The following is a 70,674-nucleotide window of genomic DNA, read 5'->3' as shown; positions in this document are numbered from 1 at the left end:
GGGGATGGAAGGGGCTTTTTGCTGCAGATGCAGCATTGCTGAGCCTGCAGAGCCACCATGAAATCCCACCTCAATTCCTCTCCCCATTAACAGGAAAATATGTAGAACAAAGGTGCTGAAAGGATATAGAGGGCTTTTCTTGTTGACCTCACAGAGCAGGTGAATACAGCATGGTGTAACACTGAAGTTCAGCTGTTACAAGGATGTGAGACCAGGTCCTCACATCAAGTCAGTCTTGTCCCCACTGTTCTGCTTCCAGGCGTGTTTGATGTCTTGCTCTCTTGTTGACACCCTGGTGGAGTGTGGAGACCACTTGGCTGGTTTCAGTACCATCCTTGTTATTCATCACACAGAGTTTGGGACCTAGGCAGTGTTGGATAGGACACAAATCCAAGGCAGGGACCTGCCTCAGTTAAGGCAGGGACCGTGACACTTCAACTTTAGTTCCATGAGGTCATGCTCAGCCCCACAGTCAGGCAAACCTAAGACAGAGCTGGGCCAAAACTGGCAGGAGGATCCTCAGGAGGAAAGGTCCAAAAGTCTAAATTCCCCCATATTTTTGCCTCCTGGCACACTGGTTGTCAGTGAGGGGACTGAGGGACAAGGAGCACACAAAACATGCCACAGGAGGGAGGGAGCTGGGCACAGCTAAACACAATCCAGCAGCAGCGGTTGCAAGATGCCACAGAAAGACAGAATCCTGCTGTGGAGCCAGCACTGAAGAACCTCTCCTGGACTTGAACACTGTTTTAAGCAAGCAAAAGCCCTGTATGGCTGCTCAGGAGAGCGTGACGTGTCCGAAGGCTGGCAGCAGCCCGTACCCAGAGCTGCTCCAGGCTCACTCTGAGTGACAGCTCTGCCGTGAGAGATGAGCTGCACAACCCGTCCTCAACACACGCACAAAAACAGAAACAAAGCACTTCAAATTTGTCAGTGCCTTTTCCTCATCTCTGCCTTGCACTTTGCTTTAGCACAGCAGTATCCTCCAGGGTCTCCTGATAAACCTGTGCCTCCTGCACCACGGCCATTCCCACCCCATGTCCCCACTGCAGGGATCCTGCCCCCAAATCCTCCTCTCCTTCTCCCTAGTGCCCATAAGAGTTGTCTGCCTTAAATCAATGCTGCCTTAAGTGCTTTAATGGCCCTTAAAGAGCTCCAGATCCCAGGTTTTTTTTAAATTCATTGACAATTTGGGATGCTTTACGTATTAGCATCAGCACCGCCTTACGCAGTGGCATCAGAGGTTGAACTTGTCACAGATGCGTCCCAGTGGCATTCCGGTAATCCTTTTCCAAGTTAATTGGCCCAGGCATGCTGCACACACCATTGCATAAAGCTGTGGGTTTACCTCTCTGGCAGTGTCAGCCAGAAGCTGGCTTTGCTCCCGGGCTGATGTCCCCACAGGGCAGCGTGGAGCCCCCCCCGAGCCCACGTCAGACACCCTGTCACTCTGCCACCAGCCGAGCCAGCACAGCAGGCAGCCTGCAGGGCTGCGCATCAGGGGGAGTGCACACAACTAAAAATAATTCAGAAACTGTGAAACCAGGGCATCCACCTGGATACCAATGAAGAGACCTTCTTCCTTCCAGGGATCACATGCAACCAGTGTTTCTGCAGAGCGAAAGGGAAAAGGAAGGTAGTTCAGAGTACCCACAGCACTGCCGTGCTCTGGGGGAACATCTGTCTCGGTCACTTGTAGAGAGACTCAGACACCAAGCCTCTAAATCAGGTGCTTAGCATCACCTCAGCACGAATATTCTGTATGTTTTTATCTCCTGTGTCCACCACTTTGTTATCCAGTAAATAATTTTACTATGTAGCTTACGTTAAAGAAAAAAAAACATTTATACAAAAATAGAGCCAGGACTCATCTTTACATATCTCAGGCTATACTGCATGATAATTTTGGTGGGCTGAGCCTTTACCTCCAGCTACGGTGACCCCAGCCTTGTTGCTGGGTTTCCTGGGGTTTGACCAGAGGAACTGCATCCCAGCTGGGGTGGACTGACAGGGTTGTCACTCCCCAGTGAGACAACCCTGGTATTACACCTGCTGAATACTGTACTTTAACATCACACCTCTATTTCCTCAGCATCCCCAGACCCATATAGTGCCAGGCAAGGTGATTTAAGCTTTTAAGTGTCTGACCAAAATGGTTTCCTCCTACCTCCCTGCAGTTTTGCTCCCCACAGAAAGGCACCAAGAGGTATATTTGAAACACTAATACACATCTATAGGTGAACTGCGTATTACCCTATAAATTGGGAATTAAAGATTCTTAAACTCTAACCCAATAGCAAAAAGAGCAAATCCATGAAGACATACATCCTCTTTTCTGTTTCTGAATGCATTATGCTTGCTTAAATCCTAGGCAGTGCCTGGTAATCACCCCAACTGTGTTTCCAGCGATATCAGCATGGACAGTGCTCATGCAAACACACAGAGCTGGGCTCCCCAAATCTCCAGGTGTCTGCAGAAGGACTGACCAACTCCCCTGGCACCAAGCAGCAACATGGCCTGATGAGTTTGCCACAGCCATGAAGGGAAGGATAGGGCTGGAGAGGGCTGCACTGCATCCCTTCTGTTCCAAACCCAGGAGAGCTCAAGTGAATTCCCTGGTCCCCGTCAGTGCTGTGAGACCCCGAGCAGGGAGCTGAGAGCTGGAAGGGCTGTTTCAGTCACTCCGTGCTTCTGATGCTCAGCCATGGGGATCCTGAGTGGCACAGGTTAATGGGCTGCACACATTTCCTAATCCTCATGAGCAAACACTGCCAGCAATGATTACTAGCCCCTGACAAAGGTCATGCTCTATGAGGGCTCTACGCCCATTGCATCGGGATGTGTTTTCTTTACACTTGCATGTAGCTGCTGAAGCTCCATTATTTCCATGCATTTTATTTCTGACACAGCTTTTTTACTGGTAATACCCAGTGCTTGGTGATGAGCACAGCCTTCAGGAGGAGAGGAGAGGAGAGGAGAGGAGAGGAGAGGAGAGGAGAGGAGAGGAGAGGAGAGGAGAGGAGAGGAGAGGAGAGGAGAGGAGAGGAGAGGAGAGGAGAGGAGAGGAGAGGAGAGGAGAGGAGAGGAGAGGAGAGGAGAGGAGAGGAGAGGAGAGGAGAGGAGAGGAGAGGAGAGGAGAGGAGAGGAGAGGAGAGGAGAGGAGAGGAGAGGAGAGGAGAGGAGAGGAGAGGAGAGGAGAGGAGAGGAGAGGAGAGGAGAGGAGAGGAGAGGAGAGGAGAGGAGAGGAGAGGAGAGGAGAGGAGAGGAGAGGAGAGGAGAGGAGAGGAGAGGAGAGGAGAGGAGAGGAGAGGAGAGGAGAGGAGAGGAGAGGAGAGGAGAGGAGAGGAGAGGAGAGGAGAGGAGCACTGGGAATGGGAATTAATCAGGGTACTGAGTGGTTTCAGTTCACAATTGGCAAGGCTTAATAAAATCAGGAGCTAAAACAAGCCTTCAAAATGGAAATCAAAGTTGAAGGAATTAGTGCTTTTAAGTTACAGCCTGTAAAGCCCAGTGCTGGGGTGCCAGAGTATCCCAAGGACCAGGACAGCTCCTCTCATACTCATGAAGCTCCACCTAACCTGCTGCTGACCTCACCTTCCCTACGATTATTTTTCCAGGAATCTCCATTTTGTCTCTTATAACCTTCCTCTCAAGTTTCTTCCCTGTCCTTTCATGCTATTTTTCTCTCCCCTGGCTGCAGGATGTGATGTTTCCCCTCTCTGCCTGCTCTCCAGCAGTAGCAGAGCTGTTTGTGTGGAGTGCTGGTGACATATTGTGGCTGGGCTGGTTAATCACACATATTCCCAAGAGCTACCAAAGCTGGTTGGATCTGAGCTCCGAGCTAACACAGAACACTCATACTGCCCCCCAAAATCTACACAAGCCAGGGGGGTTGTGGTTATCCATGTGCTCTGGGCTTAGCCCTTCTGCCTGCTGTGGTTTAGGGTTGAAGTCTGAAGGGTTTTACACCACTGATATATAATTACATACAGGCATGAAGTATTATTTAACACACAATCTTGACTTCAAAAATATTGTGATTAAAGCTTGAGCTTGATGGTATTTGCATATAAATATAGACCCTGGCTTTGAGTTTAAACTGTATCATTGAACAGAGTGGTGGGGCCAGGCTCTTAGGCACTACAAATAAGGTAATTGTTTATCTGACATCATTACACTGATTTAAGGCAAGAGGAATTCCTGCATGCTAAAGCATATGCAAAAATTGCTAGCTGTTTATTTATTAATTGTTATAGATTGTTCAAGCCTGCATTTTAAATTATAAATTTGAATTATAAATTTTACAAACCCAGAGCCTAACTGTACCTCATGTCAGCAGGTGGAGGGCAGTGGGAGCACCTGAAAGTGCTTCCAGCAGATCATATTCAGGCTACAGTATAGCTGCACAGTAGTAGCCAGAAAATATTCAAGTCCTTCCTTGTGCCCTCGTGCCAAATGACGTTTCAAAACTGTGAAAATCGAGTAATTTAAATTCTGTCAGTTTATGCAGCACCTCAGTTATCCTTTAATAGTATAGTTACTCTTCTCTCAGAAAAGAGTGGTGTCTAATCATGTCAGGATTTTCTTAAGTAATTCAGCCTCAGGGTAAAGAATATTTTTTAATACAGCAGCAGTGGATCTATATGGCTTTAAGAGGCAGATTCTTCTAACACTCAGGGCCTGGCTTAGAGGAAGCTCCTGAACTGATTCTGTCAAAAAGTGTTTGCATTTTCTTCAGGGCAAGTTAGAAAGGGAAAAAACCTAAATGCATTTTGACATTTGTATTTGGAGTGTTATCTGTCAAATATGCCAGGACTAGATCACTAATTTCCTCAAGACTGTTGTGGCTCTCCTGCCTATCAATAGCAATCTGGAGCTCACACAGGATGCAGGCAGAAAAGCACCCTGATAGAGTGCAATGACAGATTTCACATTAGGATGGAGGAGGAACAGGGAACAGCCAAAGGCATCTTAAAAACTGCACATGGATCTTCTCAGTAAGTGAGTTCTGACAGGACAGTCTGCAAAAACCAGAGAGGAAACAGAAACCAGAAGGCTGCCCAGGGCCAGGGCTGCACTACCTGCAGCTGATCACCACCTGAGTCTTCATCCCTTTTCATCCCTTATGTTTTCTGATGCTCTGAGCAAAATTACTCTGTAGGAAGTCTTGACCTTTCTCTTCCTATTTATGTTATTTTGGAGCAACTCTTCCAGTCCCCTCTATTCAGAAAGTAGCTAGGGGCACAGCGAATGTGCAGAGAAAGTCAAGTAATGCCACCAGAGCTGAGGGATGCTGAGGAGCAGAGAGGCCCCAGGATGGACATTCCCACTTCCTTCAGAGCCCCAGTCCTGGGAAGGGCTGCAGCACTGGCCTGGGTACCTGCTCCAGCAGGACAAACAGCACGTATGCAGGACATCCAAGAACAGCCTTGCATGTGCCTGTTCAAAATCAGTGGCAGCAGAGGACAGAGGCTGCTTAGATTTTACATTGCTTCACCTATTTAGTCACACAGGTTGGTTATTGATCCTACAGGTGACATTGCACAAAAGCCCCCATGGACTACATGACCATTTAGGACAATTTCTGGTACTCCAGCACGTCAAGTTAGACCTTTTCAAGGTGATCTGACAGCTCTGCCCCTCCATCACACAGCACATGGCTGTTTCCAAAGTACCATATTCTAATATTCCAGTTTAATGCCATATAAAGAACGGATCTGAAGGTCCAATTATCATATGAAATTAAAATTCACTCTGCGCTGGTTGCATTCCTAGGTTTACTGTATTGGCAGTGCTAGCAAAACTGAGGTACCACGTGCTGTATTATTAGCTACATGGATTCGTGGATGAGGAATGCACAAACTGCTGGCACATTGCACTCCAACATTAGAGTGGAAATGTAATGCTGTGTAGAGAGATGTGAGCTGCTCCCAGGTGTATTAATAGTCAGGCTAACTGGGGGGGAAAGGTGTTTGTCTGTTTACTGCTGAATATTCTTGAAATCCTGTGTGGTAAAGCTGTGCTGGTCTGTTTGACCACAGGTGATTTATCCTTAGCAAGGGCTTGTTTGCCCCAAGGTTTTTCAAGGATCATCAGTACCCTGAGTCCTGCTACAGTTGCTGTCAAATATTTAATCATGGATGTTTAATCACTGGTGGTGAATTAGCCCCTGGTCTTCTCCAAACACCAGCATGTACCTGTAGCAGAATCTGATTTTCATCCCAGACAGTGAGCTCCCAGGTAGCTTTGATTTCCATAAGTTTGTCCCTGCACCAAGAATACCTTTCAGTCACATCCAGGCAGACAGGCATAGGCTTCAGCAGATGTTTGCTTCTCACATAGTAAATCCTTCTTCAGAGCCAGGGCAGAGCCCACAGAATGTATTTGGCACTGCACTGCAATTTTCCAGGGTTTGAGTTGTTGCTTGCAATGCAATATTGCAGGAGGCACCACAACCCCTGTGCCACGTGACATGGAGCCTTCTGCATCTTCCTTCTCTCAAGGTTTCTGGGGAAGATGCTCTACAAAGCACCAATTCTTTAAAGCAGTTGATGCTGAGCACCAGCACCACCTCCCATTTTCATTCCAACCTGGTCCCAGTTACTCCTGTCCCCACTGCTTCTAACTGCAAACAAACACTAAGCTTTTGTAATTCCTCCTCTCCAGTGGGCCAATATATTAGTCACTGACACTGTGAACAGGAATCATTACAAGACTGATGGAGTCCCCAGAGGCCAGGTGGGACAGTGAGGTGGCACACAGAATGACTCTTAATATAGCTACCATCTATTTCACAGCATTTGTCTATTTGAATATGCTACATACCTGAATAATTTACTAAATTTAAGGGAGTTTTAATACCCATGTTTTAGCTGCAATTCCACCTTCCTGTCAAAACCTAATGTCTTCTGAATCCTGTATCACTGCTGACATAAACAGCTCCTGTTTCTCCATTCAAAAGACAAAAAAAAATAACCCATCAATAAAATGGAATCTATAGGGTAGATTTATTTTTAGCATCACCAGACATTCAGAGCCAGGATATAGAAATGGATGCAAGTGCTGTGGCATGGCCCCATCACCTCTGCTGCTGGGGAAGCATCATTGCAGAGCAGAATAGAAACACTTCCTTATTTTATTTATTTTGGAATCAGAGGGGTTTACAGTATCATAACCCCTGGGAATAAAATGTACATGGCAGTAAGGGCAGTTTGGGGGCTTAGCAGGAGCAGCTCTGGAGAGGAGCAGGGCACTCCCAGAAGCAATAAGCCAAAGCGCCCTGGGCAGGAGCAGCCCAAGCTCTGGAACTCAGCCCTGGAACAAAACTCAGTGCTCCTGCTCCACAAAGGCTCTCAGCTCGTCCCAGCACAGCCAGAAGCCCCCAGCCAGTCCTGCACCTCCCAGGACTGCCCTAACCAGCACTGGCCTCCTAGCACACCCAAACAGACCTGTGAGATGTGTGCTGGCCTCCAGAGAGATGTGTCAGGGGTGGGGAGTGCATAACAGCCTAAAAGAAAAATCAGGGCCAAGGCTGCACATTTTAGGACTCCTCGCTGTCACTGAACCCAAATACCATCTCCTCCCAGCTGCAGCAATGGCTCCAGGGTGCAAACCCCACGGAGCACAACTGATCCTATAACTTCAGGAATTCCTTTAAACAGAGCATCAACCAGGATGAAAACCACGCTGACCACCACAAATGCTCCACATGTCCTTCTGTCCATCTGCAAATAAACCCAATACAAGTTCCTTCAAGTATGAAATAATGCAAATAAGACAACTCCAGAAAACCTCAGCAAGATCATCCCAGGACATGCCATAACTACCTCTAGTGCCTTACTAATGGGTCAGAAAAATATTTCAATCATGTAATAGCTTTCTCACTAGCTACTTGTAAAGCACCCAGATCAGTGGGAAACCTGGGCTCTGCAGCCCATCAGGGGGATACCAAAAAGCACAGAGCTTTTTCCTGATAATGAAGAGGAGGAAGAGACACCATAGGGGATGTCACCACCAAGCTGAGCTGGGGACTCACAGAGGTACTTCAGCATCTGCTTGAAAATAGTTTAAAGCCCTTCCTCTTGATGGACACATTTGCAGTATAAATAGTTGTGTCCTCTTTATTTCACTCTGAGGTTTAATTAATATATAAATCAAACACTTATAAAACTCACAAATGCTTGGGAAGATGTAAAATTTAATTAGTTTGCCCACACAACTCCATATGTCAACAGTTAGGTCAATTACTCTTTGCCATGAAATACTGACTGCACTTTCCCATATTACTAATTTCCCTCTATCTCAAGTCATGCTTAATCAACACTCTGAACTCAACACGCACACACTTGTGCTAAATTAAATATTGAGCACAAGGACCAAGAGCCTCTTTAATGAAACCACAGCTGGATTTTGCTCAGAAATGAGATCTTCATGCCATGTTGGGGCAGAGGATATCTGGGGTAATCCCTGGGGTGTGGGGCAGGTTATCACCTGCTCTGGATTGTGCTACCAGACCACTTTGCAGGATGTGCACTACGCTGCTCATGTTCTTCCATGGAGACTGGAGGAAATACATCCCTGTCTGTGTTTTCTTGGGATGGAGCAGATGCTGGTGGAGCAGGGACTGGAGGAGGTGAGGGGAGGCTGGGAATGAAGCACAGGGCAGGGATGGGCAAGGAGGGGCAGGCAGTGGATGCACTGTGACCGGCTCAGGTGTGTGGTGTCAAAGTGCAGGTGTGCAGCAGCTGAAGATGGGGACAACGACCACTGTACCCATTAAATATGCATTAAAAGCACGCACAGGTCAGCCCCCAGTCTGGCAGTGACAGTCAGTACAAATGAGCACTGACGCTGCATTTTTTTCCTATTTCAAAATCCTCAAGAGACAACAAAATGTCAAAATTATCATCTGGAAAGAGTCCAACAAATTCTCCATCCTCCTGAAGCCCCTTCCTCTTCCCCATGCCCATCCCCACCCCCAGGATGAGGGCTCTGAGAGCCCCTTGGCCGGGCTCTGTGCCATGCTGTGCCCGCAGCTTTCTCCTGGCCAGCCATGCCCCAGGATGTTGTGGAAGTGACCTTTGCTGGTTCATCCACCGTGTGCAGCACGCCCAGCTGCTCCCAGCACAGAGCCAGGCCATAGCCTCCCACGGGTTCCCAGATGACCCATCCCACAGAGGATGGATCCTGCCTGCCTGTGGGGAGCAGGGGGACATGGCCATAGCGATGTCACCGTGGCCAATGGGACTGGTCAGTGAAGGGGGAAGATGCTGGTGGCTGGAAATGCTGTGGCAGAGGGTGCAGCAGCCAAGTGGAAATTCAAAAAGCTGCAGGGGGAGGCTACTAAACTGTTTTGCCGCTTTGAGGAGAATTCATTTGGAATAAAGGTGCTTATAACTCCACAAAAATACTGTAAATTAAGCTCTTATTTTTTCCATTTGTGCTACTTGCTGGTATATATTTTTCCTGTTTGTTATGTGAATACAGATTGTTCATTTTTCCTAAAACTATTAAGCTATTTTCTTGCTGATTTTGCTTTCAGGAGTTGGTGTGGGAGCAGAGCCTGGCCATGACCACTGCACATGAGCTGCCAGCACTGCCTGTCCCTGGGGCTTCTGCTCAGAGCCACTTGCACCAGGCTTTGACAATACTGGAAATGTTCCTTCCACTGTCACTCGCCCCTGGTTTGCTCCCAGGGTTTGTATTTTGTTCCCCTCCCTGCAAGGCGGGAGCTGTAAGCCTTGCTACCAGACCTGAGGTTATGCTGGGAAGCTCTAAGTCTTGGATCAAGCTTGGACCTCTCCCATTTACCATCCATAGCTCAAATCTCTCCTAAGCCCAGTAGATCAAGTAAGAGACTCATTTCCCTATGACCATCTAAAAAAAAATTATAATTTCAATGGTAAAACCACTCTGAAGGTGGAGTTCGGGATTTTTTTATGAACTATCCTATATAAGCAGAGCTGGAACCCATTATAATGGAACCCACACTATATAAAAATTTATAATTCTCAAACTTCTTTCTTCAGGCAATCAGCTTGTTTTATTTAATTCAAATTAGATTTCATATTCAAGTCTCATTCTAGTTAATCATATTTTTCAATTAAATTCAATTGTCTGTGATTTCCCTAAGTTCCAGTGCTTCCCTGCATCTCTAATACTGGCAAATTCGGCATTTCTTCATTTTACTATCCTTTTTTTTTCCCCCAAGCTGGTAACATTTTGCTTAACAAAGCCAATTTCCAGCAGTGGGATCAGAGCAGAGCCATGGTTTGGTATGATCACTTTTGCATTGCCCATACACAAGTGATGGCTTACTAAAACAACACTGCTGGGAGGGAACACATGTTTTTTACAGGCCACCTGCCTCTGCTTGATGTCAGGATGATGTCAGATGCACCCCATGGTCAGGGAGGAAACTCAGAGTCACAGAGCAGCAAGCCTGGGACAGGCTCCTGCATCAGCAGGTGGAGGTGGAAAACCCCTCTACTTTCTTTAAGTATCACTTCAAAGCATAGTCTTTATGCACTTATCCCTTCTAAAGGGAGAAAAGGAAGTGTTCCATGGAAAGCATGGTGTTAAATATGGGTTACAAGTACCTGGGAGAGCTCAAAGCAAGCCAGAGTGCTGATTCCAAGTGTCTGATATTCCGTACATTGCAGCTCAGCACTCCAGACAGACCAGGACAGCTCACTGCCCAATGTTGAACCTAAACCCATCCCTTCTGCAAACCATGCACCAGCTCTGAACTTCCACGAGGCCTCTGCAGTCAGACAGTACCTCCTGGTCAGGATGGGCACACCTGGGCAAAACCACAGCCATTCAACAGAGAGGGAAAGCAGCTGACAAAAGGAAGGAGAATTTTTAGGACAGTTTCGTGCACAGCTGTGAAGCACCAGGGAGCAGAAGAACCACCTTGGTGGTGAAGCTGACACTCATCAAGAAAACTTGGCAATGGGCAGACTTCAGACAACACTTAGTAAAGAGGTCACAGAAGAGAAGATCACAGAATGGTTTGAGTTGGATGTGACTTTAAATATCATCTTGTTTCAAACTCCCTGCCATGGGCAGGGCACCTTCCACTAAAGCAGCTGGCTCAGAGCCCCATCCATCCTGGCCTTGAACACCTCCAGTGATGGAGCATCTACAGCTACTCCAGGTAATCTGTTCCAGTGCCTCAAAACCCTCACAGTGAAGAATTTCTTCCTAATATCTAATCTAAACCTACTCCATTTCAGGATAAAGACAGGAAAGCTGCAGCAGCCCAAGGATAAACCTCTGCACACAGAGGTGATGTGTATTATCAGCTACATCTTTACCTGGCCAGTTCTCTGACACAAGAGTGCAAAAGGCGCTCCTGTCATGCCCAGTAGCACGAGACCTGGCATTTGCAGGGAAAATGCTCCTGTGGGATTTACTCAGTTATTGCATTAGAGGTGTTTTGCTGCTTTGCTATAGCAAAGTCTGGCAGTTTCACAATCAGTGTGATAATGATGCTTGCAATGCTTCTGAGAAGGATACGGGGATCAGAGGACCAGAGATCAGGTGAGAAATTAATTTTCCACCGCCTTTTTTAAATACTAATAAAATACTAATAAATGCTGGTTAAGGAAAAAAGCCAGAAACAGCTCCCAAGTGTATTTTGAAGATGGAAAGACCAGCAGGCAAAGAAAAAAAGGGCCCCCAGTTTTATTATTTTGTATAATCAGACTATAATTGGAGAGCAGACGCTGTCTGTAGCACACTACCATTGGGGACTCTGGTTTTCTAATAAGAAATCCATGAGGGAATTAGACACTGCTTCAGTGGTGTTCTGGCTGATTTAAGGGATGCACCTGGAGCCAGAAATCATGCCTTCAGTTGCTGTACTTCACCAGAAGCAAAAAAATGTAGTTGCCACTTGTAAATCCCTGCAAAAATTGGGTCTGTAGTGGCAACAGTGAGAGCCCCTTAATTATAGCAGTGATTTTGGGAGCTGTGATAATTAGGAGTTTCCGGTGTTCTGCAAATCAAAGTGGTTTCTATTCTCTTCTTTAATTAATCCAGGCTTTTATCTGTGAAAGTGGAGATGAATTAAGGTTCTGCTCTAGGCAAAGGGCAATGATGCTTGTGCAGTCCCCAGCAGGGTGAAGCCACTGGACCCCCAGGATCTGGGTGACATCCCCTGCAGCATCCCTGGCCTCTGGTTCTTGATATTTTGGGGGATGAAGAGGAAAGACCAGAGGGTGACATGCCTCAAGCAGGACTCACCACAGCATGCACATATCATCAGAGACCTGCTGCATGGGGGTGTGCAGCCAGGTATCCATGGCAGAGGACACGCTGCCTGCCTGCAGGAATTCAGCAGATAACAGACACCCAGCCTTTATCACCTCCACACATGGGAAAGGGTGACTCGAGCTGCACAAAAAATCGCAAGATTGGTATAAAGTCATGATTTTTTTTTTTTTCCTGTTCAAAGGAAATTATTGTTATACACCCTTTTTATTCCACCTTAAGAAGGGTTGATTGAGGGAGGTTTTCTAGGGCTGTGAAATCACACTGAAAATCCATGTGACTCGTAGAAGATGACAACAGCAGTATGGGATTTGTGGCAAAACCATGCAATATGACCAAAGCAAATGCCTCCATGATGCATGGATGGCAAAGAGAGGTTTCCAGCTGTAAGTAAAGCCTCCAGATGATGGGATGACCTCAGTGCTCAAAACAGGAGCATGTGTCACCCACCAGAACAGAAGGCAGCATAATGCAATTAACCCATACAGCTAATTAATCAAATCCAGCCCCGACAATGTTATCAAAGAGCTGCCTGGAAATTATTTTTTATGCCAGAGTCTATTTTTAGAGAAAAAAAAAATCCAGACCATCCTGGACAAGCTGTGCTCCAGTTTGGGGCATCTTCCACACTTCATCATTTCTCAGCAGTGAATTCTGCTGCAAGCACCCAACCACGAGCTCAACCCTAAAGCCATGTCCCAGAGCAGCTTTGTCTTGGATTAAATAGTTTTCCCAGAGAGAAACTTAATTTCTACATCCACCTTCCTTGACTTTTGGTCTGTTTTCTCCTTTTCCTACTAGATGGCGCCTGCATGACAGGCGGAGCTGAGCCCCGGCAGGGAGCATCTCCAACAGGTCTCCTCCGTGAAGGGCCGATAAATGACACTTTTCCCCGAAAAGCCAGGCAGTTGAGAGAGCGATAACCTGCCGGGAGCTGATTAGTAGCAGGAAGCCGTTTTCTGGTGGAGCCACGTTAACTGTGCTTCCCCAGGGGATGCTGCCTGGTCCCCAGGAGGGAAGGGGGATAATGGGGACCATTCAGAAGCTGTATCTAGCATAGTCCAGGTGTCCACAAGCCCTGTATGGACACCTTCAACCCAGACATCCTGCTGAGCACCCAGGCAAGCACAGTTGTGGCAAGGCAGTGGCAAGGAGGATGCTGGGGCTGAAGTGTCTGGCATAGCTGTGCAGCCACCCACACTCTGCCCTAGCTCACCTCAAAAGCCTAGTCAAAAAAAAAAAGTCAAAAAAAAGGCATTTCATTGGCATTTCTGGATCACCAGTAGGGAAATGCATGGGATTGGTGTGGCTACAGACCAGACTCTTAGTACCACACAGCCACCACTGCCCCCATGCTGCTCTTAGGTGGGAAAAGGGCTTTGGGAGTACAGCCCGTCTCTTTCCTCCTGGGATGCTCTGGGAGGGACACATCAGTGCTTTGTCATGCCTAGAAACTGCCCTCAGGCTGCTTCCCCTCTGCCTGCTGCCTCCTGGCCATTCCATAAGGATTTAGTCAGAGCTGTCAGGTGTCAGCATCACTCCCAGTCCTTCCCAGTAACCTCAGCAAGGTCAAGTGACAGCATGAGCTACCACTTCTTCACCCAACAAAGACACTGTGTCCAGCTCTGACTTCACAGAGCTATCACAGCTCCCCACATCCCACTTTTGCAGTCCCCAGCTCATTCCCCTACATGAGCTCTCTGTTTCACAACGGTGCCAAACAAACTCCTGGCCTCTGCTTGCTGGCAGATAATTAACCAGATGTTATCTCCAAACTCCACCTCTATTGTATATGTACATTGTACATGTTCCAGCCTCTCGGCTCCTTCCTGAGCCTGGCATTTTCAGAAGCACGGGGCCATGTGCCAGTCCAGAGCAGACTTCAGAACCCTGTTGTGCTGATAACCCAGTTTCTCAACCCAAACAGTACCACTGGGCCCCAAGAAAGCAGATTCCAGCCCAAAACACAGCTTTGGGACAGCCAGAGGAGGAGCTACATTTACTGACTGCCCTGCCAAATAAGTTTGGTTTTCCAGCGGTAAGTTTGCCATTTACTGCCCCTGGATTTCAGGGGAAAGCTGAGCCATTCCCTTGCCATGACATTGCCAGGGGCAGGGTGAGGCAGGGTCCCCAAACTCTGCTTCTGTCACAGCATCTGCTCAGGTGCAGCCAGTGCTCTCCCCCAGCACTTCTGCATCCCCAGTGGCATCTGGGTGCAGAGCAGCCCTTGGGCTGGCACATGATGAACCCAAGGGAGCTGGCAAGGGAGAAAGGGCACAGGGAGGCTCAGGGACCACTGCCTTCGTGTCTTAGTGCAGTAAAGCCTGGACATGCCCTGGGTCACCCCCCCTTATTGATTGGGTGTGGGGCAGGACCTGATGCACTCCTCCACACTGTCACCTTGGATGGCTCCGGCCCCCCCAAAACAGTGTGGGAGGTAGGGACTCCCCATGGCTCCCTGGCTGGGCCACCAGGAGCTGTTGAGGTTCATCTGCTCACCAGTGCCACGCTGTGCCAGCACACAGGCACTGGAGGAGCCTGGCAGCTCCAGCCCTGAGCAGATCCAAGGCAATTCCCTGTCCCAGTGGAGGGGAAGGGCAGAGAGGAGGGGGTGCAGGTGGCATCGTGGCTGAGGGGACAGCAGGACACAGCTAGCTGGGCACAGGGACACAGATGGTGCTGCCAGAGAGCTGCAGCTCTGACTAGCAAGTGATGGGCCAGGAAAGAGGATTGCTGATAACACAAAGACCTTGCTCACTACCAGCCATGAAAAAGGGGGAAAACCCCCAGAAATACACCCAGAAACACTGGCCAAGTTCAGCACAATACTGGTACATTGGGTCTCTCTGGGTAGAAGAGAAATTAAGCCAACGTGCAAGCCCACATCAGATCTCTCATCAGAAACATGGTTCCCAAAGGAATCTTTTGAGCAACCAATAAAGCCAGTCAAGGTCTGGGAGCTGGGGAGGCCTTAGCTGCCTACTGAGATGACTGCAGAAAATAATGGAGCTTCAGGACTCACACTGTCCAGCAAAAAAGTGGCCTGGACAGGGCTAGCCACAGGTTTGAGAAAACAGGTATAAAATTGGTGTTCATTCTGAGGCAGTTCTCTGTGGCATAAAGACAGAAAAGCAGAGACTGTTTCAGTGAAAAGTTTGCTAATTTACAAAAAAAAAAAAGAAATGCAATCTAAAAAAAGAAGAAGTAGATTTCAAAAGAGCACTTCCAGAGGGTTGGTCATTACTCACAGAAGTGATCATACTGCCATGGCAGCAGCCTTGCCCCATGCAGGAAAACAGGCACAGGAAGGGACCCAGACAGTGCAGAGACCTCAGAGAGCAGAGAGGAATCTGTAATACGAATTGCAATGACCAAGGCAAACAACGCAATTACTATGGATTCTGTAAACAAATTTAAAAGCAAAGTTTGTCCTTTACATAATGTGGGAGAGCAGGTAACAAGATACAGCAGGTGCAGGAGAGTTCAATTATTTCTGTCCTTCAGCTGATTGTGGCATATAAATTATCACCATGATAGGCATGAGGAGGCAAGGGCCACTGCAGGCAAGAAGGGGCTAAGGAGTAATCTCATTCTTCCATATGCATTTAGTCACAGATGGCCCGTGCAGAAGCACAGCTACCTAATGATTCTCCTTCTCTTAACCATGTCAATAGGTTTTCATACCTCTCCAGTATTGTCCAACACCTAGGGAACTCACAGCATCTCGAAGTTTGCAGCCTGACCATCCCAAGCCTCTGGACCTCTCTCTTATCTAGCGTCCAGCCACTGGGAGTCACCAACGGGAACTTCCCCCAGCAGTCCCACATCTTTGCTGAAGCCTCTCTATATCTGCAGGTTTCTGTATTTCCCACCCCACGGATGTGAGAGGTGGCAAGTACCCTTGCAAGCTGGGATAGTCCTGGCTGGCTTCTGGGCCCGTGTGCAGGCAGCAGAGAGACTGGAGACGGTGGACATCTGCACAGGACAGCAGTGAGCATGGGCTGAGACAGTTAAAATCACAGCCTTCCCCGGGAGAGAGGAAAAAAGTGGGATTTGTTTCATCCCAGGAGACATATCCCATGTGCAAGGAGGACACAGGGGGCAGTTGGCAAAGGTTAGGAAAACCCTCTTGACTGCAGGGCTGATGAAGCACTCAAGGCTGGGTTCAGTCCCTGTTCCCGGGCTTCAAACACACACCGCAACCACCCCCCCACGGTTCGGGGGTGGGTGAGACAATCCCTTCATGTCCCTTCCCTCCGTGCTCCTCTCCCCTACTGAGTGAGCAAACCAAAGCACTAGAGGGATTTGTTTTCAAGTCCCCGTGGGCTTGCCCGTCCTTTTGCCTGCAGACTCCCTTTGGTGCCAGCTCCCGGACGCTTTGGGAGCGTGCAGCCGCCGGTGTGTCGGAGCGGGGCCGTGTGGCAGTGCCGGGGTGTTTGCAGCAGAACAACTCTTCCCCAGCGCGGGGGGAAGAGCCATTATCTGCTCCACGCCTCGCGGCACAGCTTTTCCGAACGAGTGCGCGGCCCCTGATAGCAGGGACAGAGCGCAACAAGCCGCACCCGCCCATTAAAATTAGACACCGGCTGGCTCTGAAACGCGTTTATAAATAGAGAATTAAGGTCTGCCTTCCACTCCTGTCTGTATTGGACAGGGCTGCCCGGGCACCGATGCCCTCCTGCCCGAGTGTGTTTAACCTGGGCATGGCAGTGACGCCTGAGCAGCACTGCATGGACGGGGCTGGGGTCCCACCCAGAGCCGGGCGGTGCTGAGCCGTGCTGAGCCGTGCTGAACCGTGCCGAGCCGTGCCGCGCCGGGCTGTGCCGTGCCGTGCCGTGCCGTGCCGTGCCGTGCCGTGCCGTGCCGAGCCGAGCCGTGCCGAGCCGAGCCGAGCCGGCGGCCCCGGCGGGCACATGGGCAGGAGGGCGGGGCCCGCGGCCTGACATCACGGCTCCGCTCCCCGCTCCCGGCCGGCGCCGCTCGCCCTCCCGCCGCCGCAGAGGTGAGGAGCGCGGGGGGACGGGCACGGCGGGACGGGCACGGCCGAGGAGCCGCGACCCGGGCTCGAACTGCCCGCGCCGGGCGTGCAGGGCGGGGGGGGCTCGGCTCGGCTGGGCTCGGCTCGGTGCCGGGGCTGCCCTGCGCTGGGGAAAGGTCCCGAGTCAGCGGGGGCTCCCCCGCCGCCGAGAGCTGGGTCCCGGCCCCGTTCGGCCGCGCCCCCGGCCCGGGATCCCCGCGCGGGGCTGGGCCCGCTCCGCTCCGTCCCTGCGCTCGGGCAGCGGCTCCGGCCCCCTGGGCGATTTCGGACGCAGCCGCCTCGGTGCGAGGGTTGATGTTGGGGCTGGGGCCGGGTCCCGGGCGGAGATTTCTGCGGGGGCCGGTGTGTCTCGGTCCGGGCGGTCACTCGGGAGAGGTCGGTGGGATGCTCGTCCCCGGCAGGTCCGCCGGGCTGGGGTGCGGGGTGCCCGCCTTTCCTTCCCGTGGCTGCTGGGCACATCCGTGCGGGTGCGGGAAACTCCCTGGCACCGGAACGGGTCGGCTTCGCTGTTCCGAGTGATGCGGTCCTCGTGAGCCGAGCGGGGACGGACTGATGGACGGATGGATGGACGGATGGATGGACGGATGGATGGACGGATGGATGGACGGACGTTCAGGCTTTGCTCCTCAGGGAGCAGCACTAGGCGCTTAGGTTTCACTTTTCATTCTCAGCTCGCTGAGTGCTTTGAGGAGATGATTGGCTTCTTCCAGCGAGGGAGAAATCAGCACCGAGATATTAAAAAAAAAAAAAGAAAACTTGGGGAAAATCTTGGCCAGGGCCCAGGATCCGTCAGAGACAAGCAGGGAGCATCTGTGGGGTTTCTGAACCGATGTAGGGATTTGTAAAAACTACAAAGATTGGATGCTTATGGGGGGGGGACTTCAGCTTTTGATCCTTTTAAGAGTAATGAGGGATGGAAACTGTGAAGGAATTGTAGGGGTGACTGTAGTAGGAACATCCCACAGGTGATGGAAGCTGGGGTGGGACTGTCCGTGTCCTGTGGCCCTGTGCAGGGTGTGACATCTGCCCATGACAGGTGGACACCAGGGAGCTTGAGGGAGTGTTTGTGTTTGTAATGCCTGAGCTGGGCAGAGGGATACAGAGGACCCCAGATCGTTTCCATCAGAGTAGCCTCAATAAAACTATCACATAGAGAATTGCTTCCTGTGGCAAGAAACCAGAACTGAGAGACAGCAGGAGAGGAAGGCTGTCGCCTACAGCATCAATACTCCTGTGGGCTGAGGAGATGCAGGACTAATAAGATTTAAATACTGCATCAAGCTTACATTTTCTCTTCTTCCAAAATCACATTTGCCTATGAAACAAATGTACGGTAATATAAGATGCCACAGTCACTGCACATATTTGATTTCCTCTGTGATTATAAAGGAGAAAATGTTGATGACTCAACAAGTCTGTGTTTATCAAAACCACATCGAACCCCAGGAAAACACGCTCTTTGGCGGCATAGTAATTTTTTTGTTGTTTATTTTGCTCTTTATTTCGGGGTTGTTTTGCTTTTTATTGTTAAGAACTATGCTTTGACTATGACCTTGTAACATAAACCCATAAATAGAAGCAGGTTTAGATTCAGAGGAAACACATTTTTTCCAGTGATGGAAGAAGTAGGCCAGCCATGCCAGCTCTCTTGAGAGGTGGGAAAGGCAGTGGCAGCTGTGATAAGAAATGTCACACACTAGGAATTAAAACACACAAATTTGTTATCTATGAGTTTACCATCACTGATTAGAGTTAGCTTTTTGTCAACATCATAATGGAAGAAAATGGTATTTTCAAATTTGAATTTATTACTGCTTCATTGGTTTTCCTATGAAGTCTAAAGTGGATTAAGCAGCTTCCCATCTTCATCAGAGTTTAAGTGAACTGTCACTTAATTGAAAGTTCTGAAAACATGTCAGTGATGTGGGAGCTTCCAACACATTTCCAAAAGCCTTTACATACTCTGGGACCTAAACATTTAGAAAATTTTCCTGGGGTTTAAGGTATGGAGGCAGAAACTCTTCCCATCCTTTCTCCAGATTCTCTTATTTTCAGTGAGTCTCTCTAAAGCCTTGGTTGTGGCAACACGTGCATTTGAATCTAGTATGAATACACCACTGTAGTCTTTGGAAAAAATGCCTAGGAGCTCCCCATGGGATGTAGGCTTCAGGAATCAGGGTCTGCAGATAAGATGTCCACCACTGAAGGGGGCTGATACCAACTGCTGATCATGTGCAAGCACTAATGGGTAATAGAGCTACACAGTGGTTTGGGTTGGAAGGGACCTTAAGGATCATCTCATTCCATCTCCCACCATGGTCAGGGGCACCTTCCACTAGACCACGTTGCTCTAAACCCAGTCCAGCCTGATCCTGAACACTTCCAGGGATGGGTCATCCACAGCGTCTCTGGGCAATCTGTGCCAGTATCTCACTACTCTCATAGTGAAGAATTTCTTCCTTATATCTTATGTAAACCTGCCCTCCTTCACCATAAGGACATTCCCCTTGTCCTATCACTGCAGTCCTTGTGAAAAGTCCCTCTCCAGCTGTCTTCAGGTACTGGAAGTTGCTCTAAAGTGTTCCTAGTGCTTTCTCTTCTCCAGGCTGAACAACCCCAATTGTCTCAGCCTGTCTTAATAGGAGAGGGGCTCCAGCCTTCTGAGCATCTCTGTGACCCTTCTTTGGGAACTCCAGCAGGTCCACATCCATCTTATGCTGGGGTTAGATACAGGACAGGACCTGTGCCAGTGCAGCTTGGCACAGTGGTGAAATATGTGGTGTTTGTACTTGTCCTGCACACGTGGGTCTTGCTAACTCCTTGGGGTCCTGGGGGAGGCATGTTGTTCACACTGCACATATTTGTCTCTCTGGTCTGACCTGCAAGACCCCTGCCAGTGGAGGGGAAAAGGTGAAGCAAGCTGGATCTGCTATGCAGGATGCTGGACTGAAGGCAAAGAGTGTGAGAGGAAGGGGAAGGCAGAATGCTGTGGAGTCCTGGCACCTCAGGGCAGTGAATTTATTTCCAGCAAAGAGCATCTCCCACCCATCTGAATCCCCAAAAATAACTACCTGGTCAGCCAGTTGTGTTTGCCTTTCTCCCAGGAGCTTCCCAGGAATTGTTGGGAAAGTCAGGAGAGGCAGTACATAGCCCTACATTCCTTGCCTTTCCTGTTTCCATCACTGTGCTTATTCAGGGCTGGCTCAGAGCTGCCTCTGTACTGTGCGTCATGCCTGTGCTCGGTGGAGGGGGAAAAACAAATCAGCAGGAGATGAGCTGGTCCTCTGCCATAGACTGTGTCTTCCTTCCTCCCCACAGTGCCTCCCAGGTCATCTTCTCCTCGTGTGGTCCTGTGCATCTTCTGAGTGCCTGGGTGAAACAAAATCAGAAAGGCAGGAGAGTGCTGATCTTGGAGAGCCTTCTAACAGGCTCTGTGGCACGGAAGTAGCCAATACAAATATTTCCATGCAAACGCAGCACAATTCCTCCATGCCTTTCCTGGAGAGAAACAAAGAGGTTTTGAAGAGCTGGAGTCTGCCAGCTCCCTGTGGTGACTGCTGCAGTCAGGTCTTTCCATCTCTGTAGGGCTGGAGAAGGGTGGAAACCTCAGCTCATTTTAGGCAGGAACACCTCCACCCATCGTGTCTGGCTTACTAGATCTACCTGAGAAGCTTCCACCGTCCAGGCTTTGGGTTGCTCTCCTGCTCTTCTCACACTTGTGGATGGGAAGGCTCAGAAATGGATGAGTCACAGAGTTGTTAACTTGGTAAGAGCAGCAAAAGAATGAAGACTCGAAAAGAAAGTAAGAGAAGCCATACAAGACTTACAGCACTTGTTGTAAACCACCCCTTTATGTCACTTAAGAACTGTGAGATGCTAGGCTGAGAAAATAACCTTCTCATGCAGAGTCACATCAGCCAGATAAGCTCCTGTGTGCTGTGTCATCATCAGCACTGCTCTAGCAAACTCTGTCTTGCTTCAGGTCTGTGCTTTCCACGGTCTTACAGTGAAATCTCAGGATTTCCCAGACTTTCAGATTCCCATTTCATGATGTTTTATTACAAGGTAGGTCTTTCTCAGACTTCTCATTGCTCTGTCAACACAGTGGGCACAGGCAGCAAGATGTTTTTGCAGAAGAGCAGAGGAAGTTCTCCAGACAAGGACTTTGCTGCAGAGAAATGGTACTGCAAATGAAGGCAAATTTGGGAAAGAAAAGTTTGAGGATATCTATGGCAGAACCTATTGGTAACTGCTTTAAAGTTGGTCGTTTTGATGAAAACAGGCCAAAGGTTTGTTTTCCAGTTAATTATAGATAGGTAGTTTTCCTGCTCAGCATTAAAATGGAGGGAGGGAAACTGTCCCTGCAAAGTGATCACAGGCTGGTGTAGTTTTATAGGAGAACTGTAGCCAAAATGTCTGAGCTTGTGTGGGAAAAAGAGATTATTTTGTCCTTTGGGCAGTTCTGATAGCCCTTTCTCCTCTACTTTCCCCTGTTCTGTAATATATTTTTGAATTTTGGTCCTGGTGAAGAATGTCTTGTGGTCAGGGACATGGACATGCCCTAGGCTTCACTGCTGGCTTCCAAAAACAACATTCTCAATATTTTTCAGTGTATAAACCAGGGGGTGTATGGAGTTTGGAGGGTCAGTGCCTGTCAGCCCATGTTTTCATTAGCGTGTGATGGAGTAGGGAGGCACATACTGAATTTCTAGGTGACACTGAGCTAGGAGGGACTGCAAGCATTTTAGAGAAGAGAGTAAGAATTGAAGACTGTGGCAAGCTGGAGAGCTGGTTTAATAAAAACAGTGCACATGTCGTGTACTGTGTGGACTGACTGACCGCCTGGACACCAGGTGAGTGACCAGCCAGACAGTGGCCACGGGGAGCCAGAGGACAGGGACACTGTGCCCCATGAGTCAACAGGGGCACACAGTTGTGCAAAAGCAAACAGTCTTCTTGGGATGAAGAAACAGAAGTGGTGCATGGGGAAGCAGCGTTTCTGCTCCAGGTGGTGCCTTTTAGGGGCTCTGTTGGAAAATGCGGTTCTGGGCATCCTCCAAGAAAAGTGAGAGCAAGGAACAGAGGCTGAGTTGTTGGATATTCGGTAAATAACAGCTCTGATGAAAGAGTTGGGTTTCACTTGTGCAGGAAAAACCGAAGGGAGATGTGAAACCTGTTCTCTAAATACAGTGAAACCTGTTCTCCAATACAGAACATGTCTGCAGAGGAGAAGGCAAATCATTTGCCATGTCCTTTGGGGGTAAAGGAGGAAGGGATAAGGTTAACTGGATTGAGAGATAAAGAAGGGAGAAAGCAGGGCTCTGCAGGAGCTTATGGAAGTGGTTTTAGCAGATAAATACCTGATAAATGAGGTAATCAGATAAAGAGCTGCCTTGGGGCAGGAGGAGGGATGAGGACCTGTGAATGCAAAGTGCATTGGAGTGGAGAGCAGTTGCAGGGGCACATGTGGCAGCTCCTGGAGCCCCAAAGCAGGTCTGGGGGCACAGCGGTCCTTAGGGACACAGCAGGTGACATCGCAGTGATGCCAGCTTGGGGCAGGACAGCTCCCCTGCCGCAGGTCCCTGTGCCACCTCCCCAGCCCAGCCCAGGGGTGCACAGCCCCCCATCCCTGTCCCGTGTCCCTGCCAACAGGCTTTAAGGACAGCAGCTGGGACAGCCCAGCTCCTGGCATTTCCTCATTCTCATGTCCTGGCTGGCAGCCGAGGTGGGTTTGCAAAATGGCTTTTCTGGAAGGGTGGTTTACATCCTTTGCCAGTTCCTGGTTTGCGCCATTTGGAGATAATTCTGCTTTGGAAGGAGAAAGAAGAAAAGGGGCAAGCAAAAGGGCAGCAAGCTTGGTTTCCCTGATTCTTTCTCTTGCAGGCAGAGCTGGGGAAGTAATTTCCAGTCAGCCTGGGCAGGACTGAAAGGTCTCCAGAAATGTGCACTAGAGCTGAGATTAAAGCAGCTTTGGATAAGCTCTTTTATTACTAAAATCTGTTCCAGTTCCAACAAGTTCAGGCTCATGGCACTTGCTGTGCTCCTGAGAGGGATGCTCTGTGTGTGGGAAAGAGACTTTAACATTTGATTTTCCCTGCAAATAAAATGGTGGTAGAAAAAAGAAAAACGGTGTTTCGGCTCACAGCAAGATCTGAGTGGAAGCATTCAGGTGCTGAATGCTCCTCTCCAGCTGGGACTTTTGGAGGGTTAACACAGCAAGAGATGCTCTGCAAACAGGGGCTGGAGGGCTTTGGCTTCATGGTTCAAAGGTCCCTCCATGCAGACTGCAAGTCCCCTGGGGGCACAGATCACTGCTGTCCCTGGAGTGTGTGTATTTGTGGGACTGTTCTCGTTCTTGTGTCAGCCATGGCACAAGTTTCCCAGTGCAGAAATCAAGACATTCCTCGGCAGTGACCTGACCAAAGGCTCTGCTGCATCATTTGGTTCCTCATGCTCCTTGCTGGTCTTTCAACCCATGTGCTCATTAAGGAATGTGTATAATAATCATGTGCTTTATCTCTAATAGCACCCAAGCAGAAGCTGAAGCACAGAGCAGGCTCTTTGATGACCTGGACGGGTTGAATCCACAACTTATGGAGACTCAGTTGTGGTCGGCCTAAACAAACACTGACTTTGGGGGAAGACACAAAAGCAGTTGTTTTAGCCAAGGTGGTGCAGACTGGGTATATGAGGCTGAGCTCAAAGATGAGTTTCTGTGCAAACAGGAACCAGTGTGGTTTCACTGGATAGGAAGGACATTCATTGGAGCTCCGTACGAGATTGCTGCCATGTTCTTCAGTACAGTTTGATATGTTTAAAACACTACCTTTTTATTAGAGTTATGGCAAAACTAACTTGTCTTTTGTCTGATAGGTCTGAATACTAGGGCATTGAAATGAATCTTGATTTTTTTTTTTTGTCCAGAACTGAAGCAAAGCTCATGACTTGCCACCACAGGTCCATTCCTCTTCAGGGTGTGCAACTCAAACATGAATTACAGGAACCAGCTAGGCTATCCTCCTGCACCAGAGGATATGAAAGGGGCCCCAAAAGATGGCCTCATTGTTAAAGACATGGTCAGTGATATCTGGGTCATCCTAGACAAACTTGCTGGAGTCCCATCCTTGTTAGTATCTCCTTCCCCTAGTCTGTTGAAAGAGGATAACAAATGTGCCTGTTCCCCAGTAGCTGTGGGGGATTATCTGCTCAGCAGATTGACTCTGCTGTGAGCCCAGGGACACCTGAGTGGGCTCCTGCAGCCTAGCTCCATCCAGAACAGCTATCCTGCTGCAAAGCCTGAGTGAGGACTCTCAGTGTGGGCAGAGAGGCAGAAAAACCTTGTTTGCCTGGCACCAAGCCTAAGCTAACAGCCTCAGCCAAGCCTCAGGTGCAAAATATGTAGAATTATCCCTGTTTTTCTTCTGTGAGAACTCCTCCTTCCCTCTGCCTGGGTAACAGAGATTTGACTGCTTTGTTTCCTGCAGCTGCTGTCTGTCTGATCCCACTCCTTGGGGCAGAAGTTGCCTTCTGGACAGTTTTTGTAGAGCCTAGCAGAGGGGAGCTCCCCATCTTGCTCACTGCCCATCACTGCTATTGCCCTGCAATTAATAGCAGTAGTGGCAATGCAGGTGCTGAACTGCACATGGGAACAAGTGTGCTACAGCTGGACACAGCAGTGATGTAAAGGTGCCATTAGCAGAAGAGCTGAAGGGCAGCTGTACATTGCATTCAGTATTTTAGTTAGGGAACTGCTCCCCAGTTAGAATTGGAGCTTGCTTATTCCCACTGGGCTGTGCTTTAAATCATCTTGTAACTTCCTTGGTAAGAAACTGATCTCCTTGAATTGCATGTGCTATAACTCAGCTGGAATACAGTTTGCTTGATAAGGAAGATCAATAAATGGGGTTTTTCTAAGTCTGGAGATGCTGAAGATTTGTCTAAGCACCATGATAGTCACTTGTGACCTCCTCCGAGTGACTCTGCAACATCCTGGCCATGGTGCTCTGCACCAGCTTTGGATGGGTTGACCTTGCTGTGGTGAATTAGCTTTGGGAGGGAGAGTTTCAAGCAGGTGACATGTTGTCTATAGGTGCAGAAAACACAGCATGGACACGTAAGTCAGGGGTGGTGGCAGAAGGCAGGGGTCTGAGTGCTCCCCAGAGATTATGAAGTGAAAAAAAGCTGTTGCCTAATCAGGCAGTCCATTGCCAGGCATCTGTTAGGCAGAGACCACAGTGTTTGTCTCAGTGAAATGTGTTTATGGTGAAAGAGGGATGTTCCCCTCCTTTCTCAGGAGGATTTCAGTGCATGGCAATGACAGCAATGCAACCCACAGGCAGCAGCCAGCACCAGGGACCATCCCACCAAGGGCTGGCAGCAGGGATGGGTCCTGCTCCAAAGCCCTATCAGTCAGAGCATGACTGAAATAATCACACCAAAATTCACAGAAAAGATTTTGAGTCTTCTTACATTGTAGCTATCCTGCTGACTTCAAAGGCTGTTTAATTCTGTCATCCCTTTTAATCAAAATAACTGGAGACAGCAAAGATGTTTATCTCCAAACATTGCCAACATCTCTCTACATGTTCAGTGGCAGCTGCAGGACAGAGGAAACATGCGGTAAGAAAAATTGCTTGAAGCAGCATTTATATCCCAGTGGGACCACAGAGAGAACTTTGGAGGTGCCTTAAATCGATTATGAAATGAGTCTGTGGGTAACAATCACTTTGTCACCCTGAATGCTGATTTCTCCCTCTGTGGCTGAGAGCCAGAGATGTGTTTCTTTATTTTGGGGTAATATTTTGTGTGCACAGGTGGTGGAAAAGGGAAGGGGGGGTATTGCAGAGCGAGCTAATTATTCTGAACAATAGCATTAGCCCTAGAACAAATAGTTCTGGACATGAATAAATTCAGGTGAAGCAAGAAGGTTTCTAAAAAATAAGACACTGAGTGTGTGATAAAGCTTCTGATAAGAAGGGACCAGGAAAAAAAGAAACAACTGTATCTTTGCAGACAAAGATCTGAAAGTCATCCATCTCACTCTTTCCTTGTGGCCCTTTTTGATATTTATTACCCCCCCCCCCCTTTTTTTTTTTAACAGTGGAATAAGCAGAACTGCAGTGTACTGTTTGATCTCTGTATTTATACAGTGGAAGTGTATTTTTAAGGGGAAGAAACCACCATGCACTTCTTTGCACTTGTTTTCCCCTGATAGCAGTTCTTCATGAGCACACGTTCTGGACTCTGGGACAAGGTGGTGCTTGGTGAGAGGCAAGGAGAGCAGACAGACCTCTGCCATAGAAACAGTATTGTCACTGAAACCATGATGGGTTTCTACCCAAGACAGTGAATTATAGTTTCAAAGTCCATCTGTTCAAGGTGTTTTGCAGGCTTTCAGTGAGGACCAGTATTGAGATCATGGTTGCTGTGTGAGAGATCTCCTCCAAGAACTTGGCTGTGCTTGATGTTTGTCTGCCAGGGACTACCAAGTTGGTCTTTTCATAGTAATATGACCTTTGATCATTTTTCTGAGTGGTTTTAACAAATTTACAGCTCATTAAAGTGTATATATAATATGGGGAGTTTGTGCCCACAGGCAGCTCTTGCCATATCTCTCTGTCATCTGTAGTGAATTTTGGTACTCAGGCACTTTGAATGAGGAGATCCTTTTGCAGATTCTTCACGAGAAAGATTGACTGTTCTAAATGATTTTGGGTAGATATTAGGAAGAAATTCTTTAGGTGGTGAGGCATGGAAACAGGTTGCAAAGACATCCTGTGGATGCCCCATCCCTGGAGGTGTTCAGGACCAGGTTGGATAGGGCTTTGACCAGCCTGGTCTAGTAGAAGGTATCCCTGCCGGTGGCAAGGAGTTGGAAGTAGATGATCTTTCAGTCCCTTGCAACCTGAACCATTCTATGATTCTGTGATCACTATGCACAAGTTCCATCTTCTCAGTATTCACTCCCTTTCCCAGATCACTTATGAGCATGTTGAACAGCATAAATCCTCAGGGAAATCCTTTGGCAATCTATTCCCATTATGAAAATTATTTCTTTCTTCTCACCCTTTGTTTCCCATTGGTAACTATTCATGCAGAAATGCCCTTCCCCATTGCACCACTACTGTGCCAATCCCAGAAGAGCCTTGGGTGAAGGACATTTCCAAAATGAAAGCGTATGAAAAACACACCTGTGCCAGGGACCAGGTCACCCCATCCAAATGGTCACCTTCACTTTGAAAGAACTTGACCAGGTACAAGGCAAGACTGCACTCCACCAAAGCCACTTTGTCTCCATCCCCAGTATATCACAAGTCTGTTAATTACAGTCTTTATTATCATCTCTAGCAGTGTGCCAATACAAAAGCCAGATGTCCTGGTGTGTAAGTTCTATGGGCTGCCTTTCTGAGCCCTTTTAAAACCTCACCCTTGGGAATTTGCTGTTCCTTCAGGAACAGATTTCCTTCCTTCCTTTAGGGTAGATTTGCTGTTCCTTAAGTTGTGAGGCAGATTTGAGCCACTGACACAGCCCATGAGCAGTCTGGCAGTTCCCTGCTCGAGCTTCTTCTGACCTCCAGGTCCAGCTGCTGTGCTGCCTGTGATTTTATTGATCTGCTTAAAACCTCTCCATGCCCTCAATATCTAATCTGTTACAGGGCAAAATTCATTAACGCTTGTAAAGCTCATCAAGATCTTTCCTGAGCAAATCCCATCATGTTTTAATATATTTTTTAAATGTCACGAGTAAGTTCTCATTACTCATTAAAGAGCTGAAGCAAACAGCGCTTGCCAGACCCAAATATTGGAACAGGAAGGGCTGCAACTCTCTTTGTTTACCACTTTTAGGACACTTTCATTTCATTTTGACTTCCTGCCTTGATTCTGCTCTGTCGAAACAGAAGCAGCCCTCCAGTTTTTCCAAATGTAGTCTCGGGGATCTCCATGGACCCATTCCTTAGGAGATATCTGATAGCTCCATGGGACTCTCAAGAGTTTCTGGTCCTGATTGCTGTTAGTGTTGGCCTGGCTTTGCAGTGTAAGATACCAGCATGAAGGACAGCAGAGAATGGGTGAGCGCATCCAGCAGGTGTTGGATCACACAACCCTGGGAAACCTGTGTAAAAGCCTTCACCTCCCAACCCAGCATGGTGGTTTTTGCCCCTCCAGTGGTGCCTGTACATTACTGCGCATTTCCTGGTGGGTTTGGCAAATGGGTTTGGCTATTGGGACCAAAACCGTGCGTTCAAGTGGCATTAGTAGCATTTTTCCCCGTGACCTCAGATGTGGTCTGGGTCTCTGCAAGAGCTCCACAGCGAATTTGCATTTCTCCTTGTTTGTCCCGCCAGGATGTCCGGAGGAGACATGGCCAAACCTCTGCTGGGCCACGGGAGCACGGAGGGTGACTGCAGCCCCCCGCCGCCGGCCGGGCGCGCCGTGGGCGTGCTGGGCAGCGGGGACTTTGCGCGCTCCTTGGCCGTGCGCCTGGTGTGCTCCGGGTTCAAGGTGGTGGTCGGCAGCCGCAACCCCAAGCGGAAAGCCAGCCTGTTCCCCGCTGCAGCTGAGGTCACCTTCCAGGCCGAGGCGGTGAAGAAGGCGGATGTCATCTTTGTGGCGATTTTCAGGGAACATTACTCCACCCTCTGTGACCTGGCTGATGTGCTGGTGGGCAAGATCCTGGTGGATGTTAGTAACAACACCGAGATCAACCATCACAAGGAATCCAACGCAGAGTACTTGGCCTCCCTGTTCCCAGCCTGCACCGTGGTAAAGGGGTTTAATGTGGTTTCTGCGTGGACGCTGCAGTCGGGTGCCAGGGATGGAAATAAGCAGGTACTGTTTTCTTTCAGGAAGGAGTAAATCTCAACTGTTTCAGCAGCTGAGGTCTGGCAGCATCAGCAAATGGCCTTAGGCTCCAAGAGAAGGAGTCTTGAGTGCTGGCTGTGGCATCCAGAGACCACCCCTTAACTTCCGCATTTCTTTGTCCAGAAATGCAGTACCTTCACTTAGTTCACACTTTGTAGTCTTAGGATCATCTGCCTAAGTGAAAAGCATTATTCAGTTGTTTGTTTATCTAAACAGAGCCAGTTAAACAAACTGGTGGTACATGCATGAAAGGAAGCCTGTCCAGGAAAGAGGTCTTTGGCAGCCATGGTAAATCCCTGTCAAAAAGCCTGCCAGGAATCGCAATGCTCAGTGGAATAACATAGGCTCCCTGTGACACAGAATCCTCCTGATGCACTCGATCCCAGCAACCTGATTTCTTTACCCTATGTGTGTATTTCTGTTTGTTGCAGGTTCTGATCTGCTCAAATAACCAAGAAGCCAAACGCACTGTAGCAGAAATTGCTCAAGTCATGGGATTCACCCCTGTGGACATGGGCTGCATGTCATCAGCCCGTGAGATCGAGAACATTCCTCTGCGCCTCTTGCCAGCCTGGAAAATCCCCATCTTTTTGGCTCTGGGGCTTTTTCTTTGCTTCTTCACCTACAACCTGATCCGGCAGGTCATCCACCCATATATCAGGGAGCAGAAGAACAAGCTGTACAAGATCCCCATCGAGGTGGTGAACACCACGCTGCCCTGCGTGTCCTACGTCATGCTGTCTCTGGTCTACCTGCCCGGGGTGCTGGCAGCCTGCTCCCAGCTCTACTATGGCACCAAGTACAGGCGCTTCCCAGATTGGCTGGACCAGTGGCTCCAGCACCGAAAGCAGATTGGTCTCCTGAGCTTCTTCTGTGCAGCCCTGCACGCCGTGTACAGCCTGTGCCTGCCCATGCGCCGCTCCCACCGCTACCTGTTAATCGAGACGGCCGTCAAGCAGGTAACGGGGCTGCTCCTCAGGTCAGCACCTGCAGGAATCTTCTAAACTCACACAGATGTTGGGTGGTGGGCTTAAAAGCTCGGCTGTTTTGTTCGTTTTCCAAAGCAGGTGTGGGACAGTGGGAAAAAGTTGTTACCTCTAGGAGCAATTCCCCACGGGTTAGCTGCATGCCACAGACTGAGCACTCACCTTTTTTTCTGGGGGTCAGTGCTTGTTACTACAGAAAGTTTAAAACTTTCAGTGACTTGGGTCTTGTGCTGAGGACCTGCCATCTCCCTGGATACACTGCTCCTTCTGCATTTACAGCCAGGGCTAGGATCAGCCCTCTGTGCCATTGCTCCCAGAAACACTAACAAGCCTTGGAAACCCGCCTTGCCTGGCTGAGACTAGGTCAGAGGCAGGAAAAATGCTAGGAGAGGGGAAATCCAATGGTAGGAGGAGCAGAGTTCCCTTCAGCTCCCAAAATCTTGGGAGATTCCTGTTTGTTCACACTGATGTTCATAATTGTGCCTGCTGGAGTAACCAAGTCATAACCCAGAGAAGGTTGTATGTCCTCATCACAGTTTGCCTGCAGGAGTTTAACAAAATGGTGGTGAAGAACTGGTTATATAAGAACAAGGAAATGCAAAAGGACTTTATTGCTTTATGGACACTCTCAGCAGTGTTTATCCAGTGTGAGATTGCTACCTTCAGGCAGTTCAGCCAGCTCTGTAACTCAGCAGTACTATGGGAGGATGGGATTTGCTCTTTTCTGCCCCTGCCTCTCACTGCTCCGCACTGTTCCCTCCTGGGATGGCACAAGCTTCGTGCAGCTGAGGGAAGGATGTGATCAAGGAATTACCCTGCAACCACTCTGCTTTCTGTGCTGGGGTATTTGTACAAGTGATTCCAAATGTTTGCCCCAAAAAGGAGGAAGGGGTTGTGGGGACAGAGGGGAGCAGGATGGCTGGTTTTGGCAGCAGTGCCTGTTCAGAGCATCCATCGAACATCATTCCCAGCTGCTCAGCTCCAGCCTTGAGCAGGTTCTTCTCAATTGCCACAGTTGCACATTAATCTCAGGCAAGCATCCTGTGTTCATTTCCCCTCTGCCTCCTGTTTTCTAGCAACATCTTTGTTTAGTAAATTAAACCCATTTAATGGGTGAAAGAGGACAGTTCTAAATGTTCCTCTTTGCCATGCAGTATAAAACCCATCTTCCCTTCCATTAGCATGAACAATTTCCCCCTTAAATGCACTTAAAACAAAGGTTATTAGGAGACTAATGCATATTCAAGCATCTGTATTTGTTTTCATGGCTTTAAACTGAGTTCTCATTGTAATTATCTTTCCAAATGTGACTTTGGGGCTTGCTGCTGTGGTTACAGGCATAGGAGCTGAGAGCATTCAGCAGTTCTTCCCAGCAGGCTTCAAATCAGGTCTAGCTTTGGCCAAATGGCTTTGGGATAGGAGAGCATCCACATCTCCCAAACAGGCAAATAATGCTGGAGGTGTAAATAGGACCTAGTGCTCATCTAGGAAACCTGCTTCCAAAACCAAAACAGATAAAATTCAGTTCCTCTGTCCCCAAGAGCCCCATTTTAACAAACCTTCGTTGTCATGCCAGGCTGTGGAGAAGAAGATGACAATCTGGGTAGAGGAGGAAGTCTGGAGGATGGAGATTTATATCTCTGTTGGAATAATTGCCCTGGGCTTGCTGTCGTTACTTGCCATCACTTCACTTCCATCCATCGCAAACTCTCTCAACTGGAGGGAATTCAGTTTCATTCAGGTAAAGTTGACATTTGCTGATGCCAGAGAGTGATTCTGCAGAATCAGTCAGGCCCTCACACAGACTGGGCAGGGGTTGACCTGCTTTCCCAGCATATCCTGCTCTGGCAGGGCAGCTGCAAGCTGTGCACTGTTGTCAGCAGCAAAACCCCAGAGCCACAGACCCCTTGTCCAGGAGGTGAGACCCAGAGGCAGAGAGGGGCAGAGGGCTGTGGTGTGTCCTGGGGCCATGCTGCTCTCACACAGGGCTTGTCCTATCCAAGGAAGGCGCTTTTCTTAGGAGAAGGGAAAATGCAAGGTGTCATGGGCATCCACATAGAGATCAGCAGCAGCAAAGCTGTGGAGGGCAGGCAGGGAAATGCTGTGGAGACAGCTGGGTACAGGACACTGATCTGTCCTTGCTGCTCAGGGAGAGCTGCATGCACCTACGTGTTCAATAGGCAAGTTCACAAAGGCTTAGAGTGTTATGTAAACTGCCAGACCCCACACAGCACAGAGAACTGGGTATGATTTCAATGAAAAGGCCATGTCTGATTCTAAAAACTGAATTAGTAATGTTGTTTTTCCCCGGTGCTTTAGGAGCCTTCCTTGCACTTGCAGTGATGGCCAAGCTTCCAAGGGCCAAATTCCCTTGGTGACCAGAGGCTACCCCATGGGATGTTCACAAACACCATATTCAGTGGCTGCAGCTTTTTCAGGGATGCATTTGGAGCCAGGCTTAGGGCTAATTAACAGAGATAGCAGAGACTGAGCTTTTCAAGTACCCCCTGCACATAAGAACTGATTTTTGAGGCCAGATTCCACTCACTGTGTCACAGTCATATCCCACAGCCCTAAAAACCCCTTGTTACTTGTGCTTCCTACACCAGGGCTGCTTAGCATGCAGCTCTGTGGGCTTTGTGTCCCACTGCAGTAACCCCTGTGGCACCCAACATGTGTGAGCCCCCCCAGGACCCCGTTCCCCTGCAGCTCTTCCCTTTGCACCACACTGGCACACACCTAACCCTTCCAAAGGGGAGGGCAGGGTTCAGGGATGCAGAGGTGAATATCTATCATCCAGCCTCTGTTAAGCTCTGCTGAAGCTCTTCAGTGGTATATAAATAATTCAGTATTCATTAGAGCAGGAGTTTGAAATCTGGTCCCCTGCTTCTCCCACGAGTGCCTGAATCACCAGACAAGCAATCCAGTTTGTCTTCTTTCCCCTCTTGCTGTGGGCTAGCCAGTAATTATTTACACTGAGTAGAAGAGCAGCACCAGGAGAGCTTGACCCCAAGAGAACATCCCTTGAGGAAAAGGGAGACTTGGCTTTAAACCTCTGTTTCAGACTGGACAATGGGAACATATTAATTCTCACCACCACATCTCAAAAGAGGGCTGCAGCTGCTGCCACACTGGATAAATCAGTCCTGACTTAGGCATGTCATTCCAGGAATCCCAAACGAAGGGAAGTGTCTCCTTGCAGCCTGGAAGGAGGCTTTGAAACCCCCTGCATTTCCCTTTGGCTCCCCAGGCAGCCTGGCAGCTGTCCTAGAGGGTGCTGACGTTGTGTCATGTAACACATCCATTGTCGTGGCAGGTAGTGTGTCTAACACCACTGTGCCACCTGCCCTTTGGGACCCCTTCCTGAGCCTTTCTAAGGGCATGTCAGCACTAGGACCAGACAAATTTGTGATGGTCAGTTCCAAAATAGCTCTTGACTGCCTCACATGGGAGCTGGCTGGCTCAGTTCATGGAAAGATACTCACACCTATTTCTGTCTGCATGGAATAAGGCGTGACAGTGTGACACGAGCTCCCAGCTGATCACATGCAGGGGAGGCATGGCTAGTATTGTGCCTTACTGTGGAAATGCCATGTAAAAAGAGTAGGTTACAGATCTCCTGACATGTTAGCTTCCATATTATATTTTTTAATGAGGGATCTTTTAAATTATTTACTCCTCAGTAAGTCTGTATTTACTCCTCAGTAAGTCTTTCCTCTTTCCACTGAGGAAATTAAAAGAGCAGCTACAGCTATTGCTTCCATGCTCCAGAAGTTATATTCACATAGCTCAGTGTGAGCCTCCCTGAATTAATGCACAGTGGTACAGTGTAAATACAAGGGGTGAAGCATGAGGCTGCTTTCTCAAATATTTAGCATTTCTAGCACTTCTGCAGCATAAAAGGGGTGAAATGCAGAGTGCATACACCCCAGCCAGATGCCTTCCAGAAAATGCAGCAGTTTGTTCCCATGTCAATTGAACTGGATGGTGTTTGAGAGATGCTGTACCAAAAGCCACATGGCAGGCAAATTCAGGAATCACTTTAGTCCCCTCCTTACCCAGAGCTTCCCAAGTCTGGCATTTTCCAGCAGTCAGTGTGTACACCTGTATTAGTGCCATATACTGCCACAGTATTAAAATACACATCTGTTGCCTGACAGGTCGAAAATCCCATTTTTATTGCTGCCAAAGTTATAGGGAAAAAAGGTTAATTTTCACAGTAGCTCCTGCACATACACAGCTTTCAATTAAATATAGTGAATTGGATACACAGTTCCCCTGTGTGACCCGTTTTTTAACAGAAAGTGTACAGGATTGAAACATGGGCTAACAGGAATGATTTGTATGTAATTCAGCTTATAGGAGACATTTTTAATGTTCCCCAGTGATTTACAAATCGACTCTAATTTCCCGAGAAGTAAAAATGTGTATGATTGCCTTTACCTTCCTATCCTGAAAAGCCCTCTGGGAGTTTTAAAGTTGAATTGACCTGGTTTCTTTCATAGTTCATGTAGCATAAGATGTAAAGAATCTGTAATCAGACCTTTTCTAACACTCCTGTTGAGGCAGTGCAAGGGGCCAGAGCTGCTTCCATTGAGCTAATAATTTCATAGTACTGATGGCTGCACAAGTCAGAAACATATCTGGGTCAGGAAGGGGCTCTTTGCTTTCAGTGCTGCCCAAGCATTTCTAAATGAGCCACATGTGATTGGATCAGCTTTGCTGAGGCATTACAGGGAGCTTGCAGACACCAAGGAAGTGGGGGAGGTAAAAGAGTTAATGGAGAACAGAAAATACATGCAAAGCCTGAATCAGGAAGATACTGTATTCATACAGCATCTTTCAGAGAGCTTTAACATACTACAGGGCTGCTGCCCCACACTCCCCATGTTGTGACAGTACAAAAAAAACCCAACCTTTTCTGCTGTTTAAAACAAAACCCAGAAAGATTTCATAGCCAGAAACTGCATAGAGAGGATCAATGAGAGCAAAGGAGTGGTATCAGGGCTAAGCACTTTGGCAAATCGGGCCCCAGGGTGCTCAGTGGGCTCTGCGTTGTACTACACTGAGTGTATAGTGAGTTGTCAATACTGAGGCAAGCTGCAGTCAGCAAAACTTTTGGGTTTTGTGCACTTACAGACCTGCCTGTATCCAGCTGTCTGGGGGGTGCAGCCGTGGCTCCTTCAGCCAGCATCACCCCCTCTGCTCGCCCCAGTCAGCTCCTCGTTTGTGTTACAAGTGCATCAGCCCATTGCTGCTGTCAGAGGAGCTGCCAGCCCTGTCTCCAGCCACCACAACCTTAGCCACACGTTTGTTGCCGTGTGTTTGTTGCCAGTTAGCCTTTCTGTTTCATCCCTGCCATCCACACACAAAGGTGGGTCAGTCACAGAGTGCCTGTGGTGGTTTGTCACCTTTTGTCCTATTAATTCCTCTCCTGCTCTCCCCCAGTACCAGCAGCTGTTTAAAGAGAAACTGTAGAGGAACAAGGTAATTATCTCCAGCTCCGACATCTCTGCCATGCACAGAGCCCCGCTCAGGCTGGCTGTGAATGCACCCCCTTCCCAGGGCAGAAAGCATTTGATCTTGGATTCACTCTGTCCCCTTTTCCCTTCCCTGCTTTGCCAGATGAGTCCTAATCTGGTAATTCAAACGTTTTGCCACCCTGGGTATTTTTTGCCTGTTTGAAAGAATCTTAACCTATAAATGGTGGCTGATCTGCAGGTTGGGTCCTGCTGTTAGGTTCAGCTGTGACCACGGCATATTTCAGCAAACTCCTCTTTAATTTTCCAAATGCAGCTAGTCTTGACTCTGTTGGGTTTGCTGCTTGTTACCACCTTGGCTTAAAACATGGACACAGCTTGTGGTAGGAAGGACGTCTGTGCCTGAAAGAAAGGATAAGTGTGGGGTTGCACACAGGACTGAGGTTCAGTTCCCAGCTCTGTTCCCAACTCCTGGCATGACCTTGAGTAATGCTCAGCTGTAACACAGAGTCCTTCCCTGCCTTGGCAGGACTCAGACAGCCACATGACTGCCAAATAGATACCATAAAAGAAGTACCTAGATCTGGTAGCACATCTGAGAGCTCTCCTTCCCTCCCTTGCCCAGTTCCCTCAGCTCTTTAAAATACTAGCTCTGAAGTTTAGAGAACTCTTGGTCTGGATTTTGGTAACAACATGGTATATTTTTAAAAGTTGTCTAGGTTTTTTAATTGTTTCTCAGCAATCAAAAATAGAAGGGGGAGCTATAAATTGAGTAGTTCTTTGGCTGAAACGTTTTTTTCAAAAGATGATGAGCCCTTCCTCCCATCTTGCCCTGGTTCCTTATTTCCCTGCCATGTCCTCTTTCCTGGACTTATCTTCAGGGAGACCGTGCTTCTTGCTGATCTCTGCACCAAAACAGATATTTTGCCTTTTAAAGGATTTCTTCCCCTAAGTTAAGGACATAAGCAGCAAATTTTTCCCTGTCTAGGCATCTTGAAATTTGGTTGTTATTTCAGGCTTAGACCAAGCATTTCAAAGTAGGGCAGCAGAGCAAGATGCTACACCTGTGCTTTTCTCTATAAACACAGCAGCAAAGGCATGTACCAAGGAAAACACAGTGAGTGCAAAGGAAAAAACAGCAAGTGCCCAGTGCTGCTGAGTGCCAGCCAAGCTCGGGAGCCACCACCTCTGATGCTGGCAGGAAGTCATAGGTGAGGGACACAGTTTAAAACCTATCTTTGAGAGCAACCCTCAGAGGGAGCTGGAAATACTCAGGAGGAGATGTTGTCTCTGTGGGTGCTTGGAACAAAATTTCAGCTAAAAGTGGGGACAGTTCTTGCCTGTAGAACAGGGGCTGTGTTCTTGCTGCCTCCTGGGTGGATAAAGGGCTCTTGACTGCCCATTCCAAGGGCTTAGCCTATCACACAGCCTTTGAACCAACACAGATCTCTTAAGACAGAGGAGGAAGTCCTTGAGGGCTGTTGCTCACCTCAGAACAGAGCACTTCTGCCTGCACAATCTCATTTTCCTGTAGGTGACACCAGTCACCTGAAGATGTCTTTGCTCTGTGTAGAGCTGTGGCTTCGCCCACTTCCAGCAGTGCCTGCTGTGGTCCAGAGCCACATCACTGATGCTTCATCCTGCTGGTCAGAAGCCTGAGCCTGCCAGGGACTGGCAGGAGCAGAGCAGGCAGCTGCAGCTCAGGAGGAGCCCTTGGGAGCTGCCTGTGCCCACCTGCTCAGCAGGGGCTGGGGATGCTTCACAGGATGCAGGAGCCCTCCTCTCTGCTGAGTTTGCAGCGCCTTCTGGGAAATTCCTGCTGAGCTTCTAATGTCACACTTAACCTCTGATTAGACAAAGAAAAACACAGTCTGGCACACTACCCAGGAAAGGTTTCCAGCCGTGCTTTATTCTGTCCAGGAAACGCAGGAACAGCCATTGCTTTCTCTGTGTCATGTACACTTAGAAAAGAGTGTAAAAAATAACAGAAAGACAGCCAGGCACCAAGTACTCTGCTAACTGATGTGTGTTTCTTTTCCTTTTAGTCCTCCCTTGGATTTGTTGCCTTGGTGATCAGCACTCTGCACACGCTCACCTACGGCTGGTCGAGGGCCTTCGATGAGAATCAGTACAAATTCTACCTGCCCCCAACCTACACCCTCACGCTGCTCGTCCCATGCACTGTGATCATAGCCAAAGTCATCTTCAGTTTGCCCTGCATCCAGCACAGACTTCTGCGAATCAGGAGGGGCTGGGAGAAGGGCAGATATGTCAAATTTGTTCTGCCCAGCACAACGGGGGAGTTTTCAAGCAGGGAGACCTCCAGTAATGTCTAACAGCCCCAGCTTTGAGTATTTCAAAGCACTATCAACATTTCTATAAAGGTGTTTCTTTTTCTTAAATGTATGTTTTGGTATAATGGTATTGTGGATAAAAAAATAAAATTTGGTGACTTTAGAAAATGGATGACCATCAAACTAGGTTAGACAGTAGTAGTTAAATTATACTGCTGATTTGCTAGGACAATTATTGCCTTAAAAAAATGACTGGGAGCCAAGCTAGCAGCACTAACGTACACAGGAAACTGATGGACTGTGTTAGTCAGATCAGTCACTTGATGTGCTGGCTGGCAGCTCCCCAAACCAGGTTGCTTTCCTAGCTGCTCTCATAAATTTCACTGCCTTTTTTTTTTTAATACGAGGTTGCACAGATTTTCTGGGGTTTATGACTGCAAAGATACCCTGCCTCTTCATGGATCAATCAAGGCAGTGAGGTTTACGAAGATCAATTGCCTCTGGTTTTGTTCTCCTCAATGAACTCTGTGGACAAGCCAGAACAGCTACATTCATGTTATTGTGACAGCAGATTTTTCTAAAATCATCAAATCTGACAGCAAGCCCAGTATCCCTGTTCTCTCAAATACAGACAGCACTTCTGCTCCTGGAAGCAGCGCCTGATGCATGTTTATAAGCTGAGAAAATAAAGCACCTTTACCAGCAGTATAAAAGCATTTGAGAGAGAGACATCCCCAATACCAGACGTCTGGTCTGCACTGCTGGCTCTGAGATGACAGCTACTGCTGCATGTTCTCTGTTATACTGAGCCAAAGTTTCAAGCAGTATTTGATTTAAATAGAGCGAGGATAATTATTGGAAAGGCCTGCTGCTTCACAAAATTACATGGAGAAAACCAAGGCCTCCCAGCTGGCCTTACAACAAATAATAGGGTGAAGCTTTTAGAAATCGCTGTCACCTGAACATTCCCATTTAAGCAAACAAAACAGCAGCTCTAAACCCACTGGTTTCACTTGCAATAATAAGATCTTTGAACAGTCTTGCAAAGGGATCATCAAGTCTTGACCACAACATGAAAACATGGCAGTTGTGCATTTTGGGCACAGTCCTTCATTGCTTTACACCTTTAAAAGTCACTTGCTAGATCACACAGCAGGTATGAAATGCTCTTCTGACTTCATACCCACTGTGGACAAGGCAATGAAGATTTCTGTCCTAATTTCATGTTTCACTTGTTGCTTTCTATGAAGTTCTTACGCTTTATCAGAATAACTCTAGGTTTTGGACATCCAAATCACCAAACAGTGAATGGACAGCCATTCCCTAAGGGTCATTTAAAAGCAAGCAATCAGGATGACACAAGAAGACTACCTCAGTAAGGTCAGGTACAAGGATATGCCTGGAATGGCCTCATTTTCCTACAGTTAAGGGAAAGACACTCGGTGTTCTGTATTGCTTTGAGAAACAAGAGCTGTCAGCACCAAGTGAGGTACAGCTTGAGGGACAAGGAACTACTTGTTACCAGGCCAGTTAATATAAAGGGCAGGGGGAATTTATCAGCTTTGGGGTACATGAGCCCTTCTACAAGCCAACATTGCTCCCATAACCTAGAATAGATCTACACAGACAGAGACTCATAAGAATTCCCTGTTTAGCTTCAAGGAACTACAGTGAGTAACGTTCTTCATATATCACTCATGTGGCCAGTGATGATATTGAGTGTTAGCTCTTGCCTAACACTTACAGTAAAGCCTCCAAATGCTGCTTCTTTTTACTGAATAAAAATAAAAATAAACTGGCTTGAGGAGAAAGCCTAGATTTCATAATCAGGTGATTTTTTTGTTGCTGTTTTGATGGGGTTTGGACAACGTGGTGAAGGTACCATTCTTTACTACTGTCCCCCTCAGCAAGCTCAGTTTATTAGGTTTCCCCATCCACCTCCAGAACTTAGCCCAGATTGGAACCTGACCAAATCACTCTCCAAGCAGACTGATGACCCAACACTATTTATTTCTGGTTAGGTGATAGGTTAAATTTCCACGTGGATTTGAGACAGTTTCACCTGAATAAATTCCACCCACTCCAGTTTAACTCATCCTTGAGGGAACACTGGATTCAGTAAGTGTAGTTTTTTAGTCATCTTTTCCATGTCATCATTAGGCAACGACAACAAAAACCATGCATTTAGATACTTCATGGTGTATTTCAATGCCTTTTTTTCCATCTAGGTTTCTTTTTACATCTTTAGGTCAGGCAAGACTACTGTCTGGTGGCCAAAAAAGATTAGGAGGCAGAAAAAGAGCATTACACAGGCTCACAGGCTTTGTCTTCAAAGGGAAGAGTTTGAGTCACTGCAAGGTCAAAGACTCACCTGTCTGCCCAGCAGAAGGTTTGCACCCTCACTTTGTTAACATGACTTCCATGCCTACAAACCCTTTCCCATAGCAAAGGGACAGTTTCCATGAGCAGAAGGGGAGTCAGTGAGTCAGCATGGTGCTTTTCAGATGGATACAATCCCAAAGGGGCAGACAAGCCAGCTCAAAATCCCCACACTACTGCAGTTCTACATTATCTAAAAAAAGAGCTGGTCAACTGTCTCCAGGTAATGCCTGTGCCAACAGACTGGCCAACCAGCCACCATCCCTATTAAAAACCAAAACCAATTCTTATAAATGCAGAACAGCATTTCACATGATGCCCTCTGTATTCATCTGGTCCTTAAAACATGTGCCACAACAGTTTGAGTCATTTCTTCTGATTCTGGAATGCTGAAAATGAAACTAAGGAATTTTTCAATTATCTTTTCCCTAAGCATTTTTGATGTGCATAGGACATTCAGTGGGAATGGCTAAAAATTTACCATTTAACTGGTTTTGTACTTGAAGTTTTTTTCTCTCTCTGTATATATGTGTACACACACACACATAAATATATATAACTTACTGCAGAATATATAGCTTGAATGTAAAAATCTTTGTATTTTTATTTTCTGTACTGCCTATGTGCCTCTGGGATATGTAAGAACCAAATTAAAAGCTGTAAGAGCAAGGCCAGTTTTAATCACTGGCCTCTGTAGTTATTATATAAAGATATTCTGAACAGGTCTACATAATTATATCAGAACTCATATGAGTATTTTTTCCCACCTCCCCCAAACAAAACCATTACTTTAATGGCAGTGGTAGAGTAGTGCAATTATCTAGAATTTAACCTCTAAGAAATAAAACCAAGTACAGCCAGCAGCTTGTAGAACCTCATTATCAAAGTAGTAAAATGGTCATTGCTGTAACCCATAGTGCCAGGGCTCAATTACAGAGTTCCTGTGTGTGTGTGAGGTCACAAGTGTGTACAGACATATATTTCATTACAGTGGGCTACTGATATTACACAGCACTTGTAGGACAAGATCAAACAAGCTTAATTCACTAAATAGAAAGTGCTGTTGATACAGAGTTCAGGGAAGAAGTTCCAGATGGGGGACTGCAAAGAAAGATGGATTTTTAATACTATAAATTTGTTCTCTGCTTCTTAAGTCACTTTTTCATACAAGTGGTATGCCAGATCAACCAATGTCTGAATCTGCAGCATTGCATTTTAATGAGCTAATTTGTAAGTTGATTTTAATGAGTTCATTTAAATTCCTGAGCTGAAGATTAACCTCTGCAGGTACAGTTCTCTCACTCCTTCAGTTTTATAATACAAGGCTTTAAACAGTGCAATTGGTTTCTTGCTCTTAAGGGATTTACTCACAAAGGAATATATCAAGCTGTAGTTAAAACTTTAGGGGGGATGCACTTGCTTCAGCACTTCTGTGCAATGTATTTCCTCCAGTCTCTCCAAGATGGCCAGCACAGCTACAATCAGCAGCAAAACCTGGTTTTATTCTTGAGCTCTAAATTTCACACACTGAGCTAGTGGGATTTGCAGACTGTGCTTTGGGCTTGAGGAATGAGATTTGTTACACTAGGACAGTTTTCTTTTATCTATTTATTGTGCCTTAATAAGTAGCATCAGCTTTGCAGAATTTCTACACAAGTTTTTTTTGTGTGTGTGTCTGAGAACCATGCACATTTTGAAGCTGAGCACAGAATACACAGATACCATCTATGATTAGGGACAGTTCTTGTTAGCAGAGTATGGACAGGACGTTCATAATCAAAGACTAAAAATAAGCATTGTCTGGGGCCAGTCAGGAGGATTACATACCACAAGCCACAGCATTACTGAAACCTTTCAAAGACCTAAAGTGGCACAAAGTGCATCGTCCTAGAAAGATAATCTGCTTTAGATTTAGAAATCTCAACACTGGAGGATGCACTACAGCTGCTGTTCAGCTGGTTAGTTACTCTTGTTAGCTGTTTCCCAAATCTGGTCTGCAATTAGCTACCTTCAGCTGCTGCATGCCAGCCTGCTGCCTTAAAGAGCTGTCTGCAGCCAGATGTCTGCTTTCAAAGTAGCTGTCTTTTTCAGCACTCTGGAAGACAAAGTTGCTGTGCAAAATTCAAGTCTGTGTTCTGCAAAACCATTGTATTTGATTTGGGAGGGATGGGGCAGGGGGATAGTTGGGAAGAAAGGACCATGATGGTAAGAGCTAGGATATAAAACTATCATGGCTAGATTGCTCTTTGACTCTAAAGCCAGCTGATGCCCTCCAATAGGATGGACACAATCATAGAAGCACAGAAAAAGACCTTTAAGATCATTGAGTCCAACTGTTACCCCAGCTCTGCCGAGCTCATCTCTCAAACACCTCCCCAAGTGCCACACCTACAAATCTTGTAAATCCCTCCAGGGTTGGTGACTGCATTTCCCAGGGCAGCCCGTTCCAACGCTTCACAACTCTTTTGGTGAATAAATATTTCCAAATATCCAGTCTAAACCTCCTCTGGCACAACTTGAGGACATTTTCTCTTGTCCAGTCACTGGTAACTTGAAGGAAGAGACCAACACCCAAATGCAAGCAGAGAGGCAAAGATATGACTTCAAAGTTGTGTCAAAATCAGACCAACACCATGCCTTCCATTTTAAAAATCCAGGTTCACTGAAGAAAAGAGGCTTCCCAAACTGTTCTAAAGAATATGTTCCTTGTGCTGTAAGTTAGAAAGCAGAATTTAACCTTCTCAGGTGTGGAATGAGAGCAGCAGTTCTTAGAGTAGTCACATTCAGTGCAGACATTTCTGGTACACAGCGCTCTTAAGTCATCTGCCAGAGATCAGGAATGGACAGATAAAGGTAAATTCTTACATTAATCTGTCACACTGAGCCCTTTAATTTACTCACTACCAAGTGAAACTCCCACTCTTCTGGCTAGCTGCTCCTGTCCCACTATAAAGGAATTAATCTACTGCTATCAGAGGGAGAGGATGGTAACAAAGAGAAGTTACAATCCATATCTGATCAAAAACACCACATCTACAGGGACATAAATGCCCAGTGCTCCATCCTCTCCCCCACTGCATCACCACCCTAAACACCCACCTCTCCTCTCATCTATCTGCCATGCATGCCAAGTTTCCAGACAAGGTCCTGGTCCCCTGCAAAGCAGAACTCTGCTGTGCAGAAGGGACAGAAGCCAGAATAACACCTCCCAAACAACCTGCACACCACACTGGCTTCGCCCATGCACATCACAGTCTTCCCCTGCACACAGCCCAAGACTGCACAGCTGCAATTTCTCTTCCATCACTTCCAGAGTGAGAACAGTGTTTGAGGGCTCTAGTGATAGTTTGGAATTGAGAAGCAGTTCCCATATACAGCAAGCTGTGGCAAACTCCTAACATGACACCAGTGTGATGAGGCTAGAAGGAAGGAAGGAAGGAATATTTACATTACCCAGGATCTACCTTGCCAATTTAACTTCCCTCTCTTCGACACCTCCCTGGCACCTGCAAGCTGCTGCAAGAAAAGGTGACAGGAATCTGAGCAGAGAGCTGTCGCACCACATCCCTGTGCAAAAATTCAAATTTAGCCTTTTAACCAGGCAGCATCTATGCATGCTCTAATCACTGACAGCATAAAGCTGTGCACAGTGCTTGGGTTTGGGCTCCAAAACTCATATCCCACCTCAGCTCATCCCAGCTCAGGAAGCATGGCCCAGAGGATGCAGTACCAGATTCTCCTTAGCCCATGCACTGCAAGGAGGAAATAGTGGGAGCTTAGGGTCAGAAGCATGGAGGATACATTTGTTGTGTGTTTAAGCTGTGTTGCTGAAGATGTTTTGCTCTGCTTTGCGTGTGTGTCTGTTCCAGATGGTTTTCTTTGTGTTTAAAAGAAATAGGCATACTTAAAATCTACTTTACAAAACCTCAGCAAATTAACACTGATCTTTTCCAGACAATTCTTCAAATGAATGTTCTGCAAACGCCTCCCCATAGCATGCAAAGATTTAGATACGCTGGGAACTGGCTCCACAAAGGATGCTCTCTAACAAGAGGAATTTAAGCACTGAAACCAGTTCAATTTGCCGCTTTTTGATTTTAATATAAAAAGAAATACTTTCTGCAAGGAAACACTCGGCTTTCATCACCAGAACTCTAGTACAGACTTCACAGGCTAAACCAGTCCACAGATAAGCACTTTCTATAAACATGACACATCTCTTGGCTTACAGAGGTTCTGGAGAAGCAAAGAACAGGCTGTGCTGACATCTGGTGGCTTTCACTGCAGGCAAAGAGTTCATGGCAATAGGTCTTGGCTTTTCACTGCCTTTTTTTTTCCCTTTTTCTGATGTAACTCTTTCATTGCAAGATTCAAAGCATTATGAAGAAAAAATTCTTGTTTCTACTGACTGGTGGATAGTGCTGTCCTGTGCAAGTCCTCCTGCAAAGCAAGAAAAGAGCCTTTGTTGTGCACTATTAGCTACAGCGTAGAAAGTCTCCATTTTAAAGCATATTTTTTCATGAAGAAATTTTTTTTAAATGTACATTCACTGCCACAGGAAATGCTGCTATTGCATATCAGATGAGGTGCAAACCTCACCATTAAACCACTGCAAATCAGCAGAAGTGGCAGCAAGAAGCAAAGGGAAGTGGTTGGGGAAACGTCTGTTTCTCTGACTCAATAGGAAATGGGGAGTAGAGAAAAGTCAATATCCTGATAAAATGAAAAGCAACAAAAGTTGTCTGCTGGGTGTTTCTTGACTCATTAATCACTCACAAATCTGTGCCAAGTAGTTCTATGGAAAGGAAGCAATGGAAGGGTGATCAGGTGCCAACCAGGAAGCCTAAGCTCAGTCCAAACTCTTCAATTAAAAAAAAAGTGTGTGTTTGCCTTAGGCATTTGCAATGCCTCCAGTCATTCCTGCTCTGTATCTGGGATCCTATCAGTCACAGGAGACCAAGAATGAGAATCCTGTGTTCTGATTTTAGCTTCTTGACCTTTGGACATTCAGGATTTCTGTAGCTATTAGCTTCCAAGGACAGGGTCCATGGATGTCCCTTCATAGCTGTGGGAACTCTTGGACTGCTACTTGCAGGCTCATTTTTAAATAAGCGATCTGTCAGGGGATGTTAAATACTGCCAGGGAGTGAAAGAGAAACACCACAGCTTACAATGTATTTGTGATCACCTTTAAGTCACAATGTTTACATCAGATACAGCAGTTAACTGTGAAAGTGGTGCTTATCAGATCTTTGAGTTCTCCTTTGTGCCACTGGTCAACTCAGCTGTCCATGTCAGCAAGATTTTTCTTAACTCTTGCTTCTTCAAAAGGCAATATAACTACCTCTGGGCAGAAAGATAATTAAAACTGTTGGATGCAGAAAGTAATAAAGTGACAAAGCGAGAAAAAACAAGATGCCGATTGGAGCAGTTAATTAATTCAATTCCAAAATTGTGAAAAAGCACCATTTTTATACCTTTAGTTCTATAGAAAGCAGCACTGCTCTGGTATCTCTGCACCAAGAGTGTTGCACATGCAGAGTTTGCTGTTTATTCAGTTACACTGTTACCTCTTCTTCCTATTTATGATAATTCCTTCCCAAATTTCCTCTCTTCTTCTTCAGTAGCAAAGCTTTCATACCTCCTAATTAAAACTCCAGTCCCTCTTAAGTGACTTTTTTCTTCAAGAAACAGCTAAGCCTGACACACTACCCCAGGGTTCCAGTTTGACTGCCTTTCCCTACTCCAGTGTTATAATCCAGGATAAAATTGCTCTTTAGTTAAAAATAAAAAGGTGAATGGTTCCAAGAACATCCCACTGTAACATGAATCCTTATTAACCCCACAATGCCTAAGACCACTGGTAAAGCAGTATGACTTACCCCACCACACCTTTGATTAAAAGCAGCTGTAAACCAATGCAGTTCATTATTTCTGCCAGGATTGCAAACCACAGTACTAGCTCTGTGATTTCCTTCAACAGAAAGTGGATGTCAAAACATCATGGGCAAAGACATCTCAGTCTTCACTAATTTATTAGCCAGTGTTCAGAGATTTCATTCAGTACTCAATCCTGGAATCAAACCTACTTTGATACAAGGCTGTGCTATATCCACCAGAAAAATGTTGGAACAGCATCTTTCCTAACAAGTTTTCAGTTATTATCTGTGGTTTTTTGAAAGAAGCATTACTGAAAGTCCCATTAAAAAAAAAAATGAAAAGGGCAACATGTAAAACAAATAAAAAAAATACACAGTAGAAAAACATTTCAGGAAGAAACCAGTTTACAAGTATGGCCATTGAGAGCATTACAAAAGGCTCTACTGTGCTGCTGGAGAAAGAAGCCAGTGAAGTGCCATTGCCAGAGCAAACTGGGCTCACAAAGCACTAGTTTAACTCTTCTCTTGGAAAGAGAAGTTAATCTGGAGTGCCAGTCACATCATTCTTGAATATTTGCAGTAGAACATTTACAGTCTTTCTCACTGATGCTGTAGAATTGTTCTTCCACTGTACCACACTCGATGTGACACTGCAAGTTTGGAACTGTACCAAGCCCAGAAAGGATATTGTTAAAATGTGGGGGCTCTTTCAAACACAAATGCTTCAGAGAAAAGGGATCACAAAACTAATCCAAATCTCTCTGAAAGGGCTGGAAACCAAATTCAAATTCCCAGAACAGGAGGAAAAGAATGGCAGTGCTTGCTCAGTCTGAGAGCCTGCATGTGCTGACAGACACCATTTAGATGCCTTGGCAGGCCAGCCTGAGATACTGATGTCCCTGGTACACTATCTGTTCTTACAAAGTTACCTTCATTCTTGTAAACTTAGCTGAACAAAGATGAGATAGTCTGGAGTGCCAGATAAGATGAGCACAAACTTGTATTAACCACACAAATCTGCAAACATGACAGACTGTTCAAGAAGGCAACTGAACATGGACCCACATTTGGGGAGCAGGTACCAGCAACAGAGAGAGGCTGCCTGGACAGAAAGAGAAGGCAATTCTCCTCATAAATTTATCAGGGTATGCATAACAGCATCTACATCCCAGGAGAACAGAGCTGACTTCAGTGACACAGGACTTCTCACAAGATAAAGATACAATAATTTAATCACAGTTGAGAAAGTGGTACAGCTCTTTCACTAGAGAATAAAACTCTGAAGCAAAGGTGTTGGTGAGTAAAACAGCCTAAATCAGAGAGTTGTCAGGAAGGATGAGGAAAATGAGGTGGGAGCAATACACAGCGGGCTCTTTGGCCCTACATCTAAAATAAAGGGAAATTTTACTTAGATACTTTGGAAACCACACATGCCAATAAAAACAATAAAAACAATTATCAAAGCTCTAGGAAATGGCAGGGTTACTCCTCCAGAAAGTCTCATGGATATAGCAGTCAGCTCTCACCCAGAGCTCAGTGTAGATGTGTAGGTCTAAAGCAATTGCACGAGGTCTCATTCAATTTAGTAGAGCCTGTGCCCAAAAAAAGCCTGCTAAGGCAGAGAGCCAGCATCATTCCTGTTTCAGTGAAGGGAGGCTTAAAGACACAGTATCCCATGTTGGTAACCCCTAAAAAGCATTTCATAAGTGATGTCTAACTAAAGGTACTTTATTGGATGGATGATTATTTTCTATTATTCTTAATTTGGTTCATGTAGTAGGAAAGCCCAGCATTACCAAGAACAAACACATAGCAACAGAGTATCTGGCTCATGGAAAGCACAAAGGAATCAATTCCAGTCTTGAAGACATGTGGCTCACAGACTGGGCCTTCTCCTCACAAAAAATGCAATCAGTCAGGTTTTATTCTTAAAACTAAAACCATGAACCTTCACTCCTCTTGGAAAAATGCTCAATTCCTACTTGGGAACCCTTGCTACCCCTGTGTGAAGGTGTCTTCATGAAGTAAAGCTAGAAACAGGCGAGCTGGTCCTTGGACACAAAAGCCTCCCAACAGACACTTGTCCCTTTCAGCATGCTAAAGAGGGCTGGAAGAGAGGATAATGGAAAGCTTTCACCACTGAAAAGCATGAAACACTGGCCAGTCTGCACTACTTAAACAAAAGAGACCAAACACAAAATGAGAGAAGTAAAGCTGTGACTTGAAACACAGAGATTCTCTTCTCAAGTTCTTTAAAATACCCAGTGATTTGGTCATAAAACATTTCATTTCCTTTGAAAGAGGTTTCACTTCATTTTCATTATAAATTAGTACTGTGATGGGATCATCCTGTGCATTCTATAACTTCCATACACAGTTACTGTCTGTTGTTGGATCACACCAAGAACGTGTGTCATGGGTCAGGGATGGCACTGCCTGAGGCTCAAGAGCCAAGCACAGCAAAAAGGGAGGAAGAAAAAAGTAATTTATGTCCCCCAGTTTTTCTTCTCTCAGCCTTAGCATATTGACAGAAACTAATTTCTACAGGAAGGGAATTGCACTGTTTGCAAAGAAATCCGCTAGGATTTATTGATCTTTAAGAAAAATCTCATTAAGCAGAATAAGGAAAATTTACAACAGGTATGGGAAAACAAAACAATCTCTTGGGATCTTCACCAGGCCGAAACAGGATTAGCTCTGTAGTTTCTGTAATCTTCCTCACAGAAGAATGCTAATTCCGTCTCATTTGCTAGAACGAATAAAAAATTAAATATTTAGCACACCAGTAAATGAACCACTGACAGCCAGCTATTTAGAATCTTAGAAGACAATTAGCAACTTCATGGTCAAAGACAATTATAAATCACCACACACTTTTTTTTAATTCCTCGTATTTTTGAAAAAGGTTGCCAGTATTAAAAATGTCATTTAACCTCATTAAAAAACAACACAAGAAACCAAAGCCACCAAGAACATGAATGTATAGAAGCAAATATGTACATAAGACCCCTCAAGATTTGTTTAACACAGTCTTCAGAATTGTTTGTATAAGCATTCAGCAAATTAAGTGGTTGCATTTCTAACACCTTCAAATGCTAGGAAAGCAATGAAGCATGATACACTCTTTTTTGTGCATTTTTCTGTTAGGAAAAGGAGAAGGAAACTTCTTTTTTTTTTTCATTAAATTAGCCTGTAGGTATAATAATTTAATACTTAGAGGATCAGTAGAATATTTTACAGATCACTTTACATTCTCCCTCATGACCCATCAAAATATGTGTCTGAAGAAGTTAATTTTTTGCTCTGCTGATGATTAATTCATGAGGCTTCGACAATATGCAAAGTGAAAGACACAAATTGGCTTCACCAGCAATACCTTCAAATACCTCTAATTATTCACAGGGGATATGGCAGAGCTAAAGGACCCACAAAGGTTCAGAACAGTCACAATTCCTTCAACCCAGTAGGTCAAGGACTTCCTCTTCTAAAACAATAAGTCAGCAACATTACTAATTCAGAACAGAGACAAATCTGATGGAATGCCTTCACAATTATTAAACATGGAATTCTTTAAGGTGCTGAGCCAATAAATTCCACATTCGTTTTTTTAAATTATACCCCAAGTTAATGAAGTCTGCCTGTCTTGTAAAAAAAAAAAAGGAAAAAAAAAAAAGAGTAGAAGGGATTTTAGAATCTCAACTAGAAAACAGACAAGACTATTTGTAATGAATACTGAACACTTTATTAATATACAGTCTACTTAAAAAAAAAAGCAAGCATTAACTTTGCTGACCGGATAATAACTGTAATAATAATCACTACTACAGAGGCTTTCCTGAGGATACTTATCTAATGTCCTCATAATTTATAACTCTCTAGCCCAACCCAGTAAAGTGCCAAGGGCAATCAACTGCAGCTTAGGGAAAATGTTCTGCATGTATCAGAATTTACCAGATTTTCTAACAGTGATTCTGGTTGTTTCATTCTAGTAAGTCTTGTCGAGACTAGAAGTTGGAAAAATTTCTTATCTTAATAGGAGATTTCAAATTTTCTTACTGATTTAAAGAAAATGTACAAAATCATAGTTTTGTACAAAATGAGAACCAGTGGTACATGATATCACTTCCTTGGCTTACTCTTTTCTACTTCTTGTTGAAGGAGAAAAGTAAAATCTTCAAGATTTTACTAAAAAGACCCCATTCCTAACATAGCTAATTTTCACATCAAGATATACTGGAACATATCCAAATTCAAAATTACATAATGGCACATTGCATCTTCCAAAGAATGGGTTTTCCTCTTAGATCATAAAGATACTAATGACTAATAACTGCTGTTTTTTAGGGGGAAAAAAGCAGCTTTAAATCATTTTCTGCCCTAAATGAACCACCCCTCCCTTTGTACAGACACAGAACAGGCTGCTGCATTCCTATTTCCTTTCACTGTAACATTTAGTCTGATGTTATGACACCTTTTTTGAGATCACATCCAACTGTTTCACTGCTGTAGCTACAAACCCAGTTTCAAAGACAGATACTATACACAAATACTTATCCATAACTTTTTGAAAGAAGACAGCTGTGTTATTTCTAATTCAACATTGGCACTGTCATCCGTCCCTCTCCTGAACTGCACTGCCTCTTATGCCTTACACAGATAAAGATCATGGTTAAGAGAATCTTCTGCTAACTAAATTACAGATCTGCAAGGCTTGGGTGCCAGTAATTCTCCCTTCCTCCCCCACCCCCTGCAGACAAAAAGACTTGGTGTAGTAAAAACTATGATTCATATTACAGGAACACTCAAAGACGTTTAGGGAAGGTATATTGGGACCAGTTGTAGCTCACACCAGAGAAAAACACTGAAGAGACATCCCAAGCTCACTTAAAACCAGAAAATAAATCGCAGGAAACAGGAGAGCCAAGTAACCTATGAGAATGAAATCCCATTCAGTAGCTGGGGAGCAATCAGTGAGCACCAGGAGCAGGAGGGAGCCTCCTCTGTGAAGCCCCTGCACTTAGAGCTCAGGCAGTTAAAGCTTTCCAGCCAGGCAAATCAGATTCAAATGAGCAAATGTCCATACCAAGGTGGAATGCAACCACATCCCTTAAGTGCCCTGCTGCCACAAAGTCATTCAGCCACATTTATGAGAAGCCCAAAGGACATCCAGGGACCATCAATTTTATTATGACAGACATTTCTTTACATTATTACCAAAAGACATGCCCTGTATGTAGTCTCCTGTCAAAATGTGAGAAATCAGGTCAAGTTTCAACTCTTTGCTATGTTCAGCACATTCTCTAAATGATACTGCTCGAGCTTTCCTGAGCAATCTGACTATCAGGCACTGTATGCTGCACATTAAACAAATCTAATCTTATTTCATTATTCCATGCTGGTTCCACTACTTACATTTCTAACCAAAACATCAGTTTAAATGTTACTGATAAGACTAAGCAGACACGGTACTAATAACCTATCTGTCAATCATTTAAAATTACTCTCAGCAGAATTATAAGCATACCCTCCAAAATTCATAATTTGCATTCTGAACATTTGGAATGCAGATACCTGCTGCCCTCAGACCAGTGATTTGAATAATGCTTCCCTGAATAATTATCAAGTTGTGTAAAGAGCATCAGAAATAGCATTTACTTTTCGGCAGCCTGTCCAAACATAATCAGCCAGTTATCAATTTAATGCTACCACAAGGAACAGCATCTTCAGTCAATACAAATGTACTCCTACCTACTCCAGCTGCTTTCAGTGTGCTGTCTTCCTTCAAAATCAGTTTGTCATCATCTTCCAAACTCACTACAAGCTCACCAGTCTACAAATCAGAGAACCAGAATACAAAGATAAGAAGAATTTAGTGATTTCCTCTGTTCCAGTCTTACTTGACAGTGCAGAGATATGTCTGCATCAAAGCATGCAAAAGGGGAAGAACACAGCTAATAATCTTACCTTAGATTTGTGTGCTTGGTGAATAATCTTCATTGTATCTGAAAGAAAAAACAGTGTTTTCCTAAAATGAGGTTTAATAAGCAGAGAACACTGAAAGCTGTACTTGGGAAAAGACAAACAAACAAAGGGGGAAGCTTCAAAATCTTTTGTTATTAACAATTTTGTGTATTCAACCTGAAAGTGGAGAAAGCATCTTATTCTCACAGTACTGCAGCCACAGTCTTAAAGCAGTCAATGCAACATTAAGGTACCACATCCTATTGGGCTTCTGTCTGCTGGCTGAATTACAATAACCAACTAATGACCATCTCAATTGCCAGTCAAAACACATCAATTTAAATGCCACTTAGGGTGTTTTAACTTAATAGGTTTTACACATGCAGTTGGGGCAGGACCAACAGCATTTATGCACTGTCAACTGTTACAGCTGAGTTGATAGGCAGCAAGTGATTAAAACACAGTAATCTGATCACTTCAGATCCTCCCTTGAAATTTTCCTTCTCATGAATACAACACCCACCATCCACGGTAGAAATTTCGTTAAGCAAGTTCATTTTAGATGAACATCTACAGCCTCTTCTCTTTAATGCTACAACCTCTTCAATAATTTTTATTTTACCTTTGTGCAGAAGTGCTTATAGAATTTTTTTTTAAGTACCACTTTCTTCTGGCAACATGGGAAGGGCTTTGCTAACAGAAGGAAAAAACAGGGAAAATAACACAGTCACTAAAGCAACTGGATGAGTGCAAAGATCCAGAGGGAACAGCTTAAAGCCATGCAACGCTAAAATATATATATATATATATATATATATATATACACATATATATATATATTTTTTAACTCTGAAGACTCTGTGTTTGAACGATGTGGGGGAACACATCAATCCCTTCCCAGCAAAGAAGAAAAAAACAGTTCTGCTTGTCTGTTCATTTTCTGTTCTAGTTTAGTTTTGTGCATTGAGTGAACATTGCATGTTGAAATAGTCTGGTAAGAGAAGGATGCAGCAAACTGTTGGCTAAACCAACTTTCAAATTACCAGGAGCAAGTATTCAGATGTTCAGAATAACAGAGATCACATTCCCACTCAGAAGTTTGCTTCTATACCATTCTGGCCCATTTTGAACACTATTTAAAACATTACTTAGGTAAAAAGTACTGTGTATTCTCACTGCAGAGGCCACTGAGAAGGCAGCCTTGGCATGTTGTAATATCTGTGGTGTTAGAAGCAAGACAGACACTAAATTGCAATTACCAGGATCCATCTTACATAGAAACATTACATAAAGATCAAGCAATCAGAGAAAAAATACACTGCAATCATGAAACCTTTCTGCTACATTATAATAAAACCAGCCTGTGCCCTGTTAGTTTTAAGCTCCTCTGTATACTTGATACATTCCCTTCTCTCTAGTCTTTGTCCAGTCATGCCCTAAATTATTGTCTCAGTTTTATTTGCTCAGAACTCCACCATTGGCACCCAGCACTTCACCATGGGTTCACCTGAGCTATTAAATGGCTTCATTAACTCTTTTACAGAGATGAAACTATAGTCTCTTCTCATAATGTCAGTCCTCTGACTGGCCTTTGCTATTTCATCTCCATTTTGTCCCACTCAATCATACTGCCAATTTTTTATCCTACCTTTTCTGATAATAGATCTATCATGGCAATAGATGAGCTTACCACTTTCACAAGAAAACCACTTTCTAAGTGATTTTTATGAGCTATCTGCCATACTGCTCCACATTCATGGATGAAAGAAGTAAAACTGAGTAGCAGCTTATGAAACAAGCTGGCACCCAGACTGCCAACATCAGTGAAAAGATGGCAATGGCAAGGTACTAAGATAAGACTGACTCAGAGGAGTTCTAGACAAAGAACAAGAATAATCCATACAAAGAAATGAAGAGAAAATGGAAGTCAGAAGCTTTGAGATGCGAATTGCAGCACTAATACAGGAGCAAAAATTCAATGGCATTATATATGATGTTAAAACCAAGTGGTGCTGAATTCTGCAGAAAAGGAAGCTGAAACAGACAAGGTGAGAGACAACCAGATCCAAGATTTCTGGCACTGCCAAACAAAACAGGAGAAAAAGTCTGGCTCTTACTGGCACTATTCATGCAGAAGTCTCACTGCCCTTTCCTCACAAAAACACAAGCAAGACAGCAGAGCACTGTAGAGACAGCAGAGATGCCAAAAACATGAACCTGGATGATTCACAGCCTGAGGGGAAGGTGAGGAACGTGGCTTTGATTTTCCTGTGTGAAAATTTTCCTGCAGTTAGCACCATCACAGTAAGAGTGAAGACCCAGTAACTGGTGGAACAGGTTTTAAAGTTAGGCTCAGTCCTGCACAGCAGTCAGGCCCTCAGCCACGAGATGTGTCTTGGGCAAAGCTAAACTGATCTCCAAGTGATGAAAGAACTAGCAGCTGGGATAGGCAGCACCAGGAATACAACTGAGAGCAGCAGTTCTGGACAGGAGCCCCTCAAACCACCAAAGCCACAGACGGGGTGAAGGGCACCTCCAAATTCAAACTTGCACTTACAGATGTTAAGACCTTAAGGAACACATTAAAAATAATAAAAACATTCAAATCCCGGCCACTGATGTATTGTCAATCTTAATCCCTAATTCTTTTTCTGGCTCCAATTTGCACTCTCTCTTTCACTATCAGCAATAGCACAAAATTAACTCCTTTGCTTTTTTTTTAATAGGTAAATAGAGTTTATTACACTTCACAGGTATTAAGTAGATTTCTTGCTCAGTTCTTTGAATCACTATAGAGGAAGGAGTTTGTCAACTCCAAGAACATGGGAGACAGAGGATCACTTGCAGGAAAACCCCAAGGGAACTTTGAGAATTGCCAAGTTTAGGAAAAGACATGTAACTGATACCCAAGTTTACAAACTCCAAGAAAGGAAGTAACTTAGTCTATTTAAAGTTTTCTCTGTCCCAAAGATATTAACTGGACATGTTCATGCCAATTTACACAAAAAGGAAATACACATAAAGCTTTACATTAGAGAATTAATGTCATCTTAAATTTCACATCATGCTATTTCATACCATCAGCTTGTATTTAAGAGCTTTCTTATCTACTTGGAGCAAAGTTCCCCTGTATCACTTATACTGTGTAATCTGTTTAAGTATATAAGTATTAAGCATTTTCTACTTCTTGCCTTCAGCTTCTGCTTCACCATAAGAAAATACATACTGAAGTACACAAGTACATAAGCACACATAGAACTACAATTCCAAAGTGTTTCGAGATGACAGACTGCTCATTAGGGTAAAGACAGAGTTAAAAGGCACTTATAAAAGTAATAAGAAATTAATACCAAAACCCATCCATTCTCAGTAGTAAATAATGGAAAACATACAGCCTAATTCAAAGATTAAAACAGATCTTCAAAATAATGGTCAAATTCTGCAGACAAGATCCCAGTGGCATAATTCCAGCTACAACAGCTGGATAGAGTTGCAAATGTAGGCAGGCACCGGCACCAACATTAGCATTGTAAAGCAGTTATCTTTTTATCTTGTGTAAATGCTGGTGTAAAATATTATGTGGTCATTTGACTATAATTAAAACAAGAAAAATAAAAACACCTACCATACTTGTAATTTTTAAAAGGAGGAGGAAGTCCTGTTCTTGAAGACACATCTATTAATATAAAAGCACAAAGTTAAAACAAAGTTCTCTTTTTAAATTACTTCCAATACTTCGTTTTTCATTATTGTGTCATGTATGTATCCCCTGGGCAGACTTTACATCAAAATAAATCTGCAGCATAGGAAACTTGTTTGAGCATCAAATGCTAACACAGCCTTTGGCCCAGATTCTATAGTGACTCCATATGTGAATAACTTCATTTGAGCATGAAGTCCCTCTGAACAAAACACCCCATGAGGACAGTGAGTCAGTGCAATTGGGATATGATCAAGAGAGTCTGATCCTTCAGAAATCTGTCAGGAACGTCCTTTTAATGGCTTGCCCAGCATCTCTCTTTACCTTGTACAACCAACTGACAACTGTCACTCAGAACTGAATCCATCTGTAAACATGCCATGAGAACCAGCCACAAAAGGAAGCCAAACTGTAGAAAATTAACTCTTTAGCTGCTTGCAGTACACAGCCCATATGTAACTGCAAGAACATTGACACCTTCCCTGGTGCCAGTGCTCCCTGTGTCTTAACCAGGATCAGAAGGCCCAGCCACCTGAGGGGTTCCCAGCAGCAAGGTGGCTGAAGCCATGATTTCTTCAGTAGTTTAACCAAACTTATCTTAAACTGCCTCTTCAAAACAGATAACAGTAAAGGAAGGAACAGGGCTTTAGGACCCCTGTGGAATGAGGTTCTAAAAGGTCTCATTCAAAATGCTGGCTTTGTCTCAAATAACAGCAAGTTGCAATACTGCACACATCAAAAGCAAGTTTTGTAGCATTGTTTTGTATTTTCTTGTTCATAACAGCAGCTGTGCCATATGTTCTGAAAGTGCTTGCAGTTTTCCAAAAGCATCCTAAGATCTTGCTGTGTATCACTGTCTAGAAGTATGGAAATTGCCAAACACAAGACACCCATTAGTCCCAGAGCAATGTCCTAGGAGTTGCTCAAATGTTATCATCTATAACAACTCAAGACTTGTTTAAACTGACTTAATGCAAAAAAAACAAAACAAAAAAAAAACCAAAAAAAAAAAAACAAACAAACACAAATTATGTTATTTTGTACCCTTTGAATGCCTCCACTGAGGTGTGTGGAAATACACCTGCAGGATTAAGGGTAACACCCTAGTTACCCGTAAGTCACTGTGTGGGCAGGTCTGCAGTACTTAACTTTTAGATTCACTGTCACTTTCAACTAGGCTTCTAAAAGAGAAAGCCCACAGATTAATAAATCTGCACCATAAAGCACAAGATGGAGACAGAAACTCAGGAACAAACATGCACAGTGGGACCACACAGTGTCAAAAACAAATTGTCAAGATTCTCTCTTCTTACAAATAGCAAACAGACTTGCGTTCCCACATTCCATATACTTGTGTAGTTAGGATCAAAGACTTTCTAAATTCTATTAATTTATTCTTATTAATTTATGAGTATTTGCCTGACAGCACCACTCAAGGAGCCTGAGGGCCTGAGCCAAATGCAGCAATGCCCTTGTTTGCTTCTTTTAGGCTAAATGTGGGGATTAGGACAGGGGGAGCAGTCCATCCAAATTCAAGCATGGTACACCAACCATGGAAGCTCTCGTTAACTCCACACCTTTCATCTAAGGAAAGAAAGCACACAGGGGATGTAAACACAAATTTGGCACCTCTACCAAAGCCACAGAATTCCCATTCATTTGCTCCCCTCCACTTTCTTGTGCAGGGACAGCAACACTTGGGGCTGAAATGAAGGAATGAGACCACCCCATCTTACCCTTCTGCACAAAAGCCATGAACTCCTTCACTGTCTGATCCAGGGGAACTCCATGGTACACCACAGGTCTGAAATTGCGGTGCTCAAAAGAGCGGACAAGACGAACTGTGACAGTTGAGCTGCCTGCTGACATGAGAATCAATTCTGAATAACCTGGGAAACATTAAAGGAAGGAATTATTGCCTTTCCTCTGCTCATGAGCACAGCTGGAAAACAAGGTGTAGGTGGGCTTCATGCAAAGAATAAAACGTGGTGAAAAATCCAACAGCATTGTGCCTTTGAGGATTTCACTTCTATGATTCCTACTGGAGCAGTAACAGGGTCTCAACACAAACAGGGCATTATTGACACTGCACACCACACACTCCAGTATCTGTGCTGTGTAATGCCACACCAGACTCCCTACTAAACTTGCAAAAGTGCTATGGATAAATGCAAGTGTGTTGTGTGGGTTTTAAGTGACTGAATACTTTACCTGCTGGGCAACTAACCCTGGGCTCTAGAAGAATGTTCTAATATAAACAAACCCAAAGACTTCTTTAACATACTTATGTTGTAGAGAGTGTAATACTCTGAAAAATGCCTAAGCTGTTACAAAATGCTTAATATCACCTCCCCAAGGAAAGTGAAAAACCACCCCCACATACACAGGCAAATAATTTTCCTGGTGCACTACTGCATAATTAAGGGATTTAATTTATAATAGTCAGTCTCTAGAATAGCTCTGTGGGCTTATACTAGAGAGCAGAGCCTAAAACAGAGTGGCCTTGTCAACCCAAAATCCTCTTCAAACAAGCCCATGGATTGTTCTGTTGGGTTTTCTTTTTTTTCTCTCCACAGGAAAATAAGATTTTTTCTACCTTGACAAACTTTGCTGGTTTTGGCGCTGGGCATCCGTCAGCTTCCTGGCCATGTGCTGAAGTGCCATAGCTGGTGCAGCAAGGACTGCAGCCACCTGCTCCAACATCAGCACGACCTTTGCACCTCCCATCCCTGAGCAGGCATCTCAGCCACCCCCTCCAGTCCCGAGAGGGAACCTTTCACCTATTCATCCCCTTACATTCTTTCTGATGTTCTTTTTTCGTGTCTTTTTTTTCCCCCCTTTTTTTGCTGTGGGGCTATTTAAGTGCCTCACCATCGTGCAGGTGCATCCCAACCTTGGCTGTATTTGTCCCAGCCTAGCCTGGCAATGCAAACAACCAGTATTTTCATCAAGTACTATCTGCATCTTGCTTTTACACACCGTGAGTTCCAATTCCATTTTAAATGAGCTGCGTGTATCACACACCACACAAGCTACACATGCCATTTAATTAAAAGGTATACCTTGCAGCTGAAAATAACTCGATTTATACTAAACGACAAAGATGGATGTTTTCTTGGTGCTATTCCACATGGGCTGGTGACTTGGGGGTGCAGTAAAGGGCACAGCGTTCAACTCACTTGTTCCTAAGCACCATAGGAAGTCACTGTGGGAACACAGAATCGGAAGCTCAATCAGAAATCGTCAATTTCCACATTTACTACTCAAACCGACCGCACCTAGGGCTATGACCATGTGCTACTCCGCGTCTCCGCGGGGACAGGAAGGCAGGTGGGAGGCGCTGGTGGCCTATTCCTCTGGGAGACAGAAACCTCCCGAGACCCGCAGCAGCACCGGGCCCACCGCCCAGCCCAGCACAACTCCCGCCCTCGCCCCACCCGGCTGGGCCCGTTACCGCTCTCCGCCGGCACTTCCGGGTCCCGTCCCCTCCCGCCCGCTCCACCAGTCGCGTCCTCTCGGCGGCACCTCCGACACGCGGGATTGGCTGCGAGTGCTCTGTCCCGCCCCCGCACCGCCCCGCCCCGCGACGCCGTAGTCTCCTCGCGCCCTGATGAATGGGAGGCACCCGCACCGCCTCCGTATTGGCTCCTTGCCCGGCCTGCGCCCGCCCTCGGCCCGCGCCGATTGGACCCCGCCGGGCCCGCGGCGCTGTGATTGGCCGGCGGCCGGTCTGGCGAGGGGTGAGGCCGGCGCGCGGCGGGGGTGGGCAGGCAGAAGCGGTGGGTTGGGATTGTCCTGCGTTCGTCGCAATGACCGAGGTGTGAGGGGCTGCGGGGAGCCGGGGGGAGCGGGGGGCTCCGGGGGGTTCCGGGTACCTTCCCCTCACTTACCCGCTGCCGCCTTCCCCTCAGGCCGCGTTCCAGAAGGCTGCCGAGGAGGTGAAGCAGCTGAAGTCGCAGCCCACGGACCAGGAGATGCTGGAAATCTACAGCCACTACAAGCAGGGCACGGTGGGCGATGTGAACACGGGTGGGTACCGCCCCGGCTGCCGGCGGCGCTGGAAACGCTTCCCGTGGCAAAGCCTCTCCCCCATTGCGCTTCCCTCAGCCCCGCGGCTCAGCCAAAGTGACTCAGTGCCGACTTGGCACGGATTTGTGTGCGGGAGGGCATAGGCTGACCCGATAAGGATTTGTGCAATTCGTGGTTTTTAGATTAACCCGCCTGCCGCTGTCTGTGCCGTACAGTGAGGGCCTGAGGATGTTTTATTGGGATTGGGGGTTTTGGACACCTGTCAGTAAGTGGCTGCTTAGGCCGAGGGGTGCTGCTTTAATGCAAACACTTCTGGGTTACACACACTTGAACAGCAAGGCAAGCTGCAAAAAGCAAGGGTGGAATCGCAACACTGGGAGGGGATGACACATGCAGTTTATTTAGACTGGATTCGCTGCTAAAAATAGTACTGCAAAACAAAGAGAATAGGAGAAAACTTTTATAGGCGTTGCAATTAAGTATACTTCAGAAAGACTGTACCAAAAATACGTCTGCAAGTACGCAATGCAAAATGTTTCTGGCTACTTCTCTTACTACAGTGCTGTCCATGGCAGCTCAGCCTTTGGAATAACATTTAAGTGAAGCGTGTCTCTGTCGACCTTGTGTAACTCTGGAGTAGCTAGAATTAGAAAAGGTCATTCTTTGGAGTCCTGGCCTCCTAACCCAGTAGCTGGCAAAGTTATATTGAGTGTCCATTGATGTAAAAGCTGGCAGTGAAGTGTACAGGAAATGGTAATTTAATCTCCTTTTTCCAAAGCTGGCAGCGTGTGGGAGAAAAGATGTGACTTTGGGTTTAAGGTGTGATCTTTTTGGTGTGGCTGGACATCAGCATTATTAGTGCTTGACATCGTGAAACAGTGCTCCAGAGCTGTGAATATGCCACCATTCCTGCAAGTGTCTGCACTCCTGTGAAGCAGCAGCCAACATAAGTTGGCCAGAGAAGCAGCCTGTGGGAGGGTGACTGGTGGAGTTTGTGCTGGAGAGAAGGGAGTCCTGCCAACTGGAGCTGCAGGTCACTGTGCCATGGGAGCTGCACAGGGGTGTTCTGTGGATACTGCCCACTTCCATTTGTGAGTTCTAAGAATTATCTTTAAGGAGTGAGAGAGAGGAAGTAAAACCACAAAGGGGACTTTAAACAAAGATTAACCATATATATGTCATTCACCTTCTACTTGGCCACACTACAGCCTGTAGTGAAGTGAGTCAGATTTCCAGGGTTTCCAAATGCAGATGCAGAACTATAAGTTAGAAACACAGCACTAACTTGGTGATACTGAGTTGTATGTTACTACAAACAACTGTCTGTTTTCGTGTCTCTGCCTGTAATGGACCTCAGGGTATTTCTGCTTTACTTTACAGCCTTTCTTCTTTAAATGGATAGTGCTTATGTGACAGCAGGCTCTTCAGAAAGTGCAGCTAAACCAGATCACAGTAGTTGGTGCTCTTTGGCTCAAATGCTGCTGTCTCAAGGGAATTTGAAAGAGTCTGTTTCTGTTGTCACCATCCGTGCTGTAACATATTCCCCCGAGGTGATCTGCTGGCTACAGGTTAGCAAGTAACAGCTGCAGAAATGAGCCTTGTATTTAGTCACCCTTAAGAGCTAGCTAAGCCTTCAAGTGGGTATTACCTACAGCTGAATTACACAAACTAATCCTGCTGCTTATCCTGTCTCTCTCAGACCGCCCTGGTATGCTGGACTTTAAAGGCAAAGCAAAGTGGGATGCCTGGAGTGCACTGAAAGGTAAGTATCTGATTAAAGAAAGTAATAAAATTGCCACTGGCAAACTAGTCAGAAAGACGCATATAGTTCAGCAACAAACAGAATAGTGTTGCCTTTTAAGACAAGAGTTCTAGGAGTTCAGAATGCCATGATAATAAACTTTAATTACCTCTGCAATTCAGAAGTAATCCTGAAAATATGGCCTGTGTGAAAGGAAATGAGGGTGCAAAATGCCCAGCTGGCCTAAGATGTTAAATAAAGAAGAACAATAACAGCAGCAGAAATCTAAATTTGTTTTCGTGATCCCAGCCTGGTACCCCAAAGAATGAGCTTTCCCTCCAGCTGTTGAGCATCTTCCAGTTAGGGAAGCTTTGGAGGAAACAACTGAGCTCCCAGCTCTAAATGAGGAGCCAAACTAGTAGTCTAATCTGTGACTATGGGTCTTTTTTCTTGTGTTTTAAGGAATAGCTTTTCTGTAATAATTGTCAATGACATTAATAGAACTGATACTCTGCTTAGTTGCTGGTCTGTGCAAAAACAACTTTGCTTGGACATACTGTTTTTCTATGACTGATGGGGAGCACATTTATTTAGAACTTTGGCAGTAGATTCACAGCCACTTGACCTTCCTGGCTCCTTTTCTCTGGTGGGACAGGCTGTAGTGAGGAACTGTGACCTGTGAAAGGTATCTGACTGTTCCCTGTGTTCTGTCCTTCAGGAATGTCCAAAGAAGATGCAATGAAAACTTACATAGCAAAAGTGGAAGAACTAAAGGGCAAATACGGCATCTGAGGACTGAATAAATCAGCTACATGCACGCCTGAAACCTGCCTTATTTCTAATAATGTGGAAAACTGGTTTCTAAGAGTAACCTTAGGTACTTAATATGTCATAGCCGGTTCTCCTCATGCCTGTAGTCAAGGAGAAATTATGTACCTGCCTAATGTACTGACACGGTATAAATTCCTTCTGGGAGCAAAATCTGGAACTCATTAAAGTGCATTTGGTACTTTAGCTGTTGTGCTTGTCATCCCTGAGTGTTCCTGTGAGCTCATCCCGCAGCTGCCGTGTTGCCGCTGCCGAGCAGAGCCGCCTGCCCTGTCCTTGTGCCACTAGAGGGGGTCGGTCACCTGCGTTTGGGCACTGCCGACTCCTCCCCGAACCACTCCTTCCCAGGCAGGCGAGTGGCAACCCGCAGAAACTGGAGCGCCACAAAGCTTTTCTGGAAGGTAGTCTCTCTAATGTTCTGTGTGCTGAGAACAAGGTGCTTGATACTTGTTACCCGGAGCTTTCAGAGACTTAGTCATTAACTGCCAAATCATCTTTCATAACACATTTCTGGGACGTGTTATTTCCCAACAGCAATGTTGGCCTTCTAGAGGAAAGGCAAATACTGAGCACAAAGCCTTTCCTGGGAAAGGAAAGGTTCCACAGGCAGTGGAGTTGATTCTCTTGATGCTGTAAAAGCAAGAGAATCAACTTGATGCAGCCATGCAATTGGCTGCAGTGAGGGGTGAGTCACATAAAGACTGAACACTGGCAAGGCTGCTTGAAGAGCAAGACTTACAATGATCATAGGCAAAAGTTAAATTACAAAACACAGTTGTGACTGTCTCCAGTAGTATTGGAAAATCCCAGCTCTATGGAGATAGGGTAACTGAGAGGTGTTTAAAAATCCTTTACAAATCCATTTCTCACACAGTAGGCTAATTGTTTTAGTCTGCCTAGTGTAGTCTCTTGGAGCTGCTGATGACAGAAAGGGAAGATTTTGCTCAAAAATGTGACATTGAACTATTCCAGGGTAGAGCATCTGAGAATGAAATCACAACATTATACAGGAATAAAACATTATAATTCCTGCTGTACTGGTTAGGATCTGAATAGGTGATGACTTCAAGCGCTCTTCAGATAGGCAATTGGTTTATAGAACTGCATAGGGATGGAAACTATCATTATGTATCTGTCTAGGTAAATACAGTTTTGTAGTTAGTTATATGTGGTGAGTAGTAGATTTAGAGATTACTTCATATGCTTTCAAAAATTTTTACTTCCCCCTTTACTATTAATGAGAAATGCTCTTAGAGCTGATTTTTGTCCTTCAAAATGTGTTAAGATAAATACAGGGGGGAAAAAAAGGCAGTTTATTCTTGTTTATCCTTGTTCTTCTGGGTAAGTAAAATAAGCATTTGGGGGCTTTTTTAACCTACTATTGTATCCTCTGTTACTTGAGATTGTCTTAAATAAACTTAACTTTGCAAGACAGGTGTAAGAGCAGATGTTCACCATAAGAAATGATTTTACCTCTTCTCTAGCCCTAAATTCTATGTCTTCTACAGCTCCATCTTGGCAACTGTATTTTGTGAAGCTGGTTATCCTTGAAGGATTCTGCCAATGTTTATCAGAACAGAGCTCACACCAGCAAATGCTCCCACATGGCTCTTGTTTGCTGGCAGCTGATGCACTGTGAGCACAATGTGCTTTGCCAGCATGTTTTCTGTCAAAACAGAATTGTAGTCAGAATTTCTGGCTGCTAAAGTAGTGGAGTTGGGTCTAAAGGATGGGTTGGGAATAGCAAGTTCTATATCCCTGTCCTCATTTGGATTAGTTTCCCCTGTGGCAATTAATTGTTACAATGCTGTTCTCCTTTCTCATAGCTCTAGCATTAGGAAAGCATCACTTTGTATGCAGTGCTTATCTCAAAGAGGGTCTGCTCTTAGCCAGGCTTACAAATAATGCCAAGTAATACAAGTGACTGACAACTCTATTTTGTGTGTCTTTATTTGGATACTTATTTTTTTTTACTGTAGTAACACTTTTCTGGTTGCAGCTTCACCATCCTTGAGAAAGTAACATCAGTCGTCTTACTATTTAGCTTGCCCTTTGGCAATCTTCCAGGAGCAAGCTGAAAAATTGGAAGATGTGGAAATAGCTCTGCAGTAAACGGCCAGAAGCAAAGGTACTGGTGGTGACTTCACACAGTGCTTGTGATAAGAAGCAGCAACACAAAATTTGGCTGGAGGGGTAGTGATTGTTGAGTTGAAATAGACTGAGCTGAGCTAAGGGGCTCGTTGTGGGTGTCTAGCAGCAGGATGAATGTCTGTAAATGTGTAAGGATGCTGGGCTGCCTGAAAACGTTGCTGACCTGGCGACCGCCTAGTGCTCACAAGTAAGGTGTGTGAGGCACCTGGGCAGCAGTGACACCAGGGCAATGGTGGTTTAAGGGCATCTACAAACAGGTTTGCAGGTAGAGGTAATTGCTTTTATTAAACTAATAAGGTGGTGAGACAACCATTATCATGTACAGCCTTGAGATCAGAAACAGAAGCAGCAAGCCTCAAACCAAAATATAATCCAGACCCATTGCTCTGCATGCACTAAGGAACTTCTGGTGGAGGATCAGATGCATTTGATGGCTGGGCAGTGCTGCAAAACAGGGGATTGTTCAGACACCCGCTCAGGGAGTTGCTGTATTTCCTCTTTGTTAGATCAAAGAAAGGCCAGCAACATCCTGATCCTCGCAGTTCTTGGGAAGGAGGAGAGACAGAGACGTGCACTGAAGCCAGCCCAGCACGCAGGAGGTCAGAGGCCAGCTGGCACACACACGCTCTGCTCTGCTCTGCTGAGTTTGCAGTGTGCAGGACGGAACCTGGACTTTGGATATGGCAATAATAAATGTTAACTCCTGCCTGCGATAAGACAGTGCTCCTTCTATCACGCTTCTATGATTAGCTCTTGTACAGAGCAATGCAGAGCTAATGGGCACCCTCCACAGGTAGAGATAAGAAAGGGAATGTTTTCCTTGGAAATCTCGTTCTGATGGGTTTTGCTTGCATTTAACAAACATGTGAATGTGCAGCACTCCTAGCACAGATTTAACAAATCAGTATTGGTGTGTTGCTTAAGGCCCATGACAGATTTTTCAACCCTGTGAAGTAGATTTGTCAGTTTGATTAAAATGTTCTCCAAGGCTGACTGCAGTGTGCAACTGACTCAAAACTCTTCCGTACCCATCTGGAGTGATCCTGTTTCACGCTGGAAGCATTTTAACCTTTGAACTTACTTGACCCTGGTGATAATGCTAAAAATAAATGACAATTGCATTTGCTGCTGCTCAAAATATTTGCTCTTCCCCCTGAGTGTTCAGAGCAAACAACATTGGGCAATACTACTTTGGGGTGACTGGCCATCTAAGTCATCTTGTGAGATTGATTATAAATTGGGAAGACAAAAAAGAAAGTGTATTTTGGTTGGGAGAGTTTTCTAAATACCACAGCTGTCACCCCAGAAATAGGTTACACAATCTTCCAAGTTGTCAAAGCTGTGTAGAAGTAAAACAAGTGAATACTACATTGGTATAAGACATTTGAGTGCATTCATAGGAATAAACTCAGAAGGGTAAAAGTTGATAGAATGAAAATAGGATCTAATTTTTTTTCTCCTCCCCAAAAGTCTATGAAGCACCTTGCAAGCTATGAATTAGCCAATCTTCAGCTGCTCACTTAAGGTACAAATAACATCAATCCATTTTAGATGGGTCTTCATAACTTATAGAATGAGCTTGTATTTCTTCTAGAATCAGAATATCTGTGAAAGTTACAACTTTTTGAAAGCAAGCACAGCTTAGTTGTGTTATCTTTAGAATACAGAAATGTATTCACATGGAGCTTGTCTGCAGTGATATTTTAATTTTCATTCCCAGTTACTCCCAGTACACTTATACACATACATTTATGAACTGCATCAAAAGAAGCATCACCACACACTTGCTTTCCACACCTTGGAAAGAAAAACAATTACATTACTTGGCCAACACAGCCAGGCAAATACCTTGTTTATCCCCACCAAAATGTGCAAGGCACCAACTTGTATTGTGTTCCCCAGAAGGCTGAGGTAATGGTGTCATCTCCTCCTAAGAAACACTGCTTCCCTGAGTAATTTCTGAATCTGAGAAATGGACTCACCAGTTTAACATACTTGTTATTTTTAAATCTATTAATCTGACTTTTTACTGAAAGAAAAAATATGTATGTGACAGCTGACAAACTGAATTATTTCCCCCAACTTGTGTAGTATTGAAATATGGACCCAAATTTTTCTAGTAGTACTAAAAGACTTAAAGTTGAAGTGGATTTTTTTTTTGGGGGGGGGGGGGGTTGGGTTGCGTGTTTTGGGGTTTTTTTGTTGAATGTATATTTCAAAGCAGAATTGTCAGAATGGTCAGATGCAAATATTTTGAGCTATATCCTAAGCCAGTGTAACTATTGCCAGAGGTCCCTGCAAAAGGCTGAATCTGAAGCAGATTGAATGAGCACCCAGTGTTGGATCTCTGCAATGTGATGCTGAGATAGGTCCAAAAACTGATCACAAGTGAAAACACAATTATTTCTGGGGTACAATATCTATTTCTTTAAGCCTGTCCTGCTTAAAATCTCTCTTCTTAGACTTAACTGAGATGGGGGATAAAATCACTTTAGTGGATTCCCCTGTTATCAGCATGTTTCTAACCCAGCTCTGAGTCCCTCAACAAGTACTGTTTGATGTGGGTGGGCAGTAGGACCTAGACCTTGCTGGTGGATATTGCTGGATATTATCAGCATGTGCAGCAGCCCAGGCCTCCTGTGCACAGCCAGCAGTGAGTGAGAGAGCCTGGGGCTGCAGGGACATGTGGCTGCCCCTGTCTGGTGGCCAGTCTGCCTTCCAGTGGCACAGAAGAGGTGTCCAGGCAGGAGGCAAAGTGAAACCATCTGGCCCAGGAGCGTTCTCCTCTTTACATGCTTTTACATGCCAGGATGAGTTTGTCCACTTGGCTGCAATAATTTGCAGCAATGGGAGGAAAATCCTGAGGTAAAGTAGTTGTGATAAGGGGCTGGTCTGAGCTGTGTGGGCCTTGGCACAACCCAAACCCCCTTTTGTTAAATATGCTGCTGCCTGGGGCACGATTCACCTAGGATGACTGCCTGTGCTCCCAGAAGCTGCTGGGCTCGAGCAGCTTGCCAGCAACTTGCTGACTTCTTGCCCCGTTCCAGAAGCTCTGTTTTGGTCCAGCAAGACTGAACCCAGCCTGAGCTGAATGCAGCTTCTTCAACCTGGATTTTCAGTCTGTTACCAGGAAAAAGCGAAGACAAGAGAACAGTGACAGGAGATAGCCTCTTCCTTCTTTCTCATAACACGTTCTACGCGCTCACTGCTTTGAGAAGATACCAAAAAAATTGTGACATTTCCCCCCACCATGCAGACCTTGAACATCTCCCAAAGTCTCAGTCTGCAAGACACTCAAGATCTATTTGTCTCAAAGATCAGGTCCACATCTCTCTGCAGAGATACCTTGAACTAGGGACCTGATAAAAATGAGGCTTTAAATGCCTCATCAGATATGCCAAGAATTAAGTTGTGATCAGAAAGAATTTTATTAAACAGAAACATGCATTTACAGAAGTAACCAGTTTCAAGATCAGATGAAGCTGGACTGGTGGTGCTTCAGTCACTTGTGTTCTGCTTCACTTTGAAGTGATTTCACTTCATTGGGCAGCCATTCCCTAAGCCCCTGGTGATGCTCAGATTTCGGTCCTGAACCTTCTCCAAGCTTCTGCAGGAGAAAAACTGGCATGGATTCTTCAGTGTTAAATTTCCCATGGTTTTAAATGAACCAGATGAACCTATTTCTGGTTTGTACAACAATCTCTGGTAATTTCCATTATTTATGAACACATTTCCCCGAAAACTTTCTCTCCAGGGATCAGATGTGAAATGCCTACTTAAACAATAGAAAAGGGACTTTCTAAACAAAATAATGAAACTGGCAATATACCAAGAACTCTGCAGTAACACAACCAAAAATACTTCTAGAGTGCTTTAAAGGTCCTTTACTGTATTGTTATTACATAGGTGACAGTTTTCAGACAATTTTTTTTCTTTTATGGCATTGAGCTCTTTTCATTGTAAAATATATATATAAAAATATTTTCACATATGATTTTCAAAAATAGTTTAGAGGCATTTTCCCAGTTTTTTTTTTTCTTTTAAAATCACATAGTATGTTTGGCTTGTTTTGTAATGAGAAATGAAGATAAACTCATTACATTTGAAAAACGTGCAGAGTTCTCACAGGCTTTCTAAATCCAGACAGCTTTACCAGAAGGTATCTCCAGCCAGGCAAGTGCAGAAATGAAGCACTCACTGCTACAATCATCCTCTTGGGGCGACTTCAGGAAAGTGACTGTGAGAGTGCCTATGCAGTGCTGATTATAATTCCAGGTCCAGTTTCATTCTCATTTATATTTGGGGAAACTAAATTAAACACAAAACATCAAAGCAATTTCTCATTTGCAGAAAGAGTACCATCCACAACCACCCTTTTTCCTCAAAAACCAAGCTTGGCACATAAATATATATTTACTAAAGAATCCAAGTATGACAGGGGAGCAGTTTTGGTTTCAAAAGTAACTAATTTCCTCATTCATCAAAACTTTTTATATGTATGTTTTCACTCATGTGAGCCTTATCATGGGTTTTTACAGAAAAAAAATCTTGACCAGCAGAATACCCCTCACCATTAAAAGCTAAGATTTTTAACTGTTGAAGTCCTTAGGATGACTCAGATGTTTTAAAAGCAGACCTATGTTTAATGATTTTGCTAATTGTGAGCCAAATTGCCTAATGCCTTGCAGGATTGAGCCAGATAAGAGTTGATACATTTTGTCCACTCCAGGTCTGCATTTGCTAAGCATGGCTACATGCAAGCAGCATTTATTCAGCTCGTGCAACAAATAATACAAGATGTACTTGTGCTTTTTGAGCCAAAAATACATATATATTGCTGAATTTGGAACTTTGAAGTGGAAGGGTGTAACAACAAATGAATGTAATTAGTCTGCACAATGCAATGCAGAAATGCTGTTTAACCTGTGGAATAAAGAGCCCAGGATGTTCATAAAGATCTTCTATCAACTGGTGAACCTAAGATGAAAAGGATGTGGCAAGCATCAAGTTTACTAGTTTGGATAGTACATTCAGAAAACAAAATATGTTGCTGACCACAAACCCACAAAGTAAGTTTTAACAACAGACCTTGCCAAGATTTCCATGGGTTGCGAAAGGAGAAAATCTCAATTCTGTGTCTGATAGAAATATAATCTAAGATTGTATACTACTTTGTAGAGAAACATTTAAACAAAAGATTCTGCAGGAGGAGAGAAATAAAAAAGGTCAGTATTTATCATTAAAATTCAAAGTGTGAAAATGAAAGTAAATGTTCAGAATGCTCAACCCTTGGTAGAAATATTGTTACAGAAAACACCCTCAGACAGATCACAGCAGACATAAATGGTGTTTTACAGGAAGCAGAGTAATGAAATTGCTTATGAAATTGCATAGAGATTAAAATAACTAGACAATCTGTATAGACAGGTGATTAGTTCACAAGTGGAAGCTACGAGGATGGTAAAGTAACAATTACTTCTACCACCCCATATTGGAGAGAGATCCTTACAACTCCTTTTGGCTAGAAAGGGAATGGCCAAATTCTGACCCCTGTGAATATGAGGGAGGCCCAGAACAAAGACCCGTGGGGCTGTTCACTGGACCTCAGACTCTCTGCTGGAGTCAAAATCAGAATTTGGCAGTAAAACAAGAGTTACTGATGACACAGCAACACCCAGCTTTCTTAGGTTTTTTGAAAGCTGTTTCAGACCAAAAAAAAAAAAAATGTAGAACACTCAGTAATTCATTAGAGGATGGCAAAACATGATTGAGAAAAAGAACTAAGGTCTAAAGCTTTCTGAGCAGAGAGGCTTTTGCTGACAGCACAGGTAGAGATAGGCAAGGTAGAGCAGGCTGGTAACAGATAAGAGCGCACACAGCCCAAGGTGCGAGGCCACCGCTGCACCGGCGCCGAGCGGCTTCGGGAGCACAAACACGGGCGCAGACACGGCGGGGACCGGGCGGCGAGGGCAGGACGGGGTGTTCCTGTACCCACAGGCGTCTCCGGGGCTGGCTGTCACCGCAGCCCACCGCTACAGCCCCGCAGACGCTCCCGGGGGCTCCTGCGGTG

The 70,674-nt window shown here is 45.3% G+C and overlaps 3 protein-coding genes across 4 annotated transcripts; 2 read left to right on the top strand and 1 right to left on the bottom strand.

Annotated features, from left to right (window-relative positions):
• The first annotated feature begins 17,192 nt into the window (after window positions 1–17,192).
• STEAP3 (STEAP3 metalloreductase) lies at window positions 17,193–40,880 on the top strand. Of its 2 annotated transcripts, XM_062498383.1 has the most exons (5): window positions 17,193–17,278; window positions 28,660–29,143; window positions 29,608–30,135; window positions 31,739–31,903; window positions 37,688–40,880. In XM_062498383.1, exons 2-5 carry the CDS (start codon window positions 28,661–28,663, stop codon window positions 37,976–37,978), a joined length of 1,467 nt encoding a protein of 488 aa, XP_062354367.1. In that variant the 5' UTR covers window positions 17,193–17,278; window position 28,660; the 3' UTR covers window positions 37,979–40,880. The 2 variants fall into 2 exon arrangements, with proteins under 2 accessions (XP_062354367.1, XP_062354368.1); XM_062498384.1 differs by lacking the exon at window positions 31,739–31,903.
• A 7,675-nt stretch (window positions 40,881–48,555) lies between these two features.
• Window positions 48,556–59,055, bottom strand: C9H2orf76 (chromosome 9 C2orf76 homolog). Its single transcript, XM_062498484.1, has 6 exons — window positions 58,918–59,055; window positions 57,592–57,744; window positions 55,781–55,831; window positions 52,159–52,196; window positions 51,943–52,024; window positions 48,556–48,943 (listed from the first exon to the last, which is right to left on the bottom strand). The coding sequence occupies exons 2-6, from the start codon at window positions 57,722–57,724 to the stop codon at window positions 48,867–48,869; spliced, it is 381 nt and encodes a 126-aa protein (XP_062354468.1). The 5' UTR covers window positions 57,725–57,744; window positions 58,918–59,055; the 3' UTR covers window positions 48,556–48,866.
• Window positions 59,056–59,644: 589 nt separating this feature from the next.
• DBI (diazepam binding inhibitor, acyl-CoA binding protein) lies at window positions 59,645–62,544 on the top strand. Its single transcript, XM_062498426.1, has 4 exons — window positions 59,645–59,673; window positions 59,767–59,884; window positions 61,584–61,646; window positions 62,344–62,544. The coding sequence occupies exons 1-4, from the start codon at window positions 59,665–59,667 to the stop codon at window positions 62,415–62,417; spliced, it is 264 nt and encodes an 87-aa protein (XP_062354410.1). The 5' UTR covers window positions 59,645–59,664; the 3' UTR covers window positions 62,418–62,544.
• The last annotated feature ends 8,130 nt before the right edge of the window (window positions 62,545–70,674 follow it).

The sequence above is a fragment of the Cinclus cinclus genome, chromosome 9 (assembly GCF_963662255.1).
Source record: "Cinclus cinclus chromosome 9, bCinCin1.1, whole genome shotgun sequence".
NCBI lineage: Eukaryota > Metazoa > Chordata > Aves > Passeriformes > Cinclidae > Cinclus > Cinclus cinclus.
Note: the sequence above shows the minus strand (reverse complement) of the source record. Positions and strands in the feature narration are given on the sequence as shown.

What these genes read in the sequence shown, in the direction of transcription:
- STEAP3 (XM_062498383.1), top strand. Translation starts at nt 28,661, where the DNA reads ATGTCCGGAGGAGACATGGCCAAACCTCTGCTGGGCCACGGGAGCACG. An exon ending in CCAGGGATGGAAATAAGCAG is followed by an intron (nt 29,144 to 29,607) that starts GTACTGTTTTCT and finishes TGTTTGTTGCAG; the next exon opens with GTTCTGATCTGCTCAAATAA. An exon ending in GGGAATTCAGTTTCATTCAG is followed by an intron (nt 31,904 to 37,687) that starts GTAAAGTTGACA and finishes TTTTCCTTTTAG; the next exon opens with TCCTCCCTTGGATTTGTTGC.
- C9H2orf76 (XM_062498484.1), bottom strand. Translation starts at nt 57,724, where the DNA reads ATGTCAGCAGGCAGCTCAACTGTCACAGTTCGTCTTGTCCGCTCTTTT. An exon ending in TTTTAAAAATTACAAGTATG is followed by an intron (nt 52,197 to 55,780) that starts GTAGGTGTTTTT and finishes TTTTTCTTTCAG; the next exon opens with ATACAATGAAGATTATTCAC. An exon ending in ACTGAAAGCAGCTGGAGTAG is followed by an intron (nt 48,944 to 51,942) that starts GTAGGAGTACAT and finishes TATTCGTTCTAG; the next exon opens with CAAATGAGACGGAATTAGCA.
- DBI (XM_062498426.1), top strand. An exon ending in GGTGGGCGATGTGAACACGG is followed by an intron (nt 59,885 to 61,583) that starts GTGGGTACCGCC and finishes TGTCTCTCTCAG; the next exon opens with ACCGCCCTGGTATGCTGGAC. An exon ending in TGCCTGGAGTGCACTGAAAG is followed by an intron (nt 61,647 to 62,343) that starts GTAAGTATCTGA and finishes TCTGTCCTTCAG; the next exon opens with GAATGTCCAAAGAAGATGCA.